General features: G+C 39.6%; 1 protein-coding gene and 1 pseudogene across 4 annotated transcripts; both read left to right on the top strand.

Annotated features, from left to right (window-relative positions):
* Positions 1-6,504: 6,504 nt before the first annotated feature.
* LOC109438110 (uncharacterized) lies at positions 6,505-40,312 on the top strand. 4 transcript variants are annotated; one of them, XM_019717719.3, is made up of 6 exons: positions 6,505-6,637; positions 8,271-8,363; positions 8,914-8,970; positions 13,967-14,093; positions 14,380-14,475; positions 36,443-40,312. In XM_019717719.3, exons 2-6 carry the CDS (start codon positions 8,301-8,303, stop codon positions 38,377-38,379), a joined length of 2,280 nt encoding a protein of 759 aa, XP_019573278.1. In that variant the 5' UTR covers positions 6,505-6,637; positions 8,271-8,300; the 3' UTR covers positions 38,380-40,312. The 4 variants fall into 4 exon arrangements, with proteins under 4 accessions (XP_019573278.1, XP_019573282.1, XP_019573279.1 ...); XM_019717720.3 differs by having other exon boundaries at positions 6,534-6,637; positions 8,188-8,363; XM_074334836.2 differs by having other exon boundaries at positions 6,561-6,664.
* Positions 40,313-52,903: 12,591 nt separating this feature from the next.
* On the top strand, positions 52,904-55,212 carry LOC148754838 (cytochrome c oxidase assembly protein COX19 pseudogene; annotated as a pseudogene).
* Positions 55,213-62,991: the final 7,779 nt, after the last annotated feature.

Genomic DNA, 62,991 nt, shown 5'->3' with positions numbered 1-62,991 from the left:
GACAACACCATTCATTGGAAACAATAAGAACAAAAGTTAGTATTTGTAGAATATAGAATAACATCTGGAGTGAGGAATATAGAAAGTTCTAAAGTGAAAGAAGTTAGAATGTATATGGATTTAAAATGGGAAATGAAATTACAAACCAGATGTATTTAGAACTTGTTTAGTGTATAAACTGAAAATGTACCATTGCTCTAAAAAGTATGTTAAATCTCCATGAGTGTGTATATGTGTGTTTGGGCATATTTCCACATAGATTGTTATAAAGATTGGACTGAGCCTTTGTAATGATGAGCTGGGAAAAGAAGGAGTAGGAACACACAGTAGGTTGGGGCTAATGAATTTATTTAGTAATATCTAATCAATTTATTTAGCAATATGTAATAGCAAAAGACAAGGGTAATTAATAGAATATGCTAATGACAAAAAGTAAAGGTGGTTAAGACTAAACTATATACATTGATAACAATGTCAGGTCAAAGGAATATACATATAAGTTTAAGAGATCTCAACATCTGTTTACTATTGATCAAAAATCACTTGGCTAAATACACAAATAACATGAGTAAGGAGTATCCAAAAGCAGTAATAAGCTCTATAGGATAGTAACTATTACAGTAGATGTCAAAAGCTCACCAAATTGGGGGAGAACAGTACTGGAAAAGTCATAAATCAAAACCTTTCCAGGTCTGCAACTGAGAGAAACTCGGGTGTCTCCCACACCACTGCTTGCTAGTTCCCAAGAATTTTGTTGTTGTTAGAAGTCAAGGCGTAAGCTGATGCTTCAAACTGCATATAAGTTTTCAAGGTGTTAACAATCTGAAAGATGTTGCTGTTGTTGTCATTGTTGTTGTTGTTGGAAGTTAAGATGTCTTCTGACACAGCAAGCTGCAAGCTGCATACAAGTTTTCTAGCTGGTAACAAGTTCTCAAGAAGGCTAACCCTGGGGAACAACATAGGAGAGGCCAGGAACCAGCCAGCCCTCACCAGGTTCGCAGCTGAAAGTCAGGACATCCCCTGGTCTTGTAAGCTACATGTTGCTGGAAGCCATCAAAATGTTAGAATGATGAGAAATCACCAATGAAAAAATGACCAAATGATGAAATAATAATTAATAACACTGTCAACTGAGGTCTGTCTGATATATTTTCTCAGATGTACCTTAGAGCCAAGTTTCTTGTTCCTGCCTCCCACTCTGGGAATGGCCAGTTCCGGGAGGGTCCGGCAGTTACTGATATGAATGTTGCCTGTCCGGCCAAAGGGCCAATTCATCCGGATAAGCAATATCTATTGTTCTTGCTTGGGACCATCAGCCAAGGTTTTCTAAAGCCTGGCAACGTGCCTGTCACGTCATCCTGATATAACTTAGCTACTTCTTTACTTCATCTGCTGATGTGGGCGAAACAGACAGAACAAAGAGGGAATTCTCTCAACCTCTGACAAAGAATTTTTTTAACCCTAAGTTAACCATTACCTCACAACACGGACAGAACAACAAACATCATCTCATATCTCCCCTACTCGAGAGAATGAGACCAAACAGAAAACCTCATCTCATGTCTCCCCTGCTTGGGAGAATGAGACCAAAGGTGGACAGGAAAGCAACCTCATCCTATATCTCCCCTGCTCGGGAGAATGAGACCAAAGGGGGAATTTACTCAACCCCTGATCACAGCACAGAAATCATCTCACATACAGGAACAGATAAAAGCTAATAGACAAAAGCTCACATAAACCAATGAAGGCAAATTTCCCTCAACATCTACCCTACAGCCTTCTAAGAAATTCACACTAACTTGTCTAATTTTTTTGTATAATGCAATTTTATCAAATATACTAAGAATTATTCTTTCACATTAATATCTTAACAACTCCTCAAAATAAAAGAACCCACCAGAATATTAGAACATAGCACATAGTGAAAAGAATGAAAAAAATTACAATTAAAAACAAACTTGTAAATAAAAATAAGTGGACATTTGATTATTTTTAAAACTGAAATTTAGTACATCGTAAGAGTTCTCACCACACAAACATAAAATGGTAACTATGTAAGGTCGTGGATGTGTTCACTAACCTTATTTTGGCAATAATTTCACAATATATATGTATATCAAATTGTCACCTTGTACGCTTTAAACTTACATAGTATTATATGCCAATTATACCTCAAAAAAACTGTACAAAATAATTTACAATTAAAAAAGGAAGTTAAATATTAAAGGTTCCATTGCAGTCATAAAATTAACATAAAATACAAAGTACTTTTTTCCTTTATTACCCTGAGCTTCTTAGGATGGTCAGTGATGGTACCAGAATTTTAAGCAACTATATTACTTTGACCCAAATCAGAAAGTATTAGTTCTAAAATTAGTCAAAAGTGGACATACAAAAGTATGCTAATGTGACATAGTAAGAGAAGAGTGCGTGGCTATTTTGGTTATTTTCTTACAATTCCTATAGGAACAGAAATATATGGGAAAGAAAAATCATGAAGAAATTGTGAAATAATTGGAAAATAGACATAGCAGTTATATTTTGCTGAGAAATGGGAATATTGGATGGTAGTTTAAGGCATTTTCTTGAGTTAAAAAAATCAAAAGAAAAGCAATAAAGAGATCCAGACCTTACACTTTCACAAATATGAACTCAAAATGGATCACAATCATCTTAAACATGAAACACAAAAGTATAAATCTTCTGGAAGATAACATAGAAGAAAACATAGGTGATCTTGAGTTTGGCAATGAGTTTTTAGATAACATCAAGAGCACAATCATGAATGAACAAGCTGATCAGTATGACTTCATTAAAATTATAAACTTTTGCTCTGTGGAAGAATGTCAGGAGATTGAAAAGAGAAGTCACAAACTGAGAGAAAATATTGGTTGAAGACTTATCTGATAAAGGAATTTCATCCCAAATGTACAAATAACTCTTAAACCTTAACAATAACAAAGTGAACAATCATATAAACAATGGGTGAAAAAGTTGAAGGGACACCTCAAAAAAGAAGGTATACTTATGGCAAATAGGCAATAAAAAGAAGCCCAGCATCGGATGTCATTACAGAATTGCAAATTAGGAGGTAACAGTACATACCTATTAGAATGGCCCAAACCCAAAACATTGGCAACACTTAATGCTAGAGAGGATATGGAGCAGAAGAACTCTCTTTCATTGCTGGTGAGAATGCAAAATGATACATTCACTTTTGGAAGACAGTGTGGCAGTTTCTTATAAAGTTATGCAAAAGAATGAAACTAGATTGCTATCTGTCACTATCTACCAAATTAACTCAAAATGGATTAAAGACCTAAACATAAGACCTGAAACAATAAACTGTATAGAAGAAAGCAAGGGTACTACACTTACGGACCTTGGGTTCAAAGAGGATTTTATGAATTTGATCCAAAGACAAGAGAAATAAAAGCTGAAATAAATTAATCAAACTAAAAGCTTCTGCATAACAAATGGAACCATCGACAAAATAAAGAGGCAACTAACCAAATGGAAGAAGGTATATGAAAACAACGCCTTTGATTAGGGGTTAATATCCAAAATATATAAGGAACTCATACAATTCAATGACAAAATAACAAAGAATCCAATTAAAATAAACAATCCAATTAAAAAATTGGAAGAGGACCTGAATAGACATTTCTCCAAAGAGGCCATACAGATGCCCAATAAACATATGAAAAGATGCTCAACATCGCTAATCATCAGAGAAATGCAAATCAAAACCACAATGAGATATCACCTCACCCCAGTCAGAATGGCTATCATCAACAAGACAAATAACAAGTGTTGGAGAGGCTGTGGAGAAAAAGGAACCCTCATACACTGTTGGTGGGAATGCAGACTGGTGCAGCCACTGTGGAAGGCAGTGTGGATGTTTCTCAAAAAATTAAGAATAGAATTACCATATGACCCAGCAATACTTCTATTATGTATATGAGTATACCCCCCAAAACTGAAAACATCCAAAAAGATATATGTGCTCCAATGTTCACTGGAGCTTTATTTATGGTGGCCAAGACATAGCAACAACCAAAATGTCTTTCAATAGATGATTGGATAAAGAAGATGTGGTATATATACACAATGGAATACTACTCCTCTATAAAAAAAGATGAAATAGTGCCATTTGCAATAAAATGGGTGGATCTTGAGATTATTATGCTAAGTGAAATAAGTCACACAGAAAAACTTGAGAACAATTTGATTTCAATGATATGTGAGATATAAAATAGAAGCAACAAAGGAACAAAACAAACAAACTCATAGACACAGACAATAGTTTAGTGGTTCCCACAGGGTATGGTGGGGAGAAGATGGTAGATGAGAATAATCGGGGTCAAATATATTGTAATGGAAGAACTGACTTTCGGTGGTGAACATACAATGTGATAGATATATAGATACTGAAACCTATGTAATTTTACTAACCATTGTCACCCCAATAAATCTTAATTAAAAAAAAGTTAAACCTAGTTTCTACTATACAATCTAGCAATTCACTCCTTTATATTTACTCAAGTGATTTGAAAACTTATGTTCCCACAAAAGCCTGCACAAAATGTTTATAGTTGTATTCACAGATGCAAACAGTTGGAAGCAACTAAGTGTCCTTCAATAGATGAGTGAATAAACAAATTGTGTACATCCATACAATAGAATATTATCCATTGATAAAAAATGATCTAGTATCAAGCTACAAAAAGACACGAAGAAAACTTAAATGCATATTTTAAGTGAAAGAAGCCAGTCTAAAAGGGCTACTTACTATATACCACTCTAACTATATGACATTACAGAAAAAGTAAAATTATTGAGACAGTAAAAAGATGAGTAACTAACAGGAGTTCAGGATGGGAAAGCAAGTGGGTAGTGGATGAACAGACAGAGCGTAGGAGATTGTTAGGGCATGAATCTACTCTGTATGATAATGGAATGCTGGACATTACATCATTTACCTATGTATTAGGTAAAACCCATACAACAGTACAGCACAAAGAGTGACTGCTAATTTAAACTAGTTTTGACTTTAATTAGTAATCTTAAAATTCCTTAATTATACAAAATATTCCACATTAAACTAAGATGGTAATAACAGCAGAAACTGTGTGTGGGGTGATGAGAGGGGCTATTGGGAACTCTTTATGTTTTCTGCTCAATTATTCTGTAAACTTAAAACTGCTCTAGGGCCGGCCTGCTGGCTCAGGCGGTTAGAGCTCCATGCTCCTAACTCCGAAAGCTGCCGGTTCGATTCCCACATGGGCCAGTGGGCTCTTAAACACAAGGTTGCCAGTTCAATTCCTCAAGTCCCGCAAGGGATGGTGGGCTGTGCCCCCTGCAACCAGCAATGGCAACTGGACCTGGAGCTGAGCTGCGCCCTCCACAATTAAGACTGAAAGGACAACAACTTGAAGCTGAACGGCACCCTCCACAACTAAGATTGAAAGGACAATAACTTGACTTGGGGGGGAAAAAAAGTCCTGGAAGTACACACTGTTCCCCAATAAAGTCTTAAAAAAAAAAAACTGCTCTAAAAATGTCTACTGGAAAGAAAAATTATGTTATTGTGTCCATATATCTCTAATTTGATGTGTGCACACATTAAGTTTCAAGGAAGGTTTACCTGTGGTAATGCAAAGTTGATACAATGATAATTTCCTTATTTGGGTTGTATATGTTTTCATGTATTACTTGTTATTTGACTATTGCCTCCCTACCACCACCCTGCTGGTCACAGATGTTAGTTACTCATTTATGTTGATGCTGGCTCCATTTTGTAGTATCTGTTGTATTACACAGGTGTGAAAGACATAGTGGAGTGTATCTTTACTTTTCTTGTCAGCTTGATTTTAAAAGTTACATTTCTGGAGGGTCATTAAACTCTCTAACCTCCCACCATCCCTCCACATTCTAAGTCATTTCCTGTGTATTAAAAAGAAATTCAAACATTCCGAATAATAGAAATAGTAAAATAAGCATCATACACACATATTACCTAGATTTAACGATTCTTAACCTGTTGTCATATTTGCTTTCCCTGTTTTTGCTTAATTTTTAAAAACTGAATTATAAACACATGATTTCATAATTGTAAAAATATCAGTATATCTCTTTAAAAAAAATAACAGTTTCCTACATCGTCCAAATATTATCGCACTTTCCAAGGGAATGGTTAATTTTCCTTAATATTTCTAGTATCTAGTCCATACTCATGCTTCCCCAACTGTCTCTTGCAGCTGTTGTTTTTCCAACAAGGATATGATCGAGGACCACGATTTACAACGTGTATTAGGTCCTAAAGTTAAAGTCTAGCCCCAAACCTCTGCAGATCCTGGAAAATTTTCCAGGGTTCAGGTCCAATTGTCACGACCTCCAACTGGCCAATGAATCGGAAACGCTTCGGAAGTTACTTCCTGCGGTCTCAACGTTTCATGGGAAATGTAGTCCTCAAAAATGTGGGTCCGCCGCGCAGCCCTCTGGGAATGGGTCTTCGGCTCTTGCTCTGCGCATGTGAGTTTCGTAACGCTTCCTCCCATCCGCTCTCTCGGCTTCGGAAACGGTCCGTCTCAGCGTCGCTGGGATTTTTCCAGGAGCCGAAGCTGCGAACCCGGGGGTGAGAGCACTGGGCCCCTGCGGTCAGGTCGGCTGGTGTCTGGGTCACGGGAGGGGCAATCCCGGGGACCTCCAGTGTGTCCTCCCCTCCCCCTGCCCCGTGTGCGTGCGGGGTGGGCCCGGGCGGACCCGGCGGCGCAGTGGGGCTGAGCCCCGGTCAGGAGAAGGTGCTCGGTGCGGCGGGTGTGGGGGCTGCAGACGGCGGGAGGGGAATGCACCTTTATGACGTTCACATTAAACTTGAGGCTACTAATAGGGCATCGCATTGTGACTCTGAGAATTAGATAAGGTGTGATGTGCAATAAATACATTTTGTCAAATGCTTGTAATCACTGTGTAAAGTGCTACCAAAAGACACTTTGTTCCCTTCGTTTGTTTCATTTAACCGTCACAACAAGCCTACTTGTCAGTATAAACATGCCGTTTCCCACAGTGAAAGGACTTTCATGGGGTGAAATGATGTACCCCGAGGGCACAAGCTGGTAGGTGAGAGAGGTAGGACCAAAATACAGATTTTAACTACCCATCTCTTGCTCTTCCTAATATCCTCCCTGCCCCAAACCCAGAGCTCCAACCTTTGGAGCACTTAGCAGAGTAGCCTGTCCTCAAATTCCCAGAGACATCATTGTGAAGTAAATGCGGACAGAATCTTGCCACGTGGTAAACATATCCTGGGATGTGTGGGTTTTCTCCAGAGCCCCTGGGTGGGACTGTGAGGCTCTCGTGCCTTCCTGCACTGTCCAGGCTGCCTCCATCCTCAGAGGCCCAGTCTGACAAACCAGTGCAGTGCTGGCCGGTAGCAAGGTAATGCAAATGTAATATAAAAATATAATTTAGAAATGTTCAGTAACAAACAGTACAAAGAAGAGATGAAGCTGATTTTACTGATTCACTTAATGCAGTGCATTCAAAGTACTATTTTGACTCGTGGCACTAGCCACACTTCCGGTGGAGCAGCTGCGTGCAGGGAATGGGTACAGTGCTGCACAGTCCAGTTTTCATGAATTCCAAAAGGGTCAGGTTTAGGTGTTAGATAAAGGTTTCAAATGAAGTGAATTTGTTTCTCAGGCTCAGGTCCCAGCCCCTCTGGAGCAAAGTAACTCTTAAGTCAGGAAGAGGGAGGTGCCCCAGGAATAACTGCCCCTTGGGGGAACAGCTGTGCTGACAGACTTCTCACCAGAGCTGTAGAGTAGAGGCAGAAGTGTCTAGAAGGAGTAGATCCTGATTTGCTCCACCAGAAGCAGTTCTTGATACCCGGGGAAGCCTGAGTGAGACTTGGGGTGTCACCACACCCAGAAGCCATCACAGACTGTGACGGTGGATACTGTGGACCAACTTGCAGAAGGTGGTACGTGGGGTTGAGAGGGATGGGTGTCTGCCAGGTGCACAGGAAAGGTCACCTGACTGGATGGCTGGTGAGGACTGATGTCCAGGGAAGGTGTAAGCAGCCAATGCTGACGAAATCCTAAACAGCACCTTATTTCCTTTGTTCTGTCCTCACGCTCTCTGAGCTGCTCTCACACCATGTCCGTCACCTCATGTGGTATCTAGAGTTATGCTGATGTTCCCTCTTTCCTGAACATGGACTTAACAGGATGAGACTAGAAGAAAGTTTTTCTGTTTTGGACATTTAGGGGAGCCCCAAAATATTCGGCTTGAAGTGAATGATTTTCGTAGTCACCCCGGGCAGAACCCAGCCAGCAGCACAGGGCTGTTTACTCTCACAGGTAAGTTCCATAAACATCTTACCAACAGATGTTTTTTAGAAACCGCAACCAATTTAGAACAAAAAAGTTAAGCAGTATACTTCTTGCATAAAGTATCCCACCTTATTTCAGTTTTCTGGGAGAAACTCTTAAGGTGTAAAGACAGTAAGAACTCGATGAACAATCCAGCCAGAGTCATGTTTTGACATTAGTTTTAATGAAGGAAGGGGGATCTCTGGCAGACCTGAATTTGTTTAACCAATTCTCTGTTTTACTTACATTTTCTTTTTTCAATTAGTCAGAAAGGGACATCAATTGTGAATTCCTTGACAAAAGGCAGTTGACCTCCCTCGGTGAAAATGCAAGGTGAAGCCCACGTGCTCATATCAGAGATGCACGTGAGCAGGTGGTGCTGCTTCTTCCTGTTCCTTCTCCAGAATGTCAGAGGGACGTGCTCCCGCACGGAGGCTTTTCCTCCAGGTGGTGTTAGGAGATTTGTAGGCAGGTGAATATAGGAGTTGTAAGGAAGACCATGTTTCTCATGACCCCATTTCTCTTTCCTCCTCCCCAGTGGAACCTTCAAGTATTTCACCTTTTCCAAGAGCAGCAAAAAATGAACATGGTTCAGGTGAGTTCAGTTCTTTTTTTTTTTTTTTTTTTAATTAAATTTATTGGGGTGACAATTGTTAGTAAAATTACATAGATTTCAGGTGTACAATTCTGTATTACATCATCTATAAATCCCATTGTATGTTCATCACCCAGAGTCAGTTCTTCCATCACCATATATTCGATCCCCCTTACCCTCACCTCCCCCCCCACCCCCCTTACCCTCTGGCCAGGTGAGTTCAGTTCTTAATACCCTTTTTATTTCACAATGCAAATTAAAAAGTTGCAAGTGTCTGTATGTTGACATGGAAAAGTAGAAATAGAAATGGATCATGTAGTCAGAGAATTTGTAGAAATAGAGATGAACAGCAAAGCAAAGTGGCATGTTGATAGATGCAGATTCTGTAATCCTACAAATTTACTAAATTGGAGCTCCAAATTTATTTGTGAGACTTTTCATGTCCATATCAATGTCAGAAAATACTTCTTTAAAGGCTGACATTGGTGAGAAGATAAAGGAAACTCTTTCCTTATGGAATGTATGGACAGTGGAAGATAAAAAATCTTTGTTGATTTCAAGTTGGTGATTTACTTAACAGCCTTCCAGTAATAACCCTAAAATTATGTAGAAATTTGCCTCTACTTGTTCTACAATAAAAATAGAAGACTTAATGATAAATATATACTCTGTCAATACTATTTTTCAGAAACCCAAACATAGGTTGAGTTAAGATATTTACCTCATGAATCAACTGCATATACTTGAAATTACCCTGCATAAATATTTCGAGTACATATGATATTCAGGTTGCTCGGCAGACAGTTTAAAATTCTGTTCTCTTTCAAATAGTTCATCATTTCCCGTTGATACTTCAAGTCTCTGCATGATGCCTTGGTTTCTCTCCCCACTTGCCTGTGATCTTGTGATCAGAGATTTGATTATAATCAAATCCATTGGACCTTGTCTAATCTTTTCCTTACCTGACTTCTCTGTATCACGTGCCTCTACTTCTCTTTTCCTTCTGGAAAGTTTCTCTGTTAGTGTCTGTGGCACCCTCCACTGGCACTGCCCTCCCCCTGCTGCTATGTTCATGGAGTCATCTTCTCTTCCTTTTCCTTTCACACGGCTCACCCCCGGTTTCCATCCTTGGCCCTTCAATCTTTTCTATTGTCCTGTATGGATTTCATTCTCTCATTTTTTTAAAACATCTTTATTGAGATTCAATCCACATACCTTGCTAGTCACCCATTTAAAATGTAAAATTCAATGATTTTTAAAAGTGTACCCACATATATGCACAAACATAACTACAGTTAATGTAGAGCATTTTCATCACCTTAAAACAACTGTAAATTTAACTGTACTTTCCCATCATCCCATTTCCCCTCCTAAGCCCCAAACAAAAACTAATTTACTTTCTGTCTCTATAGATTTGCTGAAGTACTGTCTATATTATTTCATGTAGGGCAGTTTTGCCTTTGACAAATTGTGTTTTTATTTCGGAAGTTTTTAATTTTTACATTTTTGCTGCGTATAGAATTCTTGGTTGACAAGAATTCTTGCTCTGTAGCAGTTGAAGTCTCCTTCAGCACTTTGAATAGGTCATCTCACTGCCTCCTGTCATCCATGGTTTCTGTTTAGACATCAGCTGTTACTGCTGTTATACATGATGAGTCACTATTTCTTGGTGCTTTTAAAATTGTTTGCCTTTTTGACAGGTACATTATGTTTGGAGATGTGGCTCTCTTACTTCAAGTTTATGTTACTTGAAGTTTCTTGTGTTTCTTGGATGTGTAGTTTAATGTTTTTCATCAAATTTGGAGACTTCTTTGCCATTATTTCTTTCCATAGTTTTTCAATCTACCAGGTGTGCCAAAAAAATTTATACATGTGACTTGTATTCATCTTTTGTTACTGGTACATATAGAGTTACAGTTTTAATACAGTTTCTTCCTTCTTAAAATGTGTATACATTTTTTTGGCACCCTCTGTTTTTCTCCTCTCTGTCTGGGATTGTCATTATGCATATATTTGTAAACTTGATGTTATCCTGTACTTATTTTCCATCATTGTTTTTTCTTTCTGTTTCCCACACTGCATAATTTCAATGGACATATTGTACAGTTTGTTCATTCTTTCACCTGCTCAAATACACCTCTAGTGAAAGTTTGTGTTTTTTTCCAGTTATTGTACTTTTCAACTCTTGAGTATTTAGTTCCTTTTTAAACTGTATATCTCTTTATTCATGCTCTCTATTTAGTGAAATATTATTCTCATATTTGCCTTTAGTCCTTTGATATTCTTTCCTCGAGATCTACTTCTTTCTCCATATTTAAAACAGCTGATTTAAAGTCATTGCCTAGTAAGTCCAACATCTTTCTCAGGAGCAGTTTGTATTGATAACACTTTTTCATGCATGTGGGTCTTGCTTTCTTGTTTTTTTCAACTTGCTTAGCCGCTTTTGTTGATAATTGGACATTTTAAATAAAATAACATGGCAACTTTAGACATCAGAATTTCTATTTTCCAAAGGGGTCACTCTTGAAATGTATTTATTTAGTGATGTTTCTGAACTAATTCCATGAGCCTCTATTTGTTGTGCTCTGTAGCAGTTGAAGTCTCTTCAGAAATTTCCCTCAATGCCTGGAATCAGTACGTGTCCCAGTCTTTGCTCTGTGCATGTCAGGCATTCCTTCAGCGGTCAGTCAGGCAGTTCACAAGTCTGCAGTAACCTTCACTTCCTTCTTATGCCAAAGCTCATGGTCACCTAGAGGTGACAGCTTAGGGCCATCGCTCGTGTTTCCTGAGCGTGGTCTGAGCCCTGGGTACATGCACAGCTCTATTCTTCTATGTAGCCTTCTAGATTCTCACAAATAGATCAGATCTTTATTAACATCATTCCCCAGCATTTCTTTTTAAGCTTCTTGATTATGCCATTGTTTGCCCCTGCTGTTACCAGCACCTCAGGTAGCTCCTAAGTTAAACAAATGCCTTTAAATGTTTTGACAAATGCTTCTGAGAGAAGTCTTTTCACACATACTAAGTAACACTCAGGTTACACACTCCAAGTTAGCTCAAATAACGACATCCTTGTTAAGTAGGATCTTTCAGAGAACCAGGAACAGGCGAAATTATGCCAGTTTTCTGGGAATGAGGCTGTGATGGAACCTGAACGCAGTGCTGCCCTGCCTGTAGTTGCCAGGCTGTTGGCTGCAGACCGTTGGTTCTCAAACTACCGCAGAGTTGAAGAGGGAGAGTGATGGGAACTGGGTAAATTAAAAGGATGTAGTATCACTGTTTGTAGTATGAGTCAGCCTTTTTCTTGCATATTTCCACAGATTGCCTATGTTAACTTCTATATATTTTTTCAGTTTTTTTCATTGTTTTTGTAGAGGAGAGAATTTTCTGGGACCCCTACTTCAGCATTTTCATCTCCATCACTTACTAGCTTAACTTCTTTTAATCCAGGTGATTTTTATTAAGCCAGATATAAAAGAAATTGGCAAAAATAAAAGAAGAATAATATTCCTTTTCTCACAGATTTTTAGTTTTGGAAAATATAGTTAAATTTTCTTTATTTTTTTTTGGATCAAAGTAAATTAGATGAGATGAGTTCCTGTTCTTTTGTTCATTTGTTTTAGTTCCCCGCTACTAGCACTGAGCTACAAAGAGAGAAGGTATTCACTCAGTAATACTGAAGACATTAATGAACATATAATTGGATACATAACACTAGAAAAAAGCACTTCTTTCTGTCCTCTTATTTCTTAATCTGCTTTTTATTTTTTTGTTGTGATAAGAACACTTGACTTGAGATCTGTTCTCTTACAAATTTTTACATGTCCAATTCACTATTGTTAACTAGTGGCACAAGATTGTACAGCATTTCTCTAGAAATTAATATTTTTCTCAAGTGAAAATTTATATCCATTGAACAGCAACTCCCCACATCTCCCTTCTCCAAGCTCCTTTGAAGTGTGTTGTGGAAAGTTTCCCTTTCTCAGTTTCCAAGACTCTGACCTCTCACGGTTCTGTTATGACCTTTTAGAAAAGTTCTTCTCTGGCTTTGTGAGCTGTACGTTTTCTGCCCGCCTCTTTAATATCCACAGTCCCTCCAACGCTGGTTTTGGTACTTTGCTTTCCGCCATCCCAGTGTGCTCAAGGTGCTGTCTGATGGCCTCTGATACCTTCAGTTACCACCCAAAGCGCTCCTAACTCCTTAATGCTTGTCTTCATCCTGGACCCCCCTCTGTGTTCTACACCCGTGTGTGTGCTAGTTTAAGGGACAGTTCCAGCTTCATGTTCCACAGACGTTCGGGAGCAACAAGACCAGATCTGTCTCACTGAAAATCTACTACTGTTTTTTCATTTTATGGCCCCATATCAGTCTTTGCCCCCAGCATTGAAGAAGCTGCTCGTGTTGCTTGACTGGGTAGCTGTATAAGAAAGTAGTTACCACATTGGGTGCTGCCTCTGCTCTGTGGTTCCATCCCTACCTTATATCCACTGCTGTTACTTCACTGTACACAGTTGTCTTATACAGGTTCTGTGATTCCAAGGCCTTGGTAAGTTGTGCTTTGCTCTTCATAAGCTCTAGATTTATATATCATACATTCATTTAGACAGAAGTTCAGGCAGGTATGTTATCTCTACAGCTTCCATGTGTCTCTTGGCTCTGATCATTGATGGCAGTGGTGTCCATGGAGGGATTGAATGTCCTAGAATTCTCTAGGACAGTCTCTTGAGATGTAGAAGAATTGCAGGACTTCTCTTTGTACTGAATTTTTTTTGTCTTAAAAATCTATAGTTCATAAATGTATATGTTAAGTATGTTACATTAAAAAGCTTTTTAGCTAATTGAGTAACTCCAAAGATCAAGACAAATTACGTCAAAAATCGACATTCTTTGTATGTATTGGTTTAGAGCCTTAAGTGTAAACAGGAAAATAGTAATTCTCAAAGGTATTTTCACTGTCATCTAAATTCTGACCTTTCAAACAAAATGTTATCACAGGGATCACTGTCATTCGAAGACGTGACTGTGGAATTCACCCAGGAGGAGTGGCCGTACCTGGGCCCTGCTCAGAGGGCCCTCTACAGAGATGTGATGCTGGAGAACTACAGCCACCTGGTCTCCGTGGGTGAGCAGACCTTACCCCCTGACTCCCTCTACAATACAATTCCTTTTTTAAAATTATCAATCACATTCACACTTTATGGAGAATAGTGTTATTCAGGCTTTTGAGTAACAGGCCCAGGTAACTGAAACCTTTAGAGAAACAAACATCGTTTGTATCATTACTTTCCCATTGAAGGCAGCAAATTGCTGCTTTTATTTTGCTGTTGCTGCTGCATCTTTCTCCATAGTCAGAAACTAGAAACCCACTGGATCTTGCCTAAATATATCCTCAATTGTTACGTTCACAGGGTATTGCATTACCAAACCCCAGGTGATCTTCAAGTTGGAGCAAGGGGAAGAGCTGTGGTCCTTAGAGGAAGAATTCCTAATCCAGAGGTACCCAGGTGAGTGACCACAGGCAGAAGGATTCTCCAGGGGTAGTTAGGCCTTAGAGGGAACACTTCTGACAGTTGTTTTTCTTTTTAAACAACTTTGACATGTAATTCATGTATCACACAATTCACCCATTTAAGGTGTACAGTTCACTGGCTTTTAATATATTCATAGATTATATGTAAATATCACTACAGTCAATTTTCTCCATCTCAGAGAAACCCCATACCCTTTAGCTGTCATCGCCCTATGTCCTGTCCCCTGCAGCCCTAGCAACCATTGATCTTTCTGTCTCTAGATTTGGCTACTCTGGACATTTCATATAAATGGAATTAGATGTGTTTTCTTTTGTGATTGGTTTCTTTTTACTTTTTACAAGGTTCATATTATAGGATGTATTAGTACTTCATCCTTTTAATTGCAAAATAATATTTCATTGTCTTGATAGACCACATTTGTTTGTCTATTTATCAGTTATTGGACCTTTGGGGTTTCACCTTTGAGTAATGCTGATATAATCATTCATTTACAATTTTTTGTATGGACATATGCTTTTGTTTCCCTTGAGTTCCTAGCTAGAAGTGGAATTGCTAGGTGTTAACTCTGGAATGCCAGACTGTTTTGCAGAGCTGTACCATTTTACATTTCTAATGACAGTGTATGAGGGTTCCGATTTGTCCACATCTTCACCAGCACTTACTATCTGACATTATGATTGTTGCCATGCTAGTGGATGTGAAGTGCTATATCATTGCTGTATTAGTCAGCTGGGCTGGCATAACACAATACCATACCCTGGGTGGCTTAAATAACAAATTTATTTTTCACAATTCCGGAGGCTGAAAGTCCAAGATCAAGGGGCCAGCATGGTTGCTCTCTGGTGAGACCTCTCCTCCTGGCTCACCATGTCCTCAGATGGCCTTTCCCCTGTGCACGCATGGACAGAGAAGGAGCTCTGATGTCTCTTCCTGTTTTTATAAGGACTCCGGTTCTGTGGAATTAGGGCCCTGCCTTTCTGACCCCATTTAGCCTTCATTGCTTCCCTAAAGGTCTCATCTCCAAATACAATTACATTGGGGGGTTAGGGCTCAAAAATAAGAGTTTGGGGAAGACACAGTTCCATAATAATTTTCCTGATAACTGATGAGGTGAAGCACTTTTTCATGTGCTTATTGGTCTTTGTCTAAATTAATAAAACAATTCCAGGAATTTCAAAAGTTAAAGTTTCAATGTAATTCCTCAAGCAGAAAATTAAAATCATCTCTAGTAAATGTTCTCACTGAAAGTTTTTGTTATGAAGCCATTTAAACAGGGTAACATAAAATATGACATAATTTAGATCAAGCATATTTCCAGGTCATTAAATGTAAATGATTGAATCATACTGATCGGCTAAAATATATCCACAAATAAGTATGTTAGAGAGATTGTAATAAAAGACTGCTAAAGTTATTAAGTCAACAGAAAAAAAAATTCTTTAAGATTTAGTGTTCTGTTATCGTTCAGGTTTGACAATAAATTCATTAGCTTAAAGAAGGCTCCTAGCGCAATGGCACAGGTTAACATGAACCTGTAAACATTTGAAAGACTGCACCAAACTATATGATGTCAGTGGTCATAAAACACAAAGTAATGGGTTTCTAAGAACTTAAAATTCACTTGAATTGGGAGATCCTATTTAATAGACCTTAAGTATCCCATTAACATTGTCGATAGGTTCTTGAAAACTAACTTTGAGCGAAATGACCTATAATGAACCCACCTGTATCGCAGGCTAATTAATATAAACAGTATTTAATTTCCTATAGCAAAAATCACTGAACATCTACATAAAGATCCAAAACAGTTCTAACATTAAACATTCATGTAAATGTGAGTTATACATATATTTAGGAAAAATTAATCATTATTTCCCAACCTGCTTATGCCAGTTCAGCATGGCAGGTGGCCAGAGCCTATCCCAGCAGCTCAGGGCTGAAAGTGGGGAACCACTGTGGACAGGACACCATTCCATTGTAGGGTACATAACGTACACCACACTCAGTCAGATTGGGGGCAGTGTACACACGGCACTTCACATAACATGCACATCTTGGGGTGTGATTGGAAACCAGAGTACCCAGAGAAACCCCACACAGACATGGGGAGAAGGTGCCAACTCAGCACAGACAGCGGCCCTGGCTGGGATTGGCTTTTTTGTTCTCACTAACATTGTCATGAAACAATGTTTAATGAAGGAAGTTATTTGAGTACCTGCTGTACCTCATCTGATGAGATAAATACTGTGGATATTAAATAGTATGTTTATAGTGGATACAAATTATATTTGTATTAAAGTTAAATATATATTTGTATATATGTGTATGCTGAACTCAAAGGACAAGACTTTCAAATTCCCATGGAATAATAAGATTGTAAAAATATAATTTTAGTCTAAAAAGAAAACAGTAAGTGCAACTAATTAGAATCACCACAAATAATATTCTCTCAATCTAGTTTGATAAATCTAGTAATCATAAAATGAGTAAAAAAAACCACTTTCAATATGGAAATGTAAAAAATTATCTCTTTTAAACAATGTATAGCAAAGGAAATCAATTCCAAAATTAGATGACATTTATAAAATAATAAGAATAAACATACATATTAGAAATTTTAGGATAAAGCTAAATTCGGGAATAGAGGTAAATGTGTAGTATACTCATAAGTAAGAACAATAACAAAAGTTACTAATGAGAGAAGAATTTAAAAGTGAAATTAATAAACTGAAAAACTGAGAAATTGTAGAATATTCTTAAAATAAAAAAATAATAAAATGGGTGAAACTTTAGTTAACCCTAACAAAGACAAAAGAAAGAACACTTTTTGTATAAAAAATTCAAGGGGGATAGATTTGTGAAGATTTAATGCATTAACAGACTAAATCCCATTCATAAAATAAAGTGAACTCGCTCTACCAGATATCAAGGATTTATGTAAAATTCTAAGTAGTTAAGTCACATGCAGCTGGGGGTGGGATAGTTTAATAAATTGGTGAAACAGAAAAGAAACCTCAAGAAAAAAACATGTGCTTTTATAGACAGTTGGTCTTTGGCACATGGCATTATCCCCACAGAGCAATGGGAAAAGAATGCTGAGGTAACCTTATGGATCAAAAACAAAAAATTGGATTCAGGTGCCTTAATGCTCTGGTTTTCAAAACAAAACTAGAAATATTCTGTATGATTATAAGGAAAACATATTCATGAGTGTGTTTACGGAAGGAATTCATAAGATATGAAAGGGCTTAACCAGGGAAAAGATGGAGTAAATATATTCCCTCCTACTTCCCCCACTAAGTTCAGTTAAATATGTACTTGTACATATAGTACATCTATGTGTGTGTGTGTGTGTGTGTGTATAAAGATTCTGAAATATGGAAAAGAGTGAAGATGAGCTACAGATGTTGACACCTGATAAAACACTGGGTGCCAATAGGAGGCCTGTGGGGGCCTGATCTCTTACCCCTGCCCAGTGTTAAAGTGGCATCTTCTCCAACTCCTGGGTGTCAACAGAGGTTTGGTGGGGAATCTGGACTTCTCTCCCGACTTGGCAGTAGTGAAGCTACACCCCACTTCTTCTGTTGGCGTGGTTTCAGAGGACGCTGGCTAAAACTGAACATCCACTTTCATAAAGTCCAATTCTTTAGTTTTCTCTTAAGGACCATGGTTGTTTTGTTGTGTCTAGAAATATCAGAACCAAAGGAACACAGATTATTCCTATGTTTTTTTAAGATATTTAAAAATTTTACATTTTATACTTTGTAATCTATTTCCTGTTAATTTTTGTAGAAAATGTGAGGTTTTGGCAAGTTTAAATTTTTGAAGAGGGGGTCCAGCTATTCTAGCATCATATGTTGAAGAGATAATCGTTTTTCCATTGAACAGCGTTTGCTAGACCTTAGAAAATGGGAGTATATTTGCATATTTCGGCATATGTATATATTTTACATATTTCTGTGTGTCTAAGATTGTATACTTCTGTGGCATTTTTTTTTTTATTCATCAACATATCCTTATGCCAGTAGCACATTAACTTTATTACACTAGCTTATTAATATTCGAGATCAAATAGTATGAGTTCACCAGCTTTCTTCTTTATCAATTTTAATATGAGCTTCTTGATATTTACAAAAAATGCATGACTTGACAATGACTTTCAATTGGGATTACATTGAATCTATAAGTGAAATTAAAGACAATTGATGTCTTAATAATTTATGGCTTTCAAATCCATAAATAACATATACCTTCCATTTATTTAGTATTTCTTTGATTTCTTTGGTTATGATTTCTTTCATCACAAGTTTTCAGCCTAGCGATACCAAGTGTATGTGTGTACATGCACACATGTGTGGTATGGTAAATTATGTTTATCGGATTTCAAATTCCAGTTTATCATTATTTGTATATTCACTTTTGTATATTGGCTTGGTATTTTGCTTTTGCTGAAAACACTTATTAGTTCAAAGAGCTTTTAAAGATCTTTTTGTGATTTTTCTATGTAGACTTATTTTGTATCTTTCATTTTTATTTTATTTTATTTTTATTTTTTATTTTTTATTTTTTTAATTAAATTTATTGGGGTGACAATTGTTAGTAAAATTACATAGATTTCAGGTGTACCATTCTGTATTACATCATCTATAAATCCCATTGTGTGTTCATCACCCAGAGTCAGTTCTACTTCCATCACCATATATTCGATCCCCCTTACCCTCATCTCCCACCCCCCACCCCCCGCCCCCCTTACCCTCTGGCAACCACTGAACTATTGTCTGTGTCTATGAGTTTCTGTTTCTCATTTGTTTGTCTTGTTCTTTTGTTGTTTTTGGTTTATATACCACATATCAGTGAAATCACATGGTTCTCTGCTTTTTCTGTCTGACTTGTTTCGCTCAGCATTACTCTCTCAAGATCCATCCATGTTGTCACAAATGTTCCTATATCATCTTTTCTTACTGCCGAATAGTATTCCATTGTGTATATATACCACAACTTCTTCATCCATTCATCTATCGAAGGACATTTTGGTTGTTTCCATGTCTTGGCCACAGTAAACAAAGCTGCAATGAACATTGGAGCACACGTGTCTTTATCTCTAAGTGTTTTCAGATTTTTTGGGTAGATACCCAGGAGAGGGATTGCTGGGTCATATGGCAATTCTATTCGTAATTCTTCGAGGAACCTCCACACTGCCTTCCATAACGGCTGCACCAGTCTGCATTCCCACCAACAGTGTATGAGGGTTCCTTTTCCTCCACAGCCTCTCCAACATTTGTTACTATTTGTCTTGTTGATGATAGCCATTCTGACTGGGGTGAGGTGATATCTCATTGTGGTTTTGATTTGCATTTCTCTGATGATTAGTGATGTTGAGCATTTTTTCATATATCTATTTGCCATTTGTATGTCCTCTTTGGAGAAATGTCTCTTCATGTCCTCTGCCCATTTTTCAATTGGGTTGTTTGTTTTTTTGTTGTTGAGTTGCATGAGTTCCTTGTATATTCTGGATACTAGCCCCTTATCGGAGGTACTGTTAGCAAAAATCTTCTCCCATTCAGTTGGTGGCCTCTTTATTTTGTCGATGGTTTCTTTTGCTGTGCAGAAGCTTTTAAGTTTCATATAGTCCCATTCGTTTATTTTAGCTTTTACTTCCATTGCCTTTGGAGTCAAGTTCATAAAATGCTCTTTGAACCCAAGGTCCATAAGTTTAGTACCTATGTTTTCTTCTATGCAGTTTATTGTGTCAGGTCTTATGCTTAAGTCTTTGATCCATTTTGAATTAACTTTGGTACATGGTGACAAATAGCAGTCCAGTTTCATTCTTTTGCACGTAGCTATCCAATTCTCCCAGCACCATTTATTGAAGAGGCTGTCTTTGCTCCATTGTATGTTTTTAGCTTCTTTGTCAAAAATTATCTGTCCATATTTATGTGGTTTTATTTCTGGGTTCTCAATTCTATTCCATTGGTCTATGTGTCTGTTTTTCTGCCAATACCATGCTGTTTTGATTATTGTAGCCCTGTAGTACAAGCCAAAGTCAGGAAGTGTGATACCTCCATTATTGTTCGTTTTTCTTAAGATTGCTTTGGCTATTCGGGGTCTTTTGTGGTTCCAAACAAATCTGATGATGTTTTGTTCTATTTCTTTAAAATATGCCCTTGGGATTTTGATGGGGATTGCATTGAATCTGTATATTGCTTTGGGTAATATGGCCATTTTAACTATGTTGATTCTTCCAATCCATGAGCATGGAATGGCTTTCCATTTCTTTGTATCTTCTTCAATTTCTTTCAAAAATGTCTTATAGTTTTCAGCATATAGGTCTTTCACATCCTTGGTTAAGTTTATTCCTAGGTATTTTATTCTTTTTGCTGCAATTGCAAAAGGAATTGTTTTTTGTATTTCTTTTTCTGAGATTTCATTGTTAGTATATAGGAAGGCAATGGACTTTTGTGCGTTGATTTTGTAGCCGGCAACTTTACTGTATTTGTTGATTGTTTCTAATAGCTTTTTGGTGGAGTCTTTAGGGTTTTCTATATATAGCATCATGTCATCTGCAAAGAGTGATAATTTAACTTCTTCATTCCCAATTTGGATGCCTTTTATTTCTTTCTCTTGCCTGATTGCTCTGGCAAGGACTTCCAACACTGTGTTGAAAAGCGGAGGTGATAGGGGACATCCCTGTCGTGTTCCTGAACGTAGAGCAAAGGGCTTCAGTTTTTCTCCATTAATTATGAGATTTGCAGAGGGCTTGTCATATATGGCCTTTATTATGTTAAGGTATTTTCCTTCAATACCCATTTTATTAAGTGTTTTAATCATAAATGGATGTTGTATTTTGTCAAATGCTTTTTCTGCCTCAATTGATATAATCATATGATTTTTGTCCTTTATTTTGTTTATGTGATGTATCACATTGATGGATTTGCGGATGTTGAACCATCCTTGTTCCCCGGGGATGAACCCCACTTGGTCGTGATGAATAATCTTTTTAATGCATTGTTGTATTCGATTTGCTAGAATTTTATTTAGGATTTTTGCATCGGTATTCATCAGAGATGTTGGTCTGTAGTTTTCTTTTTTTGTGCTGTCCTTACCAGGTTTTGGTATCAGAGTGATGTTGGCCTCATAGAATGAGTTAGGGAGTACATTCTCTTCTTCAATTTTTTGGAAGAGTTTGTGCAGGATTGGTATTAGATCCTCTTTGAAGGTTTGGTAGAATTCACTAGTGTAGCCATCTGGTCCCGGACTTTTGCTTTTGGGAAGGTTTTGGATGACTGGTTCAATTCGTTACTGGTGATCGGTCTGTTTAGATTTTCCACTTCTTCATGGTTCAGCCTTGGAAGGCTATATGTTTCTAAGAACTTGTCCATTTCTTCTAGGTTGTTGAATTTGGTGGCATATAGTCCTTCATAGTATTCTTGGATGATCCTTTGTATTTCTGTGGTGTCCGTAATGACTTCCCCTTTTACGTTTCTGATTTTATTAATCAGTGTCTTCTCTCTTTTTATCTTAGTAAGTCTAGCCAAGGGTTTGTCAATTTTGTTAATCTTTTCAAAGAACCAGCTCTTTGTCACATTAATTTTTTGTATTGTCTTTTTGTTCTCTATTTCATTTAGTTCTGCTCTAATTTTTGTTATTTCCTTTCTTCTGCTGACCTTGGGTTTTACTAGTTCTTCTTTTTCTAGTTCTTTAAGGTGTAATGTGAGGTTATTTTTTGTGATTTTTCTTGTTTCTTGAGATAGGCCTGTAATGATATAAATTTCCCTCTTAAAACTGCTTTTGCTGCATCCCAAAATTTTTTGTAGGATGTATTTTCATTCTCATTTTTTGTATGTATCTTTTGATCTCTCCTCTTAATTCTTCTCTGACCTGGTCGTTCTTTAAAAGTATGTTGTTTAATCTCCATGTGTTTGTGGTTTCTCTTGCTCTCTTTTTGTAGTTGCTATTCAATTTCAAAGCCTTGTAATCAGAGAATATGCTTGACATGATTTCAGTCTTCTTAAATTTGCTGAGACTGATTTTATGTCCCAATATATGGTCTATCCTTGAGAATGTTCCGTGTACACTAGAAAGAATGTGTAGTCTGATGTTTTAGGATGAAGTGCTCTATAAATGTCAATTATGTCCATTTCATCTAATGTGTCATTTAGGGCTACTATTTCATTATTTTCTGTTTGGATGATCTATCCATAGCTGTCAATGGTGTATTTAAGTCCCCTAGTATAATTGTGTTTTGGTCAATTTCTCCCTTTAGTTCTCTTAGTAGTTGCTTGGTGTATTTCGGTGCTCCCTGATTGGGGGCATAAATATTGATGACTGTTATGTCTTCTTGTTGTACAGTCCCCTTCACCATTATGAAATGTCCATCTTTGTCTCTTGTTATCTTTTTCACCTTGAAGTCTGTTTCATCTGATATCATTATGGCTACACCTGATTTTCTCTGGGTACCATTTGCTTGGAGTGTCAATTTCCACCCTTTCACTTTGAGTCTATGCTTGTCCTTGTAGCTGAGATGTGTCTCTTGAAGACAGCATATGGTTGGCTTTAGGTTTTGATCCAATCTGCTACTCTGTGCCTTTTTATTGGTGAGTTCAATCCATTTACATTTAGGGAGATTATTGATATGTGAGGATTTCCTGTCATTCTATCTTTAGTTTTCTGGTAAGGCTGTGTCTCCATTGTTTCTTTGCCTTTTTGTTGTTGTCTATTATTTCTGTGTGGTGGTATTCTATGATGTTTCCCTCTGTTTCTTCTTTTATTTCAGTATATATTTCAGTTCTGGGTTTTTTTTTGAGTGGTTACCCTTAAGTTTATGTAAAAGAAAGTTTGATAATTAGAGTATTCCATTTTCTTCAGCACGCTTACTTTCTCCATTCCCATATTGCGGTTCAGGCCTTTACTCTCCCCCTTTTTGAGTTTTGGTTGCCACAAGTTGACCCTGTTGATGGTGGTCGAATAGCCTCCTTTAGTATTTCTTGTAGTGCAGGTCGTGTATTAGAAAATTCCCTCAGCTTCTGTATGTCTGGAAAGGTCTTTATTCCTCCTTCATATCTAAAGGATATCTTTGCTGGATATATTATTCTTGGCTCATGATTTCTCTCTTTCAATAGTTTGAATATTTGGTTCCACTCCCTTCTGGCTTGTAGAGTTTCTGCTGAAAAATCTGACGATAATCTAATGGGCTTTCCTTTGTAAGTTACCATCTTCTTTTCCCTGGCTGCCTTGAGGATTCTTTCTTTGTCGTTGATTTTAGACAGCTTCAAAACAATGTGCCTTAGAGAAGGCCTGTTGCGATTGAGGTAACTAGGTGTTCTATTTGCTTCTTGGATTCGAGGGTCCAGTTCTGTCCACAAATTTGGGAAGTTCTCATCGACAATTTGTTTGAATATATTCTCTGTTCCCTTCTCTCTTTCTTCTCCTTCTGGTATGCCCATTATTCTTATATTGCTCTTTCTGATGGAGTCTGAAAGTTCTTGTAGAGTTCTTTCATTTCTTTTAAGTCTCAAGTCTCTTTCTTCTTCTATCTGTGTCATTTCCAGGTTTTTATCTTCGATGTCACTGATTCTTTCCTCCATCTGGTCAACTCTACTACCTAAACTGGTTATTTCATTCTTAATTTCTTCTATTGAGTTCTTAATCTCCAGAAATTCTATTTGGTTCTTTTTTAAGATTTCAATCTCTTTCGTAAAATGCTCATGCTGTTCTTTGATTGAGTGTCTGAGTTCATTTAACTGCCTATCTGTGTTTTCTTGTATCTCGTTGAGTTTTTTCAGAACTGCAATCTTGAATTCTCTGTCATTTAAGTCACATATTTCTGTATCTTTAAGTGCCTTTTCTGGAGATTGTTCACTTTCTTTCTGAGCTATCTTGATGCCTTGGTTATTCATGGCGATTACCGGTTTACTATTTCTCTTCCTAGACATCTACAGGAGTGACTTCTGGAACAGGTTGATAGGAAGTGGTCTTTCTTTTGTTTGCCAGTACTTGTTGGTAGAATGTTTTATTATTTCTCCAACTGCAACTTATTTTTCTTCTCCCACACGGTAGTGCTATGTTTTCTCTGCACTATTCCAACTTCTCACACAATGGGGGGATTCCCTGGGAGACGGGCTTCTCCTCTGTTAATAGTTCGTCTAGGTCACAGGGCGTCGTGTTCCGGTGGGTATGCGGAGAGCTTTTGATGTTCCAAAGCTCTTCCAGCTCCTGATTCAGAGCCCGTATGTTTCAGCAGTTCTGTTTACTCCTGCAGGGATCCGCCCAGATAGGTGGGGTCAGGGGCGGGGTGAGTTGTGAGAGGTGGCCCAGAGCAATGGCGGCGACCACTACCACCGCCGGTCCTGCTTCCACAGCTCCCTCCCCTTTGCTGGAACTAGTTGGGCTGCGAACCCGTGTCTGTGGTCCACAATTCTCAAAATAGCAAATTCTCTGTTGTTTTAATCTGATACCGCCCCTGTTTCGCTTCCTGCACCGGGCAGGTGGGGGCGGGGCGCACTCTGGGAGGGGAGGGAGGGGGCGGCTAGTCTCAGTGCCTAAGGCTCCGTTCTCTGCTCGGCAGTGCGGGCTTAAACCACCGTTTTCAGCCTTTTTCCCTCAGTCTTTACTCCGAGGTCTCTGCTGTGAGCGTTGGGTTCAGCTGTGTTATATGCTGTCCCCTCAGCCCTGTGGAGCCCTGGCGGAGCCCTAGCAATCCGAGTTCTTCCCTCTTCCGCAGCTGCGGTAGTTCCGGGAAGCAGCGAGCTCGGTGCACTGAGCGAGGTCTGCGTCCTGCGCCCGCGCGGTTCCGTCTCCGGGCATTTCTCCCTTCCCTCCTCCCCCCACTCGCGTGAATCTCCCACCTGTAGGTGATTTCAGTCGGTAGTGGGCATCTTCGTCTTGCCTGTCTGCTGTGCAGGGAGTCCTTTGTGGAGTTTTTGTTGTTCGATTCTTTGTAAATTCCAGGGGAGCTTTACAGAGGCTCACCTCACTCCGCCATTTTTCCGGAAGCCATTTTTATTTTTGTCGTATTGCATTGGTTGGAACTTCCATTACACTGTTATGTAGAAATGGTGAGAGTAAACACCCTTGTCTTTTTTCCCAATCTTAGGATTAAGGATTTCATTCAGTCTGTCACTCTTTTTTTTTTTTATTTTTATTATTAGTTTCAGGTGCACAAGACAAAGCAAAACTTAGACGTTTATCATTTATATCCCTCACACTGTGTGAACCCCCCCTCTCCCCATCCACTATCCCTCTGTATGTTCCCCAAATTAATTTTCAAAACCCCATGACCATCTTGTGGTTACCGACTATATTCTAAACCTCTCACCTTCCCCTTATCCCCACCCCCCCCACCCCATTAGCAACCCTCAGTTTTTCCTCCATGTTTCCAAAACTGTCTCTGATTAGTTCATTCACTTATTCTTTTCTTTAGATTCCGCATATAAGTGAGATCATATGGTATTTGTCTTTCTCTGTCTGACTTACTTCACTTAACATAATGTTCTCTAGGTCCATCCATGTTGTTGCAAATGGTAGCATTTCTTTCTTCTTTATGGCTGTGTAATACTCCATTGTATAAATGTACCACAGTTTCTTAATCCAGTCATCTACCGATGGGCATTTCGGTTGTTTCCAGGTCTTGGCTATTGTGTATAGTGCTGCAATAAACATAGGAGTGCATAAAGATTTTTGAATTGGAGTTTTGGATTTCTCCGGATAGATACCTAGGAGTGGGATTGCTGGATCATAAGGTAGTTCCATTTTCAGATTTTTGCGATACCTCCAAACTATTTTCCATAGTGGCTGCACCAATCTCCATTCCCACCAACAGTGCACCAGCGTTCCCTGTTCTCGACATCCACGCCAGCACTTGTTGTTTGTTGATTTATTGATGATAGCCATCTTGACTGGGGTGAGGTGGTATCTCATTGTGGTTTTTATTTGCATTTCTCTGATGGTTAGAGAGGTTGAACATTTCTTCATATGTCTGTTTGCCATCTGTTTGTCCATTTTAGAAAAATGTCTCTTCATGTCCTCTGCCCATTTTTCAATTGGGTTGTTTGTTTTTTTGTTGTTGAGTTGCATGAATATACAAGGAACTCATGCAACTCAACACCAAAAAAACAAACAACCCAATTGAAAAATGGGCAGAGGACTTGAAGAGACATTTCTCCAAAGAGGACATACAAATGGCAAATAGACATATAAAAAAATGCTCAACATCACTAATCATCAGAGAAATGCAAATCAAAACCACAATGAGATATCACCTCACCCCAGTCAGAATGGCTATCATCAACAAGACAAATAGTAACAAATGTTGGAGAGGCTGTGGAGAAAAAGGAACCCTCATACACTGTTGGTGGGAATGCAGACTGGTGCAGCCGTTATGGAAGGCAGTGTGGAGGTTCCTCGAAGAATTACGAATAGAATTGCCATATGACCCAGCAATCCCTCTCCTGGGTATCTACCCAAAAAATCTGAAAACATTTAGAGATAAAGACACGTGTGCTCCAATGTTCATTGCAGCTTTGTTTACTGTGGCCAAGACATGGAAACAACCAAAATGTCCTTCGATAGATGAATGGATGAAGAAGTTGTGGTATATATACACAATGGAATGCTATTCGGCAGTAAGAAAAGATGATATAGGAACATTTGTGACAACATGGATGGATCTTGAGAGAGTAATGCTGAGCGAAACAAGTCAGACAGAAAAAGCAGAGAACCATGTGATTTCACTGATATGTGGTATATAAACCAAAAACAACAAAAGAACAAGACAAACAAATGAGAAACAGAAACTCATAGACACAGACAATAGTTCAGTGGTTGCCAGAGGGTAAGGGGGGCGGGGGGTGGGGGGTGGGAGATGAGGGTAAGGGGGATCGAATATATGGTGATGGAAGTAGAACTGACTCTGGGTGATGAACACACAATGGGATTTATAGATGATGTAATACAGAATGGTACACCTGAAATCTATGTAATTTTACTAACAATTGTCACCCCAATAAATTTAATTAAAAAAAAAAGAAAAAGAAAAATGTCTCTTCATGTCCTCTGCCCATTTTTTAATTGGGTTGTTTGTTTTTTTGGAGTTGAGTGAGTTTTTTATAAATTTGTGATATTAACCCCTTATCAGATATATCATTGGCAAATATCTTTTCCCATTCAGTAGGATCCCTTTTTGTTTTATTGATGGTTTCCTTTGCTGTGAAAAAGCTTTTTAGTTTGATGTAATCCCACATGTTTATTTTTTCTCTTACTTCCCTCGCGGGAGGGGATATATCAGTAAAAATCTTACTCCGGGTAATGTCTGTGAAGTTTCTTCCTATATTTTCTTCTAGGAATTTTATAGTTTCAGATCTTACATTTAAATCTTTAAGCCATTTTGAGTTTATTTTTGTATGTGGTGTAAGGAGGTGATCCAGTTTCATCTTTTTGCATGTGTCTGTCCAGGTTTCCCAGCACCATTTATTGAACAGACTGTCTTTACCCCACCGTACATTCTTGCTTCCATTGTCATAGATTACATGGCCATATAGGCATGGATTTATTTCTGGACTCTCTATTCTGTTCCATTGATCTATGGGTCTGTTTTTATGCCAGTACCATGCTGTTTTGATTACTGTAGCCTTGTAGTATAATTTGAAGTCAGGTATTGTTATACCTCCCACTTTGTTCTTAATTCTCAAGATTGCTGAGGATATCCGGGATCTTTTGTTGTCCCATATAAATTTTAGGATTATATGTTCTATTTCTGTGAAAAATGTCGTTGGTAGTTTGATAGGAATTGCGTTGAACCTGTATATTGCCTTAGGCAGTATGGACATTTTAACTATATTAATTCTTCCTATCCATGAACATGGTATGTGGTTCCATCTATTTGTATCTTCTTTCATTTCTCTCTTCACTGTCTTATAATTTTCTGAGTACAGATCTTTTACTTCTTTGGTTAAATTTATTCCCAGGTATTTTATAGTCTTTGGAGCAATTGTAAATGGCATTGCTTTTTTAATTTCTCCTTCTGATGTTTTATTATTGGTTTATACAAATGCAACTGATTTCTGAATATTAATTTTGTATCCTGCTACTTTACTAAATTCATCTATCAGCTCTAATAGTTTCTTCGTGGAGTCTTTAGGGTTCTCTAAATATAGTATCATAGCATCTGCATATAATGACAGTTTTACTTCCTCCTTACTGATTTGGATGCCTTTTATTTCTTTTTCTTGTCTGATTGCTGTGGCTAGAATTTCCAGCACTATGTTGAATAGAAGTGGAGAAAGTGGGCAACCTTGCCTTGTTCCTGATCTTAAGGGGAATGGTTTTAGCTTTTCCCCATTGAGTATGATGTTAGCTGTGGTTTATCATATATGGCCTTTATTGTGTTGAGATATGATCCCTCTATTCTCACTTTCTTAAGGGTTTTTATCATGAATGGCTGCTGGATTTTATCAAATGCTTTTTCTGCGTCTATTGATCATGTGATTTTTATTTTTCATTTTGTTAATGTGGTGTATCACATTAATTGATTTGCGGATGTTGAACCACTCTTGCATACCAGGAATAATTCCACTTGATCATGGTGTATGATCTTTTTAATGTATTGCTGAATTCTGTTCGCTAGTATTTTGTTCAGGATTTTTTCATCTATGTTCATTAGCGATACCGGCCTGTAGTTTTCTTTTTTTGAGGTGTCTTTGTCTGATTTTGGGATCAGGGTGATAGTGGCTTCGTTAAAAGTGTTTGGGAGTCTTCCCTCCCTCTGGATTTTTTGGAAGAGTTTGAGGAGAATAGGTGATAATTCTTTTTTGAATGTTCTGTAAAATTCACCTGTAAATCCATCTGGTCCAGGGCTTTTGTTTGTTGGGAGATTGTTAATTACTGATTCAATTTCCTTGGTGGTAATCAGTCTATTCAGGTTTTCTGTCTCTTCTTGAGTTAGCCTTGGAAGGTTGTATGCATCTAGGAAATTGTCCATTTCTTCCAGGTTGTCAAATTTGTTGGCATACAGTTGCTCATAGTAATTTCTTAAAATTTTTTGTATCTCTGCGGTGTCTGTTGTCACTTCTCCTCTTTCATTACTGATTTTATTAATTTGGGTCCTCTCTCTCTTTTTTTTAATGAGTCTGGCTAAAGGTTTGTCAATTTTGTTTATCTTCTCTAAGAACCAACTCTTGGATTCATTGATCTTTTGTATTGTTTTTCTGGTTTCTATTTCATTTAATTCCGCTCTGATCTTTATTATCTCCTTCCTTGTATTCCCTTTGGGCTTATTTTGTTGTTCTTTTTCCAGATCCCTTAAGTGTGATGATGAACTGTTGATTAGTGATGTTTCTTGTTTCTTTAGGTAGGCCTGCAGTGCTATGAACTTCCCTCTTAGGACTGCTTTCGCGGCATCCCATAGATTTTGGGTCGTTGTATTTTCATTTTCGTTTGTCTCGAGATATCTTTTGATTTCTTCCTTGATCTCCTACTTGACCTGTTCATTATTTAGTAACATATTATTCAGCCTCCATGAATGTGTGTGTCTTCAGTTTTTTTCCTGTAGTTCATTTCTAATTTCATAGCACTGTGGTCAGAGAAGACAATTGGTATGATTTCAATTTTCTTAAATTTATCAAGACTTGCTTTGTGGCCTAACATATGGTCTATCTTGGAGAATGTTCCATGTGCGCTTGAGAAGAACGTGTATTCTGCAGCATTGGGGTGGAATGCTCTGAATATATCGATTAAATCCAAGTGGTCCAATGTGTCATTTAAGGCTGTTGTTTCCGTATTGATTTTCTGTCTGGAAGACCTGTCCCTTGTTGTCAGAGGTGTGTTGAAGTCCCCTACTATGATAGTGTTACTGTTGATCTCTGTCTTTATGTCAGCCAATATCTGTTTTATATAGTTAGGTGCTCCTATGTTGGGTGCATAAATGTTTACTAGGGTTATGTCCTCTTGTCCAATTGATCCCTTTATTATTATATAGTGACCATCTTTGTCTTTTAATATTTTCTTCATTTTAAAGTCTATTTTGTCAGAAATAAGTATTGCAACTCCAGCTTTTTTCTCATTTCCATCTGCATGGAATATCTTACTCCAACCCTTCACTTTCAGCCTGTGTGTGTCTTTTGATCTGAGGTGAGTCTCCTGTATACAGCATATACAAGGGTCTTGCTTTCTTATCCACTCAGCCACCCTGTGTCTCTTGATTGGAGCATTTAAACCATTTACATTTAAAGTGATTATTGATAAGTACATAGTTATTGCCATTTTTAAATTTGTGGTTAGATTGTTTTCATCTTTCTTGTATTTACAGAAGTCCTTTTAGTATTTCTTGCAATGCTGGCCTGGTGGTAATGAATTCCTTTAGCTTATTATTTTCTGGGAAGCTCTTTATCTCCCCGTCAGTTTTAAATGATAGCCTTGCTGGATAAAGTAACCTAGGGTGTAGGCCTTTGTTTTCCATCACTTTGAGTATCTCCTGCCACTCCCTCCTGGCCTTCAATGTTTCTGCAGAAAAGTCATTTGATAGTCTTATGGGAGTTCCCTTGTATGTAACCCTCTGTCTTTCTCTTGCTGCTTTTAGGATTCTCTCTTTGTCTTTAATCTTTGCCATTTTAACTATAATGTGTCTTGGAGTGGACCTGTTGGGTTTATCCTGGTTGGAACTCTCTACACTTCCTGGACTTGTATGTTGGTTTCCTTCATCAGGTTAGGGAAATTTTCAGACATTATTACTTCAAATATGTTCTCAATCCCTTGTTTCTTCTCTTCACCTTCTGGTATTCCTATGATGCGCATGTTGTTGTGCTTGATGTTATCCCAGAGGTCTCTTAAACCATCTTCATTGTTTTTTATTCTTTTTTCTTTCTGTTGTTCTGTTTCGGTGATCTCTGCTAACTTGTCTTCTAAGTCGCTGATTCGATCCTCTGCTTCATCTAACTTCCTGTTAATTCCTTCAAGTGAGTTCTTTATTTCGGTAATTGTGTTCTTTAATTCTAACTGGTTGTTCATTATGATTTCTACAATCTTCTTGATGTCCTCTCTAAGCTCCTTAAACATTCTTATCATCAGTATTCTGAACTCTGTCTCTGATAGTTTGGTTACCTCTGCTTCATTTAGTTCCATTTCTGGAGGTTTCTTCTGTTGTTTTATTTGGGATATGTTTCTTTGTTTCCTCATTCTGGCTGACTCTGTGTTTGCTTCGATGTATTAGGTAGATCCCCTGGAGTTCTTAGTTCTTACTGGATTAGTATGTATTAAATGTCCTTTATATTTCACTTGCACTACTTCGTTCTTCTCCCCTGCGTGTGCTCCAAAAGTGACTCTTGTGTTGTGTATATTGTCCTGTTAAAGAAGATCTTTAATTGCTTTTCGCTTGTGAGTAGGTGGGGTTAACTCCTAGGCTGACTAGTTGTGAGACTTGGCTCTGCTCACGCAGGGTGTTCTGCTGCGTGAGGGTTGACCGCTTAGATGTGGTTTGGCCTCTATGTGCCTGTAAAGAATCCCCTGTGGGTGTGTCACTTGTAGGTCAAACCCCGTAGTACTCTGGTTTGGTCTGGAGTTGGCCTCTGTGTATGCTGAATCTTGTGCCTCTTAAGCTGGGCCCTGGTAGGGCAATTTCAGAACAAAGCACATCACCAAGCACAACAACAACAACAAGGAAAAAATCAAATACATTCACATGTAAAAAACAATCGACAAACCCCACTCGACACACGCAAAGATGTCAAAGATATAAAGACAAATCAAAACAGAACAAAAAACAGCACCAGTCGTGGCTTAAGCCCACCAAGTAATCTCCAGGTTGTTCTCTGCTGTAGCACAGAGTCCCCTGCGTATTGTGCAGGTAGAGCCGGTCACCTGGTGCCCAGAGTGATGTTGGGGCTGCAGCTTTAGATGCGTGGGGCTGAGGGGTCTGGACAGTAGTTTTTACAAAGCCAGTGCAGTTTCTGCCCTTGTCTCCACATATGCACACTGAGAGTAGCACCACCAGCCCTGTGTCCAATTCTCCTGAGTCTTAGGGCACCTCTTCCCTGTGTGTGTGTGTGTGGCGGGCGGGAGATTTCTCAGCTGCTGAAAGCTGAGAGCTGCGTCTGCCACTTACTGCTGATCCCTGGGAGTGCCTCCGCCAATGTAATTGCCCTGCCCTAGGCAGGCCAGAAAGGGTGGGGGCTGGTGACGGAAGGAGGGTTCCTCTCTTTCCCAGCCCAGCTGTGTCACAGCCTTCCCGCAGGCCAGAAAAGGTGGTGGCTGGCGACGGAGGAATCCCCCCTCTTCTAGGCCAGCAAAAACCACACTCCTCTCAGCCTCCTCCCTGGGCCAGAGCCGTCCGCCAGTCTTCTCAGAGCCCGAGCGGCAAGGCCCCTCTTAATCTGACACTACTCCTCAGATCAGGGGCCAGATCGAGTCTCTGGAAGGGTGGGGGTAGGATTGGAAGAGTGGGGGAAGGGACCTAGGTATGGAGTTTGTGTCCTTTGTCCGGACTAAGGCTTAACTGGAGGTATCAGCTGAGGTTATTGCCTCAAATGCTAGATATGCTGCCTCTGCGGTGGGAGAGGTCCGCTGTGGGACGCAGGGTAATGAGTCCGCCACCTGGCTTTTGTGTTCTCTCTTTTGTCCTGGGAACCCCTGCGTCTCTGCAGCTGCGTATGTGGTTGCCCCGCCCTAGGCCGGCCAGAAAGGGTGGGGGCTGGGGATGGAAAGAGGGGTCTTCTCTTTCCCAGCCCAGCTGTGTCACACCCCACCCGCAGGCCAGAAACTGTGGTGGCTGGGGACGGAGGAGTCTCCTGTCTCCTAGGCCAGCGCAAACCACACTCTCTTCAGCCTCCTCCCTGGGCCAGAGCCACCTGCCTGTCTTCCTGGAGCCCAGCTCCTTAGTGCAGGGGCCAGATCAAGTCTCTAGAAAGGCGGGGGTAGGGTCGGAAGAGCAGGGGGAAGGGCCCAGGTATGGAGTTTGTGTCCTTTGTCTGGCCTAAGGCTTAATTGGAGGTATCAGGTGAAGTTATTGCCTCAAATGCTGGATATGCTGCCCCTGCGGCGGGAGAGGTCTGCTGTGGGACGCAGGGCAAAGCTCCCACCCCCTGGCTTCCGCGCTCTCCTCTGTCCTGGGATCTCCTGCGTATCTGTAGCCGTGGGTGTGGGCTGGATTTTCACAGGCACAGGTGCGGAGCAGATTTCCACAACCCGAGGGTGGGGGCCGAATTTCTACAGCCACAGGTGTGGACCGCGATTCCAACCCGCGTCCCCACCGCCACCGCAGGTGCGGCGTGTCTCCGCTCCTCTCCCTTCCTTGTTCCCCTGCTCGCCCAATTTTTCCCACCTGCAAGTAATCACTGCGCGAGTCTGTTCGCTGTTCTGCGTGATGAGCAGAGAGTCCTTTGATGGGTTATAAGCTTCCTCTTTCTGGTAAGATTGGACGGAGAACTCAAAAAGTGCGTCCCGCTGCCACCATTCCTATGACGTCACTCCTATAGGCTCTTTGTAGATTACTTTTATTAGGTTAATAAGTAGATTTTGAATTTCATTAAATATTTTTTACCTTAATTTATGTGGTTTTGTGTGGTTTTAATTCTTTAGATAATTAATATGATGGATTACATTTTTGATTTTTAATGTTTGAACAGCTTGCATTGTGGAGTAAATTCCATTTGACCCTGATTTATTATTTTTTTTATATATTGCTGTCATCTTTCAGCTACTATTCATTATTTTTACATTTATGTCATGAGGGATATTGATCTGTAGGGTTTGTTATTTTTTCCTTGAATTGTTTCTACGTTTTGCTGTGAGGATAACAGAGGCCTTATAAAATGATTTACGAACGATTCCAACATTTTCATCTTGTATTTTCTCAAAGAGATTATGTAAAACTCATATTAATTCTTCTTTAAATGTGTAGTAGAATTCACTAGTTAATACCACCAATTCCTGGAGCTTCTTTTTGAACTATGTATTTTTGACCACATATTCAGTTTTTTTAAATAGATTTCTTTGGGTTATTCTTACTACATGAGTGAGTTTGTTAGTTTTTTGTTTTCAAGAAATGTGTGTCCATTACATGTAAACTGTCAAATTTATGGGCATAGAGTTTCTCTTAATATTCTTTATTCTCTTTAATGTCTGTTGTATCAGTAGTTATATCCCCTCTTGCTTCTTTTTCTGATATTGATAATGTGTCTTCTCATTTTTTTTCTGTGTTGGTTTATATCTATTTAAAAAAAAAAATCTTATCGGGCGACCGGTTGGCTCAGTTGGTTAGAACACAGTGCTCCTAACACCAAGGTCTCCGGTTAATTCCCATATGGGCCTGTGAGCTTCTCCCTTCACAGCTAGATTGAAAAACAATGACTTGACTTGGGTCCTGGGAAAAAAACACTGTTCCCCAATATTCCCCAATAAAAATTAAAATAAAATAAAAAATCTCTTCAAAGAAGTAAGCTTTGGCTTCATTGATTTTCTTCTGTTTTCAAGTTCATTGTATTCTCTAATCCTTATTATTTTTCTTTCTTTTGCTTTCTTTAGATTTATCTTCTCTTTGTATAATTTCTTAAAGTGGAAGGTAGGTAACTAGTGGAGGTCTTTTTTTCTTTTTTTCCTAATGTGAATAATTTACCCTATAAATTTATTTCTAAGTACTCTTTTAGCTGCATGCCACAAATTTGAACAGTTTTTGTTTTCATTTACTTCAAAATATCTTAATGTTCTGTGAGACGTCATCTTGTAACCATGGTTTAATTGGAACTGTATGAATTTAGAATTATTTTGTGTTTTTCCAGATAACTTGGTGTTACTGATTTCTAGTATAATTTCTCCGTGGCTTGAGATCACACTTTATATGGTTTCTCTTCTTTATAATTGTAAAGATTTGTCTTACAGCCCAGAATGTGGTTTGTCTTGATGAATACTTCATGTGCATTTGAGGATAATGTGAATTCAAGTGCTATTTAATGTATGTTTGGATTTTGAGGGTATGATTTTTACAAGTGCTATTTCATCCTAGCTGTACTATTTGGCCTACTGTTACCTTCCTGCTTCTTTTTCTTTCCTCTGTTTTTATGTTTTCCTTCTTTTTTTCATTTTGTGTGCTATGAGTTGGCCACAAGTGCCCTAAAAGAATAGATTTGTTGCCGTTGCCCATGCAGATTATGTTCATAGAGTAGATAGGAATATGTTTCCAGGTGGAATTTGGGCAGTGGCCGCTGTGACCATTTCCCAGAATATCTTGTGCATGGAAATTTCTCAGGATTCTTCAGATCTTTCCTATGAGTTCTTGGTTTGGCTTAAGGAAAATATTGCAAGTGTGTATTAACCCTGTATATCTGTGGTAGAACTGCAGAGAAGAATGTTTCTTTTTTTTTTTAATCTTTCTTCTTTTTGGTGGGGGTGGCTTGAGTATGAGGGATATTGTCTAAAAGATTTTCTATTCTGTTAGAGCACCTTTTTCTCACATCTTTGTCTAAAAGAAACAGGATTTTTTTGGGGCTGTTTTACCTCTCCGTGTTGGCTTTGGATTGCAATCTTCTCCAGCACTTGAGCACCCCATATAAGATATATGGGAAGCAGAAAGAAAATCTTGGGATTCTCTTGTCATTTTTTTAAGTCCAAGAGTCCACCTTCTTTCCATTTTGTAGCATCTTTATTTCTTTGTTAATTATTTTTCCAGGGGTTTCCAATTGTAAGGCGGAGGACCTGGGAAGAATGGCCTGCTCCATCTTGGCTAGCAGTGGAAATAACATTTATGGTCTTTTTGTTGTTCTTTAAAGAACAAACAAACAAACAAACAAACATAGATGAATGAGAGAAAGAGAGAGACTATCTCTGTCTTTCTGTCTGTGCATGAATTATTAATTTTGGAAACATGACCCCAAACTATAAAATGCCAAAACATGGCTGTGAGCTCCTCTCAATTATAAATATAAGATTCATACGATGTTTTCAATTTTTTTCATTTTAGGATATTACCAAGTTGATGTGCACATTGAGGAGAACCAGGAAAAACAAGAGAAACCTCTGTGGCATGTAATATTCAGTGACAAGAAAACATTGAGTAAAGAAGGGCAGAAAGTTTTAGAAAAACCAATTAATCTGGATATAACTCCTAATTTTTCAGGAAAAGTGCCCTATAAAGGTGATTCATGTAGAATCAATTTGCCACTTGTTTCTGAATTGATTGTTAGTGGTAGATACTGTTCAAGAAAGAAGGCTGATAACATAAATGTATGTGAAAAGTTGCAGCTTGATATTGAACATGAGAAAAGTCATACTGGAGAGTGGTCTTACAAATATAATAAAAATGTGAAAGCTCTCAGTTATAAGAAAGATCATCAGATATTTCAAACTCCGAAACAGCCTTTCAAATGTAATGAACTTGGAAGAGTTTTACATGATAGGACTATTGTCTGTGTTACAGCTCAGAGTTGTCTAACAGGAGAGGAATCCTGTCAGGATGATGAATTTAGGAAAAACTGTGATAAAGCAGTTGTATTTAACCAAATGAGAGCTGGCACAAGAGAGAAATGCTTTGATATTAATGAATGTGTGAGATCCTGTGACAAAACTAACACTGTAGAATACCATAAAGTTCACAGGGCTATGACAAACTGTGAATGTCATGAAAGTGGAAATAACTTCAGCAAGAATTCACCTCGCACTCAACCTCAGCGAACTGTCACAAGACAGGGTGCTTTTGAAAGCAGTAAATGTGAAGAAAACTTGAGCCAGAGCTCAGCCTATCTAGTGCATCAGAAGACACAAACTGGAGATAATTTCTCTGTTTTTAATGGATGTACAGATGTCTACTGCCAGGAATTAGACCTAACAATACATCAGAGAACTCAAGCAGAGGAGAAATTCTATGAGTGTACTAAATATGGGGAATGCTTGTATCAAAACTCACTTCTCAATGTACATCAGGAAAGTGACACAGGAGACAAGTCATTTGAAAGTAATGAATGCAGCAAATCCTTTTACCAGAAAACACACCTCATTCAGCATCAGAAGACCCGCTCAGGGGAGAAAACACATGAATGTGAAGAAAGCAGGAAATCCTTTTGTTCAAATTCACTCACTATTCATTATCCTGCTACTCATACGGGGGTCAATATCTGTGAATGTAATGAATGTAGGAAAACTGTCTGTCAGACGTCAAACCTCAGTGAACATCTGACAGTTCACACAAAGAAGAACCCTTATGATAACAATGGATATGGCAAGTCATACAAGAAACCCGCCCTCTTAGTACAGCATAGAATACACACAGAGATGAAACCTTATGAAAGTAATAAATATGAGAAATCATTCTCCAGTATAACACAGAACAAAGAACATCAGAGAATTCACACAGCAGAGAAACCCTATGAATGTACTGAATGTGGGAAACCTTTTGCCCACAATTCAACTCTCAGAGTACACCAGAGAATTCACACAGGTGTAAAATCCTATGAATGTAATGAATGTGGGAAAACTTTCTCCCAAAAGTCACACCTTACTGCACACCAGAGAATTCACACAGGGCAGAAACCTTATGTGTGTAATGAATGTGGGAAAACTTTTGCCCAAAATTCAACTCTCAGAGTACACCAGAGAATTCACACAGGGGAGAAACCCTATGAATGTAGTATATGTGGGAAACCATTTGCCCGCAACTCAAACCTCAGAGCACATCAGAGGATTCACACAGGGGAGAAACGCTATGAATGCACTGAATGTGGGAAAACTTTCTCCCAAAGGACACACCTGTGTGCACATCAGAGAATTCACACAGGGGAGAAACCTTATGGATGTACCGAATGCGGGAAAACTTATGTCCGTAAGGCAGCCCTTAGAGTACATCACAACAGAAGGCACAACAGAGAGAAAACCCTTGTATGTAATGAATCTGGGATGCCCTAAAGGAACTCCTATAACAATGGAGAAGCTCATGGCACATAGACTTGCAGATTGTTTCCTTCAACTGTTTAGTTCTGTGCTAGGCACATAAATTGTCTAAATTCCAGTCCACATGGGTCTGGTCATAGAATATGATGTTACTACATTTAAGCTAAGTCTGGCCTTAAAAAGTCACCTTATATTGTTCCTGTCTGTGTTATACTGGAATGGGGAAATTTCCATGGCAGATTTGGCTGCTGTGTATTGAATATAGAACACCAGGTTAAAGAAGCTAGAGTCTGAATAATTCGTTGAAACAGATTGCGCCACTAACCGATCTTCAGTTTTGTTGTTTTAAGCAACAATTAAGGTTTTACTCTGTTGAGCTCATACAGATTTGGTCTTTTGGTTAAATGCATATAGTTTAAGCAGCTCTCTGTTAGACTGGGATGAAATACTATAAATATAATAAGTGTCAGAAGACCTACCAGAATTCAGCCTATCATTGTACATCAGAGACTTCACGTAAGGAAGAAAACTTCTGTCAATGTCCCTGAATAATCAGACTTCATTAAAAATCAGAAGTCTGGGCTGGCCGGGTGGCTCAGGCGGTTAGAGCTCCATACTCCTAACTCCGAAGGCTGCCGGTTCGATTCCCACATGGGCCAGTGGGCTCTCAAACACAAGGTTGCCAGTTCAATTCCTCGACTCCCGCAAGGGATGGTGGGCAGCGCCCCCTGCAACTAAGATTGAACACGGCACCTTGAGATGAGCTGCCGCTGAGCTCCCAGATGGCTCAGTTGGTTGAAGTGTGTCCTCTCAACCACAAGGTTGCCGTTCGACTCCCGCAAGGGATGGTGGGCTGTGCCCCCTGCAACTAGCAACGACAACTGGACCTGGAGCTGAGCTGCGCCCTCCACAACTAAGACTGAAAGAACAACAACTTGAAGCTGAACGGCACCCTCCACAACTAAGATTGAAAGGACAACAACTTGACTTGGAAAAAAGGCCTGGAAATACACACTGTTCCCCAATAAAGTCCTGTGACCCTTCCCCAATAAAATCTTTAAAAAAAAAAAAAATTCCTAAACCTCTTAATCTGCATTTAAAAAAAAATTAAAAATCACAAGTCTTAGGGAAAAAAACACAAAAGCCTTTACCACCAAGTGAACTTTACTAAACATGAAATAATTAAGATTATGTTAAAATCTTGTATTTTGATAACTAATGTTTGAACATATACTGAGTTCCATCAAATAATTTTTTCTGAGTTAATGTATCAGTTTTGAAATTGAAGGTAAATTCTTCACCTAGAACTGATGCACCAAAACCTGTGATTTATATGTAATATTAAGTTTTACAGCAACTATAGAGGAAAATATTTACCTATGCACAAACACTGTGGAATGTGAAGTTTTAAAGATGGAAGAATAACGTGAACTCTGTGGACAACAATAAATGTTTGTGATAGTGTGTGAGCTATGTGGTACATCTGTATGAAGATGTAACAGATTTCATTACTGCTTCTAGTAGGAGGCAGTAGCCAAACTTGCTCTCGACCTGGTCACTTTCCTTTTCTGAGTGACAGTCTGTGTGCTGTTTTTGTTTCTTCTCTCAGCTTATGCTGTTAGATGCTGTTAGACTTTGGCCTGCGTGCCAAGTCTGAATATTGGTCTGGCCCCATTTTTCTAGGACCTTGTTGATCCATGAGATTTCTCAAGGGTTCTGGTGTGTGTACCTCTGTGTGCACCTCTGTGTGCGTGTTTCTGTTTGTGTAGTGAATGGTGATTCTTACATGCTCTTCAGCCTTCATTTTATGCCAGCTAGTGGTTCATTTTGTGCTGAGTAATTAAAAAGCAAGTCTTTGGGGTGAAGGGGTTATCACTTTGTGAGGGGTGTCTAACTATTACATTGTTTTGTACACCTGCAACTAATAAATAAAAAGCAAGTCTTCTTAGCCCTCTTGTATGCATTTAGCCTGAGCATCCTGTCTATGATATTTTCCCAATCCCATGGTGTTTGCTCGTACTGCAGCATTGCAAACCACTTAATTTCTTCCCTTCTTATATAGCAGGTTTTAAAATTGGAATAAAATTAGGGCTACTTTAATGTCACAAACACCACATTGGTATTGAAAAAGACTCACATTTGGGGAAACAATATAGTGTAGTGTAGTCTTTAGCAAGGAAATATCTGGTCAGTCATTTCAGGCTACATGGTTTGGTCAGCACAGAGAAAGAAGTAACTGAAATTCTCATTTTTAAAACCTGGACCACTAAAAACTCTCAGCCATGGACATGTTGTTTTCTGCAAGTATGATCTGATAGATTCAGAATGTGGAAAATAGTCAGGTCAGTTGATTCCCTGAGTAAGTTTTCTATTTCCTATCTTATATTGATACGGTGTGAGGGAAAATGATGGTATAACTTTAGCACTAAGTGGAGAACAGGTATTTCTTTGACAGTGGCTTATCAGCACTTAACTAAGTGGCATCCCTGCCAAAGGAAAGAGCCAGGAGTAAGAGCCCAGCGCTGAATGAAGTCTGTATCGTAGAACCTCTGGAGCTGGCACGCACACCACAGACTGGATCAGCACTCCTTCTGGCTGGACAGTTCCAGCAGCTAAGAGAATATATTTGCCTCTCAGTTTCTTCAAACCTTGATACAACATAAGCTTATTGCACAACCAAAAGGGAAATGAAAGTCAAAAGGCATCTTTGATTCCCCCTCCACTCAGTAACAATCTCACATGACCCCCATTTACATTAATTTTAAAATCAACCTTTTCTCTTGAAGTCAGTGATCATGATGGTAGCAAGATGAAATCACCAGGGCTTCCTTTTGGGGCCATTTCCAGTCACATAGAGTTGGGTTGGATAAGTACAGAGAAATATGGCTATCCCATCCACTAGGCAACAAAACATTTGCATAGTCAGGCTCAAGTTGGAAAAATACAGAGAGATTAGCCATCCAATGAATCCTTTTGGCACTGTTGGCATTCGTCAAAGTAATAGACATAGACTCTGGTTTTGGAATGTTTCCAGATTTTAAACCTTAATTTGAGTCCCATTTTAGGGCTTCCAGAGCTGGTCTTGAAAAAGAAAACAGGGATGTGTTCTTTCTGAATTCCTTTTTCATCCCCTGTGCTATATAGACTGAATGTGTCACTCCAAATTCATATTTTGAAGACTGACTCCCCATTGTGAATGTATTTGAAGTGTGGGACCTTTGAATATTTATAATAATGAGCATTTATTAAACACACAGATAGGAGACATTATACAAAGTACTGGGAATATGCCCTGCCCATGTGGATCTTATAACCTACCTGGGAAAACAGTATCAATTTAGTACTGGCTGCCACTGTAAAAGAGATACTGCTCTGAAATTAGTAAGATTTGTTATATTTCAGACCAACAACAGTGGAATTAAATTAGAAGCCAATGACAGAAAGATCTCTCGAATTTCCTCACATACTTGAAACCAATTAAAACATGTATATGTAACTCAAGAGTTAAGATAGAGCCAAATGATTAAAAAGTATTTTGAGCTGAGTGAAAATGAAAAAAATATTTCAAGATTATTGGGATCTCCCCCGTTGAGTACTTAGCATAAAGCTTAATGATTATATTAGAAAAGATTTCAAATCAACATCAGCTTCCTTAAAAAGAAGAGCGAAGAATACTAAAAGTATACAGAATAAAGGAAATAAAAAATATCAGTGTGGAAATTAACAAATTGAAAACAAGCAAGAAAATTACCCCGAAAAAAATCTGTTTTTTGAGAACTGCATATTATTTATAAACATCTATTCAGGCTGATGAGAAAATAAAAGAGGACATAAAAACCAGCATATCAGGAATAAGAGAAGTAACATAACAGCTTCTACAGATATTTAAAAAAGAAACTTATGAACACACTATTCCAACAGATTTGATAACCAAAGTGAAATGGACAAATTCCTCAAAAGACTACCTAATTTCACTAAATAGCAAACAGAATAGTCCTGCATTTATTAAAGAAATTGAATTTCTAGTTTAAAACATTCCCTCAAAGAAAACTATGTCTAGATGTCTTCACTGGTGAATTCTACCAAATATTGGAGAAGAAATTATGCCAATTCTCTGTAAATAAAGAGAAACTTGGAAAAGATGGGACTACTTCTTGGCTTATATTATGAGGCCAACATTACCCAGATTCTAAAACCAAAGACATTTTTAAAAAGCTGCAGACCAGCACCCCTCATTACTATAAGTGGGGAAATTCTTAACACAAATTTAGCAAATCAAATCCACCAATATCTAAAAAGTCTAGAACATGCACAAGTGGTGTTCATCCTAGGAATACCAGGTTGGTTTAATCTTTAAAAATCAATCAATATAATTAGACTTATAGATTAAATGAAAAAAAAAATCTGAGCAAATACACAAAAATCATTTGCCGGGGCCGGCCCGGTGGCTCAGGCGGTTGGAATTCCGTGCTCCTAACACCAAGGGCTGCCAGTTCGATTCCAACATGGGCCAGTGAGCTCACAACCACAAGGTTGCTGGTTCCATTCCTCGACTCCCGCAAGGGATGATGGGCTGCGTACGCCCCCTGCAACTAACAATGGCAACTGGACCTAGAGCTGAGCTGCGCCCTCCACAACTAAGACTGAAAGGACAACAACTTGACTTGGAAAAAAGTCCTGGAAGTACACACTGTTCCCCAATAAAGTCCTGTTCCCCTTCTCCAATAAAATCTTTTTAAAAAAAGTCATTTGCCAAAACCCCATGTCTATTTCTAATAAAAACCTTTAGTAAATTGATTGGATATGGTAAGAATACAAGACCTTGGCTGTTCTTTCCCCAGGCATTTCTCAGGGTTGTAGGTGCAGCAGCAAGTCCTGTGTGACTAGCTCTCAGCTGAATGACAAAGTGATCTTAGAACCCGTGAAGGAGAAACAGCATGGCCAAAAACAGAGCCATCCATGAGTGGACATGTCCTTAGGACCGAACTGCCCTCCCCAAAAAAGGAGAAAGCCGTATTGGTATCCTGGGGGGGGCTGCTGTCCGGTTCTAAGGCTTGGGCTGGAGCAGGTCCAGGGGTGCACATGGGAATCCTGGTCGATGGGATTCTGGCATGGCCCTGCCTGGACATGCAGGGCCCCAGGCCGAGGGCCACCAAGACCTTGTGCTCTCCGAGATGCGGAGAGGCTGCTGTGCTAGGGCTGACTCCACTGGCATGACCTAGGCCCTGCCAGAGCCCTGGCCTAGGCAAAACTCCTAACCCCCCAACCCTGCCCTGGCCCACCACAGCCCCATCTGCACCCTGGACACTCCACCCACCACCCAGAGCCACGCTGAACAAGCTCTGTGGCTGCTGAGCAGATGTGCCCTGGTACCAGGAGCCAGGAGCCCCATGGGAGAACCTCTGCCACAGCTCCCTGACGAAGCTGGGCTTCATGAGGAACAGCACACAATTTGGGGATCAGCTGACCTCCATGCTGAAACAGACAGCAAATACCTTCGGCTCTCCAGACCTCTCCAACTCACAGTCAGAGGCTCCATCTCAAGGAATCCAGAAAGTAATATTGGTCTTCCCCCCAACCCAGCGTCTCCTCCAAGGTTGCACCTCCAAATCTGCTGCAGACAGATGGGCAGATCCTGTGGCCTCCTCCATCCAAGAATCAGCACTCAAGGCTGTGAGGTGAGGGGTCTGTGGCTCAGGGAAATGACCCCTGCAAGTGGCTCAATTTTTCAAAAGACTAATACAAATACAACTTCGATTATCAAAATCACGCAAATAAACAAAAACATGCTATTCCGTCAATCACATTGTTTTTCATAAAATAAATGGATATTAAATATTGAAATAGTAAAACAATTATAGCCCAGACACTAAGATGTAAATAAAAACGGAGTCCAGTCCAGTGGTGTTTAAAACACATGAGAGGGTCATATTTATGAACTGCAAGTCCAGCTGTGTTCTATAGGAATTTAGGCAAATACATGAAAGACAGGTTATGAGTAAAGCATTACCACCAAACTGAGGGTGTGGGTTCCTCAGTCTAACACTTTGAGCAAACGAATACACTGCAACCACATCTGCTTTCAAAACTCATATTTGCTCCACCTACAAAAGGCAGGTCTTGGACAAAAGAAGCCATCTTTCCCTTCTGTCCTTCATTCATACTGAAGGTCCCATTTCTTAGTCTTTTTATCTTATTTAAAAAAAATCTCAAACTCAAATGCCAAACTATTCTGCTTTTATGCATGCTAGTGTTTCCTTAATTTATTGTCTAGCCAGCCTGATTTTTTAAAACATTTTCTTGTTATATAATTAGTTTCATATTCCTCATTCATCTGATATTTCCATCAGGTACTGTTTCCATGCTCCTAATGTATGTTCTCCCATACTTTAATGCACGTACATATGCTTTATAAATATTTTAAAAATCAATTTTTAAAGTAATTTATTCAGTGCAATTCCACCCTCAGCTTTTTGTTGGAGTCGTGGTGGGGAGAGAAAAAGGGAGAAAGAAAAGACACTGCCTTTGCTCTCAGAAGAGCTCACAACCTTCTCAGACTTCTTCATCAAAAGGAATCCTGTTTCGTTCCCAATATGTTTCCTATTGACCTCACATCTAGCAGACTTTAGAGTTATTTCCTATTTCGGTTTGTGTACTGTGTTCTGACTGTTCCCCACACTAGGTGAGCACTGTGAAAGCGGGAGCCATTTTTGTCTTGGTCAGGGTCATATCCTTAACACAGAACTAGCAGAAGCACTACAACGATTTGTGAAAAAGTAAACGAATGCATAAGTCAGTGGATCAATTGGTGTAAAGAATTTGACATAAGAACATAAAAATCGAGAACGGAGGAAGAAACTTTCATTTCTATTGTTACAGGGAATGTCTTCTGTGTTTTCAAATTATTGCAAATATAATTAATAATGTTTATGTAGCTGTATTCAAAATGATGTTTCTAGGAAAGGTAATGAAAGGAAAACCAAGAGAAAGATACGAATATTTAGTATTGCAGATGTTGGCTAAAGTGGCAAGTTGAACACTAAGAACGTATTTCATTCCATTATGAAGAAATGTTATGTAATATACGTAAACACATATTTATGTCATACATAATATAAATTTTTCAAATCTACTGTATTAGGGTATCATTTACATACGTGATCTAACAATTAAGTTCGTGAACTTGTTTTAACGATGTTGCTAACCTTTTTTCATATCAGGGATTATTCATTATGAATTTCTACCAACTGGACAAGCAGTTAACGAAGTTTACTATTTGGAAGTGCTGAAAAGGCTGCGTGAAAAAGTTACACGACTTGAACTTTTTGCCAACAATTCATGGCTCTTGCATCACCACAATGCACCAGCTCACACCGCACTGTCTGTGAGGGAGTTTTTAGCAAGGGAACAAATAACTGTATTGGAACACCATCTCTACCCACCTGATTTGACCCCCACTGACTTCTTTCTTTACCCAAAGATAAAGGAAATATTGAAAAGAAGACATTTTGGACATCAAGGATAATACGACAACAGCTCTGATGGCCATTCCAGATAAAGATTCCAAAATTGCTTTGAAGGTTGGACTAGGCACTGGCATCAGTGCATAGCTTCCTAAGGGGAGTACTTTGAAGGTGACCATAGTGATATTCAGCAATGAGGTGTGTAGCACTTTTTCTAAAATGAGTTCACGAACTTAATTGTCTTACAGTTAAAGGCACTCGTTTTAAGTGTACAGAATAGTTAGGTGAATATTGACACGTGTACAGTTCTGTAATCACACCACAACCAAGATATAAAATTTTTATTACTCAGGAGGCTCCCTCAGGCCCCTTTGTGATCTATCTCAAGTACTATATTTAGTAATGTTTCTTTTCTATTGTTTCACATCTTGAAAATGTACCAGCATTATGATGTTACACAAAGGAGGCACTAAATAAAAGTGTGTTCTTTGAAGCATTGGGACTCTAAGTTGTAAGTGACACAAGGCACATTTTCATAGTCTCTTTCTCCAGCATCCAGCCCAATGGTGGTGTGGTGGTGGGATGATAATGACGATGAGACAAGTCACTGCTGACACAGGGACCCAGCTTCTCTCTAAGCTGTTTCACTTAATCCCCAGAAGGTGAGAATTTCCCTAAAGAAGTTAGTGTTTTTACATTATACTGTAGTCTCGAGAAGATACCAAATTACATTAAATTAAAAATGCTTATAGCTTTTGAAAAAAAGTTTCCACAAATAAAGATCAGATGCACCTTATTAGTAAGGAGAAAAACCATCATATTGTGACCCAAAATTGCTGGATCTTCTTTGATAACCTTGATTAAAAATAGCGTGTTGAGTTAGTATTCATTGTGGATATACTTAGTGTATATATTTTTTGAATTTCCCATCTTGCTTAATGAGTTTCTGATCTTTTTCAAATGGGTTTCTGAAAGGTTTTGGAATTTCTTCAGAATGCAAAGCAAAACAAAACAAAGTACTGAAACTCAAACAGGTGTAGAGAATATTATGACACATATGTCCATCTTGCATATCATAAACACTCTGGCAATGTCTAGCCTAAATGAAAAAGAATAAAACACTAACTTTTGCTTTGCTTACCCTAAAGTTTGCCACAGAATTTTTTGACAAAACTGTATTCTTTACCACCCACTTTACTCTACAAAATCATGCCACAGCCTCATTAAATTACTGTGACCTATTAACTGGAAGAAGGTCATAAAATGGAAGATTCACAGTAGGGTAAAGAAAATAAATAAAAATATAAGAATGTTTACTTTTTGGACTGTACACAGTTTTCAGATTGTTAGTTTTAAATAAGCAAGTCAACCTTGCTTTCAAAAAATGATTCTGCTTTGAATCCACTTTTGGTGAGACAGTTATTAACATGAGAACAATGCAGTGAAAATTTGTTACACTGGGGTTTAAGACATTAGTGTTTCATGTCTCCCTCAGAGTGTAGGAGGTTATTTTAAATCCCATGTTTCTACATGGGATGAGTCAAATTTCTGAGTAGCAATCTCTGTGCCTCACCAAACCTCAGGGTCGTTGCTTCTTATTGTGATGCATTAGGTACCAGCTGCCACTACTTAGTTCTTAGGTCACTCAGACCTCTAGTCAAGTCTCTTCAACAGACTCAGTTCACTATAAAACTAACTTAGACCAGGAGGAAGGTCCAAGATGGCAGATTAGGTAAATGCTATGCCAGCTGTGTCCCAGGTTCACATCAAAACTACAATTAAATTTCAGCAAAATCAACATCCAGAATCACCTGAAAACTAGCTGAAGAGAATCCCTATAATGAAGGATATAAAGAAGAGGCCACATTGAGACTGGTAGGATGGGCAGAGATGCATGACGGGTTGACCCCAAACCCACAGGTTGTGGGTGAACATTGGGAGGACTCCTCAGTGATGGACATCCCCCTTGAAGTGGTAGGAATCCAAGTCCCACACCAAGCTCCCCAAACCAGAGGTCCTGTCTCAGGAAGAGGAGTCCTCAGAACATGTGGCACTGAAAATCAGCGAGGACTCTGTCTGTCCATACTGGTGAGACAGAGGTGGCTAGAAACTCTGATGTCCTCTTAAAGGGTTTGTACACACACACACTCGCTTGCAAACACTCAACTGGGCTCTGCTGGAGGGGCACCAATTCAAGAGTTGCTGGAGATATACGGGGTGAGAGCTGCAGGGACAGCAGCCATTGTCCCTGTTTGGAGCACACCTCTGTATAGGCTCCCTCTTTTCTATGTTGAACCCTCCCCCAAAGAGCCAAATCTGAGACCCCATTGATGTTGAAAAATCCATGCCTGCACACCATCTTGGTGATGCCCTGGGACGCTGCCCCACCAGCTAGTGCTGCAGCACTGGGGGCACTCTGGGTGCCTGGGCGGGCAGCTGCCCCATAGTCTGAGGAACTCTTTTACAGCATCAGATGGCCCATGGCAGCCAGGAAAGTTTCGGTGGTAGGCAGTCATGCACAACTTTCACTACATATTTTTGGGTAGCTCTGGGGATCTGTGGGCCTTAAGAGTGGAAGCTGGCCTTGGTGTTCTCTGAGTGTTTTCTGAAGTCATCACAGGCTCACAACTGGTGCAAGGAATGAATCTGCGTTAACTCTGTAGAAACCACTAGCTATGCCTCAAACTTCCTAAGACCCTGCCCCACCCAGCTAGTATGAAATCTCTGGGGACCTTCTCATCATTGGGTCAAACAGCCCTGCCTGTGCACCTAAGGAGGCTCTTTCAAGGAGGCTGAGCCTTATGGGAAACCAGCAGGTGGCAACAGGCTTAGGTGACCCCTGAACCTTTTCCTAAGCTGCCCCAGCTCAATACTGGGGCAGCTGGCCTCTATTCACAGCAAGGCCACCCCTACATGCCTCCAGGTCCTGCACAGGCAGCAACAGACCCCATATAGCTTTGTAGCTCCTACCAGGTAGCCCTGGGCCAGTTACAGGCAAGGATGAAACTGGTCTGCATGGAAGCCCTCCCAAGAGATACCAGAAACAACACACCCAGAGGCCAGCTTCAGACCACACCAGAGCACTACCCCATTAGTCCCACAAGTGGCACAACCAAAGGGTGCCCACAATAGGCACAAGAGCCCTCTGGGGTGACTCCCCCTCTAAGGGATCAGCCCACACACAGCATCTCATACACTGAGGGCATAGCCAACCCTCACAGCCTGTCATGATGGGAGTCAATCACACCCACTGATGCATCAAAAGCAATCAAGAATCAGCTACAACAGGAGAATACACACAACACACACAAGGGACACTCTTGAAACACATGCAGCGGTGATCAGGGAGAATGCACACAAGATACATACTACATAAGGCCACCCAGAAAAGACTGAGAAACATAATAGGTCTACCTATTATATAGACATTAACATAGGGAGCCAACCAAAATGAGAAAACAAAGAAACATGTCCCAAAAAAAAGAACAGGAAAAACCTCCAGAGAAACAACATACCAAAAAGAGTTTAAAACAATGGCTGTAAGAATGCTTAAGGACCTTAATTAGAACTTCAACAAAGAGATAGCAAGCATAAAGAAGGATATATAGACCATCAAAAGGACCAGTCATAAATAAATACAATAACTGAAATGAAGAATACACTAGAAGGAATCGACAGCAGATTAGATGAAGCAGAGGACTGAATACATAATTTAGAACACAAGGTAGCAGAAAGCACTCAAGTAGAACGATAAAAATAGAAAAGAATAAAAAACAAGAAAATTTAAAGGACCTTTGGAACAACATCAAACATAACATTTATATTATAGTTGTAGCAGACGGATAGAAAGGGAGCAAGACATTGAGAACCTATTTGAAGAAATAATGACTAAAAACCTCTGTAACCTGATGAAGGAAATAGACATACAAGCCCAGGAAGTAGAGAGAGTCCCAAGGAAAATGAACCTAAACAGGTCCACACCAAGACACATTATAATTAAAATGGCAAAGGTTAAAAACAAAGAGAATCCTAAAAGCAGCAAGAAAAAGACAACTAGTTACTTACAAGGGGGCTCCCATAAGACTATCAGCTGATTTTTCAACAGAAACTTTGCAGGCCAGAATGTGGAGAGCTTCTGAAGTCTCAAAGCTCTTTCTGTAACCAGAGTCAGAGCTTGTGTGTCTCAGCAGCTCTGTTTACCCCTGCATGGATCCACCCAGATAAGTGGAGGTGGGGGCATGTTAGATTGTAAGAGGTGTCTCTGAGCAATTGCGACTACCAGTCCACAGTTATCTTGCCCCTACAGTTCCTTCCCTTTCACCGGAATTAGTTGCAGTGTGAGTCTGTGGCTGTGGGGACTGAAGATCTCTGAGCTGTAAATATTCTCTTCTTTTGATCTGAGACTGCTACTGTTTCTTCTGGAGTCTGTTTCTAGCACTGGGAGTGTGGGGAGGGGTTCGCCAGGCACTGTGCCTATATCTTCCATCTTCTGCTTGGCAGTGAGGGATTAAGCCACCAATCTCACCCTTTTTCCCTCAGTCTTTGCTCTGAGGTCTAGGCCGTGATTGTTGAGTTCAGCCATGTTATATGCTGATCCCTCAGGCTGGACTATAGGCCATAAGGGGAGCACTAGCAGTCTGAATTTTTCCTTCTACCATGACTGTGGTAGCTCTGGACTACAGGGAACTCTGAGCTCCGGTCTGCATCCTGCAGCCCAAGACCCACGTCTTCACACTTCCACCTTCCCTCCCCCACTCACCCAATTTCCCAGCCTTTACATGATTTCAATTGCAGGTCTCAGGCATTCCTGTGTTCCGTGTAGGGAGTCCTTTGTTGAATCATAGCTGTTCAATTTGTTGTAGGTGCCAGGGGAGATTTCAAGAAGTTCTCCCCACACCACCATTTCTGTGATGTCACCACTTTGAATATTTCTGTCCACTGGTGTGCCCAATATAAGAACTCACTCTTGTAGATGCCTAGGAAGAGAAATAATAATTAATTAATTGCCATGAATAACCAAGGTAACAAGACAGCTCACACACACATAAAAAGAGTCTCTAGAAAATGAACTGAAAGACATAAAAAATGTGACTTAAATGACAGAGAATTCAAGACTGCAGTTCTGAAAAAACTCAACAAGATATAAGAAAACAAAGACAGGAAGTTTAATGAACTCAGAAACACATTCAAAGAACAAAATGAACATTCTCCCAAAGAGATGGAAATAGAACTGACTCTGGGTGGTGAACACACCGTGTGAATTGTACACCTGAAACCTATGTAACTTTACTAACAATTGTCACCCCAATAACTTTAATTTAAAAAAAGAACCAAATAGAAATTTGGAGATTCAGAACTCAATAAAAACAATGAAGAATGAAATAGCCAGCTTAGGTAATAGAGCTGACCAGATGGAGACAAGAATCAGTGACATCAAAGATAGAAATCTGGAAATGACACAGATGGAAGAAGAGAGATTTGAGAGTTAAAAGAAATGAAAAAACTCCATCAGAAAGAGCAACATAAGAATAATGGGCATACCAGAAGGAGAAGAAAGGGAGAAGGGAACAGAGAGTATATTCAAACAAACAGTTGATGAAAATTTGAGAATTTGTGGAAAGAACTGCATTGCCGAATACAAGTAGCAAATAGAACACCTAATTACCTCAATCTCAACAGGAAGCTTCTCCAAGGCACATTGTATTGAAGCTGTCAAAAAATAACAGCAAAGAAAGAATCCTCAAGGAAGCCAGGGAAAAGAAGATGGTAACCCACAAAGGAAAGCCCATTAGATTCTCATCCAATTTTTCAGCAGAAACTCTACTTGCCAGAAAGGAGTGGAATCAAATATTCAAATATTGAAAGAGAGAAATTATGACCCAAGAATAATATATCCAGTAAAGATATCCTTTAGATATGAAGGAAGAATAAAGACATTTCCCGACATACAGAAGCTATGGAAATTTTCTAACATAACCTGCAGTACAAGATATATTGAAGGAGGCGATTTGACCTGAAACAAAAAAGGAAAAGAATACAAAATCATGAGTGGGACTACGAACAGACAGACAGAAGCAGGAAATGGCAACACCTACACCAAATAAGACACTATACACTTAAACATAACATACAGGGTAAAGAAGTAAAAAAATTTTAAAAAATTTAAAAAACCAAAAAAAACACAAAAATACTACTTGCTAATGCAGAAATCAACTCCCAGCATAAATAGGGATAATTTGTGACAACAGAAACATAAAAGGGGAGAGACTAAAGGCCTGAATTGGCAAGAGAATGGAAAAGGAGGCATAATGAAGAAAATGGAATACTCTAAATATGAAACTTTCTTTTACATAAACTTAATGGTAACCACTCAAAAAATTCAGAACTAAAATATGTAACATAAAAAAAGAGGAAACACGGGGAGAAATCATAGAATATCACCACACTGAAATAACAAAGAGCAACAAAAAAATCAAAGAAACAATGGAGACTCCATCCAAACAGAAAACAAAAGATAGAATGATAAGAAATCCTCATATATCAATAATCACCCTAAACGTAAATGGAATGAACTCACCAATAAAGGCACAGAGTAGACGATTGGATCAAAACACTAAACCCAACCATATGCTGCCTCCATGTGACATATCTCAGCTACAAAGACAAATATAGACTCAAAGTGAAAGAGTGGAAATTGATACTCCAACCGAATGGTATTCAGAGAAAAGCAGGTGTATTCATACTGATAACAGATGAAACACTTCAGGTTAAAAAAGGTAACGAGAGAGAAAGATGGACATTTCATAATGATAAAGGGGACTATACAACAAAAAGACACAACAGTCATCAATATTTATGCCTCCAATCAGGGAGCACCAAAATATAACAAACAACTACTAACAGAACTAAAGGGAGAAATTGAACAAAACACAATTATAGTAGGGGATCTAAACAAATCATTGAGAGCTATGGTTAGGTCATTCAAATAGAAAATAAATGAAGAAATATCAGCCCTAAATGACACATTAGATAAAATGGACATACTTGACATTTATAGAGCATTTAATCCTCGAACATCAGACTACACATTCATTTCTAGTGTACACGGAACAGTCTCAAGGATAGACCACATATTGGGACATAAAACTAAGCTCAGCAAATTTAAGAAGACTGAAATCATACCAAGCATATTCTCTGATCACAAGGCTTTCAAATTGAATATCAACTGCAAAAAGAAAGCATGAATAACCACAAATATGTGTAGATTAAACTACATGCTTTTAAGGAACAACTGGGTCAAAGAAGACATAAGACGAGAGATCAAAAGATACATAGAAGCAAATGAGAATGAAAATCCCACCAAAATTATTTGGATGCAGCAAAAGCAGTAATAGAAGGGAAATTTATATCATTACAGTCTTATCTGAAGAAAGAAGATAAATCCCAGATAATCTCACATTACACCTCAAAGAACTGGAAAAAAGCAGAACCAAAGTCAGCAGAAGTAAGGAAATAATAAAAATCAGAGTAGAACTAAATGAAACAGAGAACTAAAAGATAATAGAAAATATTCATGCAACAAAGAACTCGTTCTTTGAAAAGATTAATAAAAGTGGCTAGCCTCCGTAAGATTAAAGGAGAAAAGACACAAATAAAGAAAATCATAAATGAAAGAGGGGTGGTTATCACAGATACCACAGAAATACAAAGGATCACCCAAGAATACTATGAAGGACTATATACCACCAAATTCAATAACCTAGAAGAAATGGACAAGTTCTTAGATTCTGCCTTCCCAGGCTGAATCACAAAGAACTGGAAAATCTAAATAGACCAATCAACAGTAAGAAAATTCAATCAGTCATCCAAAACCTTCCCAAAAGCAAAAGTCCAGGACCAGATAGCTTCACTAGTGAATTCTACCAAACATTCAAAGAGGATCTAATAGCTGTTGTCCTCAAACTCTTCTAAAAAGTTGAAGAAGAGACAATACTCCCTAACTCACGCTATGAAGCCAACATCACCCTGATATCAAAGCCTGGCAAGGATAAACCCCACAAAATAAAATTACAGATCAGTATCTCTGATGAATACAGATGTAAAGATCCTAAACAAAATTCTAGCAAACCGAATACAACAATGCATTAAAAAGATTACACATCACGACCAAGTGGGCTTTATCTCAGGGGCACAAGGATGGTTCAACATATGTAAATTGATCAATGTGATACATCACATGAAAAAAATAAAGGACAAAAATCATATGATTATACCAAGAGATGCTTGACAAGATACAACGTCCATTTATGATTAAAATACTTAATAAAATGGGTACAGAAAGAAAATACTGTAACATAACAAAGGCCATAAATGACAAACCCTCAGTTAATATCATAACTAATAGTGAAAAACTGAAGCCCTTTGCTCTATGTTCAGGAAAAAGAGAGGGTTGTCCCCTATCACCACTGTTATTCAACATAGTGTTGGAAGTCCTAGCCAGAGAAATCAGGTAAGAAAAAGAAATAAAAGGTATCCGAATTTGGAATGAAGAAGTTAAATTGTCACTTTTTGCAGATGACATGAAACTATATGTAGAACACCCTAAAGACTACACCAAAAAGCTATTAGAAACAATAAACAAATACAGTAAATTTGCTGGCTCCAAAATCAACATACAAAAATCCACTGCAGGCTCACCTGGCTGGCCTACGTACAGTGTGTGTCATGTTCAGGGGCTCCAGTGCCACCATCATGTCCATGGCCATGAACTTTGGTTCCAAGAGCTTCCAGCTGTGGTCCCCGAACAAGGGCAGCTTCCTGCTGGACCACTTCAGTGAATGTAAGAAAATTCATTAAGTGTCTCCATGAAAATAATTCTGAAAATGCTTTGTGCAGAAACAAATAAAAATATTTAGAACACAGAATGGAGAGGCAACTGATGGCACAAGGACCACTGAAAAAACTGGATTTGGAGATTTGATAGATGGAAAATCAGAGACAAAAAAAACTAAATTTTGATGGGAAGGACACTGCTGGGCTATGTCTGGGATCGTCTAGCATAAAGTGGTGGCCTAACCTTGTCACCTTGATGGTTTACTTACGAGATGGTGTGACTGACAAAGGGGTGCCCAGAGTGCCCTCGAAGTGTCTCATGAAATCAGAAGACACACCTCCTTGGTGGGCAGGGCTCATAGCTGGCGGCGTGACTCATGCTCTGAAAACCCCAGCTTAGTTCGAAAACTTATCCTTCTTTTTAGATTCTCATTTCCTCCAGAGCATTAAGCTTTATTTTTAAATCCATGTATGTGATGGAGTCTCTGAGAGGCCCATTACAGATGGGGGAGAATGCTGAGGAAGGTCCCATTAGTGAGTGGACAACTAAGCTCTCCTGTGAACTGTGGCTTTATACTATCATACTCTGAACATATTTTCAGTACCAGCGTGCTAAATGTTCATACATTTCAGCCTGTTATGTAGACAGATGCTGTCAGAAAACTATTCCCTAGCAAAATGGTTTCCTTTTGCTTGTTTCGTTTGTTTAACAAAATAAAAGACAAAGTAGGAAGTGAGGAATGGTGTGGCTTTTGTCAGGTTTGACTTCTCGAGCTTCATCTAAGGATGCCTGAACACTATGTATCTTTCTAATCACAAGGTCATTTTCTGACTTGTATCAGACTGTATTTATAAAACTACATGTTTAATTTCAGTAACTCATTTGCTGTAACTCTGAAGAACAGAATGCCAGTACATTTGTAGTTGGACTTACACAGTGCCTTGCAGGTTTCCCCCCCAAGAACACCCACACTTAGATGCCCACCAGCATTCTCTCCTGGGTCCTCTGAGCAAGTTAGAGTAGCAGTACCACAGCAGCCCAGCTGGTACCAGAATTGCCTGTGGGGCATTTAAAGGAAAAGAATCCTGACCCAAGATTTCTGGGGGAATTTGGTATGTGACCAGGATTCAGAATAAGAAGCAGAATGCTGAGTTCATGTGGATCTGGGCCTGCCTGCCCTGGGACCTGTCCCCCATCTCTGGTACTGTCTTCCTTCCCTGACTCCTGGTCAGCTGGCTTTTCTCCCAGTGTGGCCAGTGGAAGATGGTGATGGGATAATCTGGGACTTGTCCCTCTCGGACAGCAGCCCTGGAGGTGGCTGCATCTTCTCCAGGCTCCTGCAGATGAGGACAGCTGACCTTGACGAGCCTGGGCTCCAGGAAATTACTGCCCTCCACTCCTCAGCCATGGGTGTTAAGGCATGTCTCTCCCGTGCCCAGTTCTGTGTATTAACACCCTGCTTTCAGTCCTGCAGTGATGGACGTCTCTTGGTGAGACCTTCCCTGAATCAAGTCCCTCCCATGCTGGCTCCATTCCCACGGTGCCGACTCAGTACCATCTGCCTTGTTGATGGGGTGGGACCAACTACTACTATCTGCAGCTGGTCACTGTTCATTCTTTAGTCTCTATCGAAAGCCTTTGATGGTATGCTTCAGATTTTTTGCATATTGTCTAGTCTATGAAGTCTTGGTTTTCATCACCAATTCAAACTGAGCCATCAACTATTTTGTATTTTCTAACAGCACAAAATTACATATGCAGATATTTATTGCAGCATTTTTTGTAGTGATAAACCATGACGTGCCCCAAATGCCCATCCATATGAGTGCTTGAGTAAACAAGCTCATACACGCCGCATGTCATGTGCAGCACAGAAAGGAATGGGGACAGTGGGGCGTCTGTCAGCTGACATGGAGTGACTTTGAACTACGAACATACTGTCAAGTATAGAAAGCAGAATCCAAAAGTATATCTGCAGTATGTTAAAATGAGAAATGTGGGGTGGCCAGTTGGCTCAGTTGGTTAGAGCGCAGTGCTCATAACACCACGGTCACCAGTTTGATTCCCCATGGGCCAGTGAGCTGCACCCTCCACAACTAGATCGAAAACAGCGACTTGACTTGGAGCTGATGGGTCCTGGAAAAACACAGTTCCCCAATATTCCCCAATTTTTAAAAAATGCAAAATGAGGATTCTGATTAAAAAAACAAGATGTAGAAGAAACTTTAGAAATACCTGTATAGTTTTACAAAAAATAAACTCAAAGACAAGCCAGAAACTGGTGAGAAGGATCACTGCCATTCATGTCCAACATTTTCGAAAAATAAGCCAGGGAATGGGAACCAAAATGGAACACCCACATCATGTTACAAATGTGACCTTTGACCACATGAGGGTAGAGGTGAGACAACAGCTGAGTGACTTTGGAAGCTGGATTTTCACTAAACCTAGAATAAAAAGACAAGATTTTGTGCCCTAGTTAGTAAGTTTCTTTCTCACATGGGTGACAGCTCTGGTACTGTATCCTCAGACTGAAAAGCTAGACGTATGCTGTGGGTAAGAGCTGGGTGTGATGAACTGGTTTGCTGACATAGGACAGCAGCTACACACAGCAATAGACAGGCATGCACATGCGACTTCATACAATGCTTCCAGCTCAGCACTGCGGCCTGGAAGCAGAGAGACCCAGTGGCAAGGTGCACACCCAGCGCCCAGATCCTGGGTTCCAACATTATCTCCAGCAAAAGGACAGGGCTCCTTGAAATGGCTGACTCCAGGGCCAAGGCCAGGAAAGTACAAGGTGAGCCTGGACCATCTCGTGTCTGAACCAAGGAATTGCTAAAAAGCAGATGGTGCTTGTTGAAAGCGAGTAGGCCAACAGAGGTGCTCCCAATGGCCAAATCTGGGACACTGAGCAATGATAGTATGAAGATGGTAATGAGTTATCGTCCTCAGAATAAATTACTACCCACATCGCTGAATGACTCAAGTTGACAGGGGGGGGGGGGGGAAGGGGAGGGAACAGCTCCTGAGAGGACGAGCCACCGTTGGTAAATACCGTAGTAACAAGGGTTGCAGAAAGACACTTCAGTGGGGTTAGTGGGCAGTGTGTGATATGGTCAGGGTGTTGGCCTTGCCCTGAGGACCTGCGCTCAGTCGTTTAGTGATTACTAAGGGGACAAGAGATGTACAGTGTTGTCACCATAACCAGCTGGTCACACTGGGAGAGGGGCCTCTCCACAGCTGGTGCCCCCACCTGCTGCCCCAACTAGGCACAGTATCACTTCTGAGGTTTTATTGCCAAGAATGCATAACCTCAATCTACTGAGGGACCTACTACAGATGAGGACCAGCACTCTTCAGAAGTGTCACGGCCCTAAGACACACACTGAGGGGCTGTCCCCGATGTGAGGTTGCGGGAAGGAGCTGTGGGCAGTGGGCAGGACCCCAGCTCTACAGATCGGTCCTGGGCTCTTGGATGCTTACTCTGTGATTACATGAGATGTTATTTGGAGAAGTGGGCACACGAACTTTGTCCTACTTTTGCAATTTTTTAAAAGTCTGAAATGACTGAAAAGGGTACACATTTTGTAGCAAACCTTTGCAGTGGAACTTTCTATATGCGATTGAATAAGCTCTCATTTTCACAGACATCCAGCCAATTCCAAGTAGGGCAATGAAGGTGTAAATGGTCTGGGAGGACAGAAGACAGGAGGAAGAGGAGCAGTCTGAACATAGTGGTGGTGGGGGGAGCAGCTGCCTTTCTCACAAAGGAGCCGCAGCTTCCTGAGCTGCCTATGACATTTGGAGCCAGACGTCCTATCTGCTGCTGTCAAAGCGGACACCAGATGTTTTTGATATTCCAACACTTGGTCAACAAAAAACGTGTTTTCTTTCTCATGTACACTCATCAGGATATACAACACTTATTAAAAGGTGCCCAGAGACAATTTCCAGGATGTTTTCCAAGGACTCTCCCGAGGCAAGAGACGTCAGAGGTCAGGCAGCCAGGCTCCGGCCGGGGCCCTCCTTAGTCTGGCTTGCTCCAGCCCGGGCCTCATCCACACAATTCTTATCGAGGAGCTCGGGTGCAGGGCTGCATCCCCCTACTGCCAGCGATGTCCCAGCCTTCAGGAGCAAGCCAGATCTTCCCCTCCTGAAGAGTTCTGTATGACCTTCCTGCCCCAGCTCTAACCACTCACCATAAACTCGGTGGTTTAAATACAACTTCATCAAGTTACAGTCTGGAGTGTGGAGTCTGAAATGTGCCCAGAAGCTCTGGGGAGAATGTTTCCTGTCTTTTCCAGCGTCGAGAGGCACCCGTGTGCCTTGCATGTGTTCCTGTCCCTCCTCCTCCCTGGCCTCTGCCTCGTCATCTTCTCTCTGACTCTGGTCTCCCATAAGGACACAGTGACGCCCTTGTCCACCCTGATTGTGCAGGACCACCTCTCATCTCCACATCCTTAGTCACCCCTGCAGGCAGACTCAGGCTGCAGGGCTAAGGCTGTTACTGTGCCCAGCGCACTGCCCCAGACAGAAGGCCACTGGCCATGACCAGGGAGCAACCCTGAGCTGCTCAATGTGTATTGGTGCCCACATCACAGCTGATCCCAGCCCCTGGGACTCATGCTCTGGGGCAGCTGTGGGGTTTGTCCTGATTCTCACAACAACCCAGTCATGGATGGCACCCCTACAGGGCTGAGTGTAAATATATGTTCTGAAATTTCTGGCACTTACTGGGCTGGTAAATGACAGAGGGGGTGGATCTACACTTCTAATAAACAGGCTCAGAAAGTCAGAAAAAGCCAGTACTTGTGTGAATGGCCCAATTCTTGTACGGAGTCTGTTCATGACACCTGTTCCCCAGATGGCATAGCTTACATCACATAACTTTCCTTACATATTTTATAACAAACATGTCATATTTTTATATAAACAATAAAACCATTAGTTTAAAGAAAAAAAGTCCATTGCATTCCTATATACTACAGTGACATCTCAGAAAAAAAATTAAAAAAAAAAAAAAACAATTCCTTTTGCAATTGCAGCAAAAAGAATAACTAGGAATAAACTTAACCAAAGATGTGAAAGACCTATGAATTGAAAACTATAAGACATTTTTGAAAGAAATTGAAGCAGACTCAAAGAAATGGAAAGACATTACACGTTCAAGGATTGAAACAATCAACATAGTTAAAATGGCCATATCACCCAAAGCAATACACAGATTTAATGCAATCCCCATCAAAATCCCAATGACTTTTTTTTAAACAAATAGAACAGAAAGTCATCAGATTTGCATGGAACCACAAAAGACCCCGAATAGCCAAAACAATCCTAAGAAAAAAAGAGTAATGCTAGAAGTATAACACTCCCTGCCTTCAACTTGTAGAGCAACTAATCCAAACAGCATGGAATTGGCAGAAAAACAGACACACAGACCAATGGAATAGAATTGAAAACCCAAAAATAAACCCACATAAACATGGACAGATAATTTTTGAGAAAGAAGACAAAAACATACAATGGAGAAAAGACAGCTTCTTCAAAAATGGTGCTGGAAGAACTGGAAAGAAGCATGCAAAAGAATGAAACTAGATTGCTATGTGTCACTATGTACCAAAATTAACTCAAAGTGGATCAAAGACCTAAATATAAGGCCTGAAACAATAAACTGCACAGTAAAATAACGTAGGTACTAATCTTATGGACCTTGGGTTCAAAGAGGATTTTATGAATTTGTCCTCCAAGGCAAGGAAATTAAAAACTAAAATAAATGAATGGGACTATTATCAAACTAAAAAGCTTCTGCACAGCAAAAGAAACCACTGACAAAACTAATAGGTAACCAACCAAATGGGAGAAGATATTTGCAAACAATGCCTCCAATAAGGGGCTATATCCAAAAATATAAGGAACTCATAAAACTCAACAAAAAAGACCAAAAAAAAAAAAAAAAAAAAAAAAGACAAAACAATCCAATTTAAAAAATGGGCAAGGGCCTGAATAGACATTTTCCCAGAGGACAAACAGATGGCCAATAGACATGAAAAGATGCTCAATATCACTAATCAACAGAGAAATGCAAATAAAAACCACAATGAGACATCACTTCACACCAGTCAGAATGGCTATCATTGACAAGACAAATAACAAGTGTTGGAGAGGCTGTGGAGAAAAAGGAACCCTCATACACTGTTGGTGGGAATGCAGATTGGTGCAGCTGCTATGGAAGGCAGTGTGGAGGTTCCTCAAAACATTAAGAAGAGAATTACAATATGACCCAGCAATCCCTCTCCTGGGTATATACTCAAAAAATCTGACATTTATCCATAAAGATGTATGTGCTCTGATGTTCACTACACCTTTATTTACAGAAGCCAACACATGGAAACAACCCAAGTGTCCTTCGATAGATGACTGGAGAAAGAAGTGGTATATGCACACAATGTAATACTATTCTGCCATAAGATGACATAGTGCCATTTGCGACAACATGCATAGATCTTGAGATTATTATGCTAAGCGATATAAGTGAGACAGAAAAAGTCAAGAACCATATGATTTCACTGGTATTTGGGATATGAAACTGAAAGCAACCAAGGTACAAGACAGACAAATAAATAAAAACGCACCGACTCAGACAATAGTTTAGCGATTTCCAGAGGGTGAAGGGGGAGGAGGTGGTAGATGAGGGTAAACAGAATCAAATACATGGTGATACAAAGAGATCTGACTTGGGGTAGTGAACACACAATGTGATATATAGGTGATGTATTAACAGAAATGTACACTTGAAACCTATGAAACTTTACTAACCCAATAAACTTGAATTAAAGAAAAATAAAACACGGCCAGTGCAGTAGCTCAGGTGGTTGTAGCGCAGTGCTCCTAACAGAGGTCGCCGGTTAGATTCCCACATGGGTCAGTGAGCTTTGCCGTCTACAGCTAAGACTGTGAACAATGGCTCTCCCTGGATCTGGGCTTCCTTGAGCAGCCGGAGGTCATCGGCGTGAGCTCCCGCAGGCTGCTGTGTGCTGCTCTGTACTGCTGCGGGCTACTGTGCGCTGCCAAGAGTAGTCGGTGGCCAGTGTGAGTGGCCGGGGCACCTTATGTTGCCATGAGTGTGAGAGCTGCCTTGAGTTGCTGTAAGCGAGCTGCTATGAGCTGCTGTAATTGGCCAACCCATGACCGGAGACCGACTGCCTCAGCCGAGGGGAACAAAAGGCTCATAATACCATCATGGGCCAAGGAGCTGTGTCCTACACAACTAGACTGAGAAACAATGGCTTGAACTGGAGGGGGGATGGAGGGAGGTGGAAGAAGGGGAAAAAACAACAAACAAAACAAAAAAAACATGAATGACAGAAGTAAATAAAAAAAAATGTGGACTATGAACTGGATGCACTTAAAGTGACTTTTTTGTTTTAATGTTTCTGACAAATCTTTACACTCTTCCGAGTGAACATCAGGTAAAAGATCAGACCCTCTCAAGCTGGAGAAAAGATGTGTTATCACTCTGCTTTTGTAGTGCTTGCCTTCATGTATTAAAACTGTATCTCAATTTAAAAAGTAGCATTAAAAAAAGTTTAAGTGATTTTTAAATACTGGGTGTTCTAGTTTTTAACCAATTTATATTGTTTCCCACATTAAAATCAGAATCATATAAAAAGGATTCTGATCTTAGTTTGTGCAAAACTTCGTACAACTAATGATTTATAAAAGAAATCTTTACCAAGTGCCAAGCCTGGTGCTTGCTATACATGCTTTCAAGTTGAGGGTCACTAACTAGAAACCAGGTGACCACGCTTAGCAGCGTCAGTGATCATTCATGTTGACAGCATGTACTACTGATAGGATGAGAAATGTTGTTTTGTTTGTTTTTACCTATGTGGTCTTCCTACCATAGAAACTGTAATTCCAGTGCAATCATTTAAAAAAAAAAAAATCAAACACCAAAATGAGAGATATTCTACAAAATACTTGACAAGTATTCATCAACTGTCAAGGTATTAAAAAACACGGAAGACATGAACAAATGTCACAGACCAGTGGAAGTTAAGGAGATATGACAATTAAGTGTAATATGGAATAGTGGATGAAATCTTGGAATACTAAAACACTAGAGAAAAACTAGAAAACCCCCCAAAAATGTGTTTAGTTAATAATGTATCAATGTTAGTTAAGACAAATGTACTAGTGCAATAAAAAACATTAACAAGGGAAACTGTGTGACAAATTAATTGCAATTACTGCTGTAACTTCTTTAAATCTGCATCTATTCCAAACAAAAGCAAAACTTTAAAAAAATGTACTCCAGTTTAGATCATT

Source organism: Rhinolophus sinicus, chromosome 17, assembly GCF_057876585.1.
Source record: "Rhinolophus sinicus isolate RSI-liver-muscle chromosome 17, RSI-T2T, whole genome shotgun sequence".
Classification (NCBI taxonomy): domain Eukaryota; kingdom Metazoa; phylum Chordata; class Mammalia; order Chiroptera; family Rhinolophidae; genus Rhinolophus; species Rhinolophus sinicus.
The sequence above is the reverse complement of the archived record's forward strand: the minus strand, read 5'-3'. Positions and strand labels throughout refer to the sequence as shown.

Coding starts and splice junctions, on each gene's coding strand:
- LOC109438110 (XM_019717719.3), top strand. CDS start 8,301: ATGATTTTCGTAGTCACCCCGGGCAGAACCCAGCCAGCAGCACAGGGC. Junction 8,971..13,966: donor AAAAAATGAACATGGTTCAG/GTGAGTTCAGTT, acceptor ATGTTATCACAG/GGATCACTGTCATTCGAAGA. Junction 14,476..36,442: donor CCTAATCCAGAGGTACCCAG/GTGAGTGACCAC, acceptor TTTTCATTTTAG/GATATTACCAAGTTGATGTG.